The following is a 71,294-nucleotide window of genomic DNA, read 5'->3' on the forward strand; positions in this document are numbered from 1 at the left end:
TTACAAATTATGGCCCTAAAAATGACCCCTGAGTTTAACCTAAACATCTGTCAGCTGGCACTAAAAGGGATTATGGGCTTTGCTAAATGGGTATTTACTGCAGAACTATTGTATAGAGAGGCTTTTCTGTTATTTTGTGCATCCCTAGGTGTCAGTTTGTAGCTTTCCAAATGCTTTCTCTTTTGTCATGCATTGTCAATAGATGCACATACCAATGATTTTTTTATTTATTTATATCTATTGTTACACTGATGGGAATATGGTGTGGAGGACATCTATTTCTCTCGGAGATTCTGCGTGTGTGTTGTATGTGTGGCAGCCAGCTATGTGAATGGGGTTCAGTAATGAGAAATGCTTATCAACCCTCTACAGCCTGTCAGCCTGGTGCTATTAGCTGTTACCCCAACAATCCTACAGGTAGGCCAAGAGTGCTCGTATTGATTCCAAACATTCACATTTGTCCCCGCAGAAAGGGAGCAACCAGCAGACGGATTTAGTTGATTAGGATTATGGGAACAGTAATTTGTGGAGGAAATAAGTGGTTATTTTTTAAGGGGTCTATTAATGTAGTGAAATTAGTTTTCTTAATACCTGGGATGAAGTTGCTGTTTGAATGTAAATCAGTGTTTATGTGATCGGAACGTGGAAAAGAGGAAGAGGGCTTGGTTTAGTAAAGCTGAGAAAGACATTGCTGTGTTGAAGAGAAGGAGGACAAGATGGAGGGAGGAAAAAGCAACACATTTAGCAGCAGTTCTCCCCGTCCACACTCTTATTTACTGAGTCATTCTCAGGAGTGGTGTAATCCTTTCTGAGGCTGTTTCCATATTGGGCTGTAGCTGCAGAGAGACGCATTTTAGCATAATGCTAACAAGAACCTTGACAATTAGTTCGACAGGAGAGGTGACGTGGGGGCAGAGAGGCAGCGGGGCAGCTTGCAGAGTAAAGATTTAAATAAAAGAGGAAGACCTGGGACATTTAAACTGCTTTAATAACTTTTCTTTTTTAATAATTAGTTCTTAAAGTAACTGGATGAACGACCTTTTTCACTAATGAGACTTATGCGTATGCACCCTTGCAAAGATAATGCTCAACCTATTTATGATTGGCACATCTTAAGAAGTAAACTTGTATTGGTTCATATAATATTTAATTTTTGGTGACATTGTCAAAAATTTGTAGATTCAAATTTTATGTTTATTAACAAGGTTATGGTTAAAGGTGTTGGTAGCACTGGGCTGCATTTTAGATGTTCCTTATTATTTGTCCTTCCCACTTACATATGCGAGGGGGAAAGAGTGGAGGAAACACGTCTAGAGTGCAGCACAAAACCGCCTCAAAAAATGACATCACTGCTAAAAAATATGATGTGACAATATCACCAACAGTTTTTTCAGTGTTATGTACATTTTAGTTTAGCTTGTTTTAAAAAGTAGAACATAACAGTAATAGAAGAATTCTTCACAGTTCAGCAAAGCAGTATTTAAATTTGAATTCATGGCATCATCTTCATCCACAAAAAAGGGGTCTTTAACATTAAAGTATAGTGGGTACATTAAGATTTCAATTTAAAATAAAGGAAAAGCAGGATATGTGTAACATACACCTCAGCACCCACTTTAACATACAAGCATATATTTATGTACATACACACATACAAAAACAATCCCTTTTCCTTTTCAATTTTTTGATGTATCACCAACAATTTTACATTATAAACATCTTAGAGATATAATTAATTACAGGGCTGATATATTAGATACATGTTGTTATACTGTTGTCCCTAATAAAGGCACCATTAAGAGTGGTCTTGAAACACAACATCAGCTTCTTACGTACGTCTTCGTAACATCACTAGCCTCTCAAGCATGAAGGAATTGTTCACGCTTAGGCAAAATCAGCTTTATTGGTGAGGTATATGTACACATCCAAGGACACATTACATTTTTTTCATTGCTCTTAATGCACTTATGCAACAAAAAAAAATGGACAACAAAGCAGAACAATTAAGGGCAAATAATATACAGGACTATTCTGTACACAGTTATTGGACAAAATATGTGCACATTGTAGTAGCTTATTTGCTCTATTATTGGTAAATTAAAAGTGTGTATTAAACTGTCCTTATGATCTGTGCAACCTGTGTGTCTGCAGCCTGCTATGGTTCACAATCCTTGACCTGTTGTCACTGACATGTAGTTGTTTATGTTGTTTATTTTTGTTTTTTTTATCTGACTCGGTAGGCTGTAAAACTGCTAACACTCAAATGTAAGGTTGGTTTAACTAGTTTATATTAGCTTACTAGCTATAAGCAAAAGAATTAAAGTTTTACTAGCCTGTATATTGGGCCTTAATCAAAAACAAAGCAGCTACATATTCTGTCAAATAAGAGGTAAGACAACACTTTACATTAAAAAATATATTTTGCTTTGAAATTTACAATAACAACAAAATAAAGCAAAAATATGAGGCAGAGCGGGTTAGCTAACTAGACAGCTAAAACAAGATAGCTTTAATAAGTGACGGTTAGCTGAGGAGATAGCCACAGCTAGCTTCAGCAGAACTAAAATAACTTCTTCCTAAAGAGTAAAAAAAATGTAATTTGATGAACTGACATCTCGGTAATTCATTATTTTTTTCACATAACAAAGAATAGCCAATGTAGCACTAGCTAAAACTAGTGATAAAGAAAAAAAAATAGCTAAACTAGTTTAGCTAAACAACTACAAGCCTAGCTTACAGAAAAGCAGTAACTGCCATCTTTACTTTGTAATCCCGTTAATGTGATGTGGGTTAGTTAGTATTAAATAATTAGCCTTAAATTCGTAAAACAGTGCTTTACAACTTTTCAAATTATTACACAAATTGTAAGTTAGCTTCAAAATGTTGCAGCATTATTTCTCAACTTCACTGTGTCTGTGGTTACTGCTCCCTGCCTATGTAGGTCAGATACAGTTTGTTAACTGTTATTTAAATTAACTGTATGTCAAAGATATGCTCGTAGTGTGAAAGATTGGCTTTATTCTGTTTGCTGGTACATGAATGTTGGTCGAACGCTGCCTATTCTGTTGCTAATTATGTGTGTTTTTTGGGGGGCGATCTCATTGGATTGGACAACAGCTGCTGCAGAGGATTGAGAGTGTGACAGTGAAACATGTATATGTGATTTTCAGGCAGATGACAGACAGACAGAAGGGGTCCTCCGGAGGACATACAACTTTAACAGGATTGGAAATGGTACTGACCAGCTGTAAGAGGTAAGAGAGAAAGAGCTGGGGATGAGAGTCAAAGTGCGAGGAAGGAGGGGTTGAGATGCTAGGAGGAGTGTTACCCGGTTTGAGAAGGAATTAAGTGTCATTTAGCCACCAAGTTGTGGACTTAAAAGGACTTATTTGTGTTTTCTACAACAGCTTGGAGACATTGGTGAAGGCAGATCAAAAAATGGTGGGCAAAAGGAACAAGCTTTGGGATGAATGAAGCCGTTAAAGACATCATCAAACGCTGCAGGCACAGCAGGGGGCCTTGGGATACACCCGTCTGAGAGTTGGGTGGTGTGGGTGTGTGCTTGTGTGTGTTTAGTTGGGTACTGGCCTAATAAACCATCCATCTGCAGGGAGAGGAGAACAGTGGATGCGGGGAGCGGGTGGGGGGTTACAGCACTCTTTATGCTCCATATTTACACTCCTTTCAAATGCACAGACGGACAGATCCTGCCCAGAGGTTCTTTGATGCTCGTCGATACCGCTGCGTGATGATGTCATACGGCAGAGAGCGAGGGTGGGGAGGCATGATCAAAGGAGAGAGGGAGGGATGAAGACGCAGGAGAGGATATCCAAGACAACAACGGGACAAAGATGGCGACTGCTTCTGCAATGGGACGTCCACTGGCGTCCAGACCTTCGAATCATCAGTTTGAACCCTGGTCGTTCAGCAGGTGTATTCACTGCCCTTATTCCAAAAGGATGACCACCAGCATGACATACTGGAACCACCAAGCCAACATCAGCCACCACTACCGCCGGGCTAACACGGTAAGCTCTCCGTCTACCTTTGCCTTTCCTCCGCTGCCGTTAAACCATCAAACCCTCAACGCCCCGATGTCTGGTTACCGTCACTCCATCCCAACTATTTATCATGAGTTGCCATTCTTTTTAATAACACATTTTGTACCCATTTTCTTTCTTTTTCTCAGCCCTTTCATCATGGTCTTTTGGCTGTTAATATAGGCCTCTCTTTGCCATCAAAGGCAGCACATCAATTGCCTTGACTCCCAAGTGTATGTGAGGGTGAAAGAGAGAAAGGGAGAGAGGAGAAAAAAGAAGAACACCATGTATCAAAGATCAAGGCACGCTTTCATGCCTGATTTTGGCCCTGGTTGGGTTTTGCTTTCCATCATCTTTCCATCCTCCTTTTTTTCCCGTTGTTCTAGCTGCAGACGCTCCCCGAAACCCATCGACATTTTCTCCCAACCCTCGCTGATCCAAATTCCCCATCGCTGAAAAATGAAATCCGATGCTTTTGTCGGGGAAATGGAGGCAAAAAGACATTTTTTTCTGTTTTTTTTCTTTGAGAATATTCTGTAGCTTGCAGGCTACAGGGCCACAGCTCTGCCCCAATGATGACAATACGTGAAACAATATTTGAATAAGCAGCAGGAGGGCAGCCAGCTAATCCACTGTGGCTAATCCAGTATTGGTGCAGGCCATATTGGTAGCTGGAGTATTCAACACCATCACAATACACATCAGCAGGACGCCATGGCAGATATACTGACACTCTTACCACAGGCATGGCTGGGAAAGGCCAGCAGATGGATGGATAGGTGGGTAGACGGATGGGTGGATGGATGATAAAGAGATACGTGAATGGACGATTGCATGGCTGGACGGAAACCTTTGATATTGATGCTGCTGTTTCTTTATTTTACGTATTATCTTGTGTAGCTTTATTAGAGTATTTGAAGAACAACTGCAGAATTAAGACCAGAAAAAGATGTGGTGGATAAAAGCTTCAGCTCTCAATGTCCTTAATAGCTATCTCTAAATTAATAGTCTAAATTTATAGTAAATAAAATCTAAATATATCCCAATTTACTCTGCATCAAACAATAAAAGGGTTCACTGTACGAGACCAGGCCTGCTCCTTGTCCTTTGTTTTGGAGCTTTCTTCGTAGCCAAACAAAATACTTGTCTCCAATTAATTTTCTTAAAGAGCAGAGGTCTGTTTCTCTTTCAAGAGGTATATAATGAAGATTTCACTCTCTGTGAGCATCTAAATGGGGCTTTGTGCTGGGAGGCCCCCAAGAGATAAGCCTGTTTCTGACAGGCCTCCGTACAGACGCCCAAATCTGCTGTGGCAGCTGGAACAAAGGGACCCCTGAGCTGGACCAGCACACTGACAAAAAGCCCCATCTCGGCCGTCTAAGGGGGCTGCCTCAATTTAAGAATTAATAATCCACTTCTGCCTTCACTGGAAACTGTTGTTCTCATCACATACTTGACAATGCTTAAAGAGTTAATCATAGGCTTCTTTGTCTTTTTATTGAGCCTGTGCAAACAGTTCAGACTAAACAGAAAGGGTCACAGTGGATATAAACAGAGTGTTTCTTTATCACTGACATTGTAATTAATCAGTGCTCGGTCTATTGTAGCTACTGCTGCATAACCTGTGTATCATTTACTGCCGCACATAATTATGAGGCACAGCAGCCCTAAAATGTATCACAGGGATTAAGTTATAAATAAAAAAGGGTTATATGGATCAAATCTTCTGTCGTGGTTTATGTAATTGTGTAAAACAATATCTACCTTTTTTTACAGATAATTTTTGGGGGCTTTTTTGCCTTTATTGATAAGACAGCTGAGGAAAGACAGGAAATGTGGGGAGTAGAGAATGTAGGGGAAGACATACACCAAAATGATCGGCAGTCCGGGAGTTGAACCTGCAATCAGTGCGTTGAAGACCTTTGTACATGGGGCGTCTGCTCTGTACCCACTCAGCTAAACCAGCACCCCCAATATCTACATCTTTAAATAATAAATTCTATGAAATTTTAAACTAAACTGTTAACGTATATGATAAAACAGAATGGTTGATTTTTTTTGGTCGAATCAGTGAATTAAATACTTGAGTTTTGGCCTTGATCCATCACATTCAGTGATTTGCAATATTACCCAGATGAGGCTATTTTCACAAAGGACATTCTGTAGAAAAACACAGGGTGTAAATAATAAATACAGTGATGGCTGAATTCCATTTAGCTGCTTCAGTGCAGCGTCAGGGTCCTCGTTTGGTTCATGCTGCCTCAAGGTCGCACTGTCGAGGCTTACTGCAGCGCTTTTATAAAACGGGTCCATCAACAGTGTTGTTCCTGCTGTGGCAAGTGCAATCGTCAGCTGTGAGAAAGACCTATCAATACAACTACATTTTTATTATGAATTAATAAGTTGATAACTTTTAATGATTATATTGTAACGTGAAGATAATCACAATTTTCCAGAAGCCAATGTGACGTGCTGAAATTGCTTCTTTTTTCCAACCAACAGTCTAGAACCCAAAGACTCTTCATTTACTGTCATACATGAAAATGGAAAGCAGATAATCGTTATAATTAAGAGGCCGAATGCAGCGATTGTCGCATATTTTTGCTTCTGAAAACAACCAAAATTATTATGATTATTCTTTATTTTTTTGGTTGACAGAGCAAAAAAAAACATTTCCAAAATCTAAAACCAACAAATATAATATCACAGACTTTTAAATGCTCATTAAGGCTACATTCACGAAAAATGTACATATAAAGTTAAACTTTTTGTTTTATTTTGGATTGATTGGAATGATTGACATGATGGTATGATGTCACCTCAGCTGCAGACGTTGTATTTTTTGTGTGTGTGTGTTCATAAGTTTGTGTGGGTCTTGGTTGTTTGCCCATTCAGAGTGGAGATGATTTTGTTGTGTTTTATTGAAGGTAAAGGAAGGAAGATATACTTCATAAATCCCCATGGGGAAATTCAATGTTTTCACTCTGTTATTATTAGAAACATGCAACACACACATTGGCCGGAAATACACACATGCACAAACAGGACTCCATGGTCATGCATTATGGAGTAATATCAGAGTGAGGGGGCTGCACACAGCACATGCGCCCTGAGCAGACGTCAAAATCTGTGCCTTGCTCGAGGGCACATTGATAGTGCCAAGGAAATGACACGACACCTCTCCGGCTACCGGCCCCAGTTTCCATGCTTGGTCCTTACTGGGACTTAAACCAGCCACCCTCCGGTTCCAAAGCCAAGCCTATTGTTCCTGTTCAAACTGCTCAAGGACTGCGAATGGAAATTTGCTTATTTACAAGCCCAATCTTGTACAAATCATCTTTTTTTTCTTTATATAGTAGTAAAAAATATCGTGTTGTGCACAGTTTTTAATATAAATTTATGTCATAAACCTAACCAAACAGTGGAAATCTATACACCTGGTCAGCAAATAGTCTCAGAACATAAACCTCTGAAAAATCTCCTTTTTACGCCTTGCTGTTGTTTTGACAGATTAAATAAGAAATAATGTTAGAGCAGGGCTGCAGTAGTCGTCCAGTTTCCAGACTTTAAGCTAAGGCTAATTGTGTTATTTGTGGTATCAACTGTCTTTTTTAAGTCTTTGCAAGAAAGTAAAGAAGCACTTTTCCACATATTGCACCGGCTCTTATAGAAGTATAGATCCATAGATAGAGGAAGAGCGAGAGGGAGCGTCGGCCAGGTGTATCATTGCCCCCCCTGGGTGATGACCTTTTTCAGCTAAGAGCTCAGACCTCTACAGTACACACACACACACACACACACACACACACACACACACACTTACAGAGTCGAGGTTCATTATAGATTCATAAGTACCAACATGCCCCCAACCCCTCCTCACCAAGACATCATAAAGGTCAAGTTCATCTTCCTCAGTATTCTCTCTGTGTCTCCTTCTCCTCTCTCCTCTTTGTCTCTGGGGGCAAAACAGCAACCATAACAACAGCAGCCTGTTGATGCAGGAACCTGTGTATTAGTGTGTGTTTGTGTGTGTGTGTTGACTGCTGCGGATATAAGCCAAAGTGATATGAATACATTTACATAATGGAGCGTGTTTAACTTGGCTGTAAAGTCTGCCAATCAAACACACTGAACAAACATTTCATCAACATTTTCTCAAGCCACCACCGCAAACAACGACTGCCTGACTTTACCACTGCCCGCTGTGAGGCTCATCTAGATCTGTCAGTGTGAAAAATGTCACACTGGTTGTTTTAAAAAAGACATTTAAGTAGCTTTAGTGATCTTGATTAAAATGAGGCTGAAGATAGTTTTAACAAAATCAAATATTTCTCACTAAAATCATCAATATCTCTTTGTCAAACAGTTATTTTACAGTACTTTAAGGAGGATATTTACACATTAAAACAGTTTAAGACAAGTTTAAGTCAGAAAATATGCAAGCTAATTTGGCCTTCAAGACATCGAGGGCACACATTTAATACAAGTTATAATAAAGAAAGAAATCCCAGATTAAAACTATACTTGTTTCACTTAAACAATATAGCATTAATATTGTTCTTTCATTGTATAAACAGACTTCTCTGAGCCTGAAGCTTATATACACAAGAGCTAGAGTTTGTTTTCTTAATGCTTTCTGTTCGTCATTTCCCAGCTACAGATAACAATGGAAGAACTGTCCACAGAGATGAGGACAGGTGTGTGGACCTCACCTGAGCCACCTGACCCTGCCTCCTCCACCTGCAACAGCTAGCCTGACAGGCTCACAGGAGACATGGTAAACTTGTCTTTTAACTGCTGCTCATTATGGTTTGATTTAGAGGTATTCTTGATTCATTTTTAAAGGGGAAATTAACATTAAAATCACATCCTTGTCATACTGTAGAGCTCACCACCTCTTATTGCTACTCAGTATGGGGTAATAACATTATCCCGCTTATTACACGGCTATTTACTCAGATACTTATAACACAATATATTGATTTGGAAATGATTTTATTAATTTAAAAATGATTATATTTCCGTTTTCTGTTAAAAATAGTCCGTTACACTCACAGTGAGAGCTGCGTCCATAGCAACCATTAACTCAGTAGCCTTCTTAAAATGAGCTAAGCTAGCTGGAAACATTTCCTCTGATGATGAAGCGCCTTATTGAGGTGTTCTGTCTCGTCACTGTCAGAGTTTGTTGACATTTTCTTTTCGTCTTTAACACCGCCGTATCCCGTACTGTGTTCCGTTTAATGTTTACTTTATGTGCCATCTTCTGTTTCGTAGTGACTGTTGTAGCCTTCAGTTTTTGCAACCTTTTTTGCTTTCCCTCTGCTGTTTTCGTCTCTGTTCTTTTCCCCCTCTGTGAACAGACAAACGTCAAATTTACCGGACTTCTTTTGGCGTGTTGATATGATTACAGTTAGTCCCCCAGATTGTGTGATTATCGCTGAATCCTTAGCAACGGTCTGTTCTTCATAGCAACGGTCTGTTATCGAGAAATAGCAGACCTCATAATGCCGTTATCAACCAATCAAATATTTAACACAGCCGTGTAATAATACTACATAGCAGAGATAGTAATGAAGATGTCATCTTTACGTCTGAAGCTGCTGAAAATAGCTCCTCGGACAGTCATTATTTTAAGTCGGATGCTGTGATTTCCACTTTATTGGCAGGGTTTTATCAGCATGTGTATGCTAATTCAACAAATGTATTAGGATTTAATGTATGAGAGGTTGGGTTTTATCTTTGACTTGTACTTCTATAACTATTTTTTGCCTAGAAATCAGTGTTAAATTAGTTTATTATTCAAGAGCCACATTAATTTCTTTGTTGGCGGATTTTCAACTTTATCTCTATCTATCCAAGTTACGTATACAGTTTGAAAATGTCAGGAGTTTTTGCTGAGGGGTTCTGTGTCTCTGGTCACAGCTCGCCACAGCTGCACAATGTGTTGTTCTTAAAGCACCAGCATATTCATTTTGCATCACTGCTTTCCAGGAAGAACTATGGGCTAATTCAGCATTGATTTCTTGTCTCTGCCTTCAATTAAATTGCAAGATAGCTACAAAGAAGCGCTATGAATTGTGAAAATGGCATCCAAAAATTTGAGTGCAAAGAATTTTATGAACACGAGTCCATTAAAAGATGCTTTGGCTGACTCAGCTATTCAATCATATTTATTTAAGCGAATGGCACAGCCAAGAAAATTCAATGACTTGGCATAAATCCTGGTACATGTAGGCACAACTAGCACATCTCCACAAGCAAGAGAGCTCAAGTTTCTCTCTCAATATAGCACGCTCTATCACTCCAGTTTAATACTTTGACCATCAACACTGATTGGACATCCATATAAAACATGGTGAAAATTTCCCTTTTAGCTTTGAGGTTCCTTTTCAATTACATTCTTGACCTTTGAAAGAGCTAAATTTCTCCACAGGGTCTAGGACTCTCCTAATTATCCCCACAAAACTACTAAATGGACCTTGTGTTGAGATTGCCAAAAGCTATGACAAACGGGCAAATCTCCATCAGCTGATGAAAATCATATGATATGATCAAAGGCTCCAGAACAGCTAATAGATTGACTTTGAGTGAGCTTGCTTTCTCTATTTTTACAAATGTTATTTTTTTTTCTTCTTCTCATACAGTATAGGTCTTGTTTTATGTATGATTTATTATACATGGCACCGTTTTAGAATAGAGAAAATGAGCACATTAGATTTTTAGATATTTTATATGTAAAATATAAAGCATCATATGTGGAAAAATATCAGCTCCATAGTAGATACACACCTGGAATAGCTTGTGATGAGTTCTCATTAGGTAAATGGGATACAATGGATATGTAACCACATTGTTAACATTGAGAGGATATTAATGTCTGACAACTGCAGGCTAATCGCTCTCTCTCTTTCTCTCTTACTCTCTCTCTCTCTCTCTCTCTCTCTCTCTCTCTCTGTGTGTCATACACACACACACACACACACACACACACCCAGCGGTGGCAGCTCGGTGCTCCTGACTGACTGACAGCCCGGCGGAGGCGACTGACAAGCGGGATGCTCAGGTGGTGTCGGCGGCGGTGTGCTCTCCGTGTCCTGTCAGTCACTCTTCACTCAGCGGAGGTGGGATCCATTTACTGAACACCTGTTTCCTGAGGTAAGAAAAGCCGCCTGGTTGTTTTGTCACTGTTTCTCCCTGACATGTGGTTTTTGTCTCAGATTTGTCTCGCAGTCAGAGTAGCTGATTGCCCGGAGCAAAGTAAGCTGTAGGCTACCTGCTGTACATGTTGTCTGTGCTGCTGCTCCTGCGACCGGTTCTTTTATTTCTCCTGTTTTAATGCATGCCATTCACATTTATGGCAACGTCTGTTACAAAATATATAAATAGTTACTAATTAGAGTCTATTAAAAAGCTAGCGTTTATATCGCAATACACTTTATGTTGTGAATTCTGTAATTACGTGTTGGTGTCAGCAGGGGCGCTGCTGGGCGAAATTTCGCTACCCTGATATAGAGCTGCGACAACTAGAACCGTCATGATATTCAAACCCTGATTGAAAGCAACTTATTTGATGTAATGCCAGTGGTTAAATTAGTATATTTACATTTACAAAACTGCTGTACTTGAGTACAATTTTGAGTTACTTGTACTTAACTTGAATATTTTACTTTTATGCTACGTTATGCTTCCACCTCACTTTATTTTAGATGAAATGTAAATATATTTTTTGCTCCAACACATCATAGATAAATTATAATAAAATGAATAAATAAATAATAAATTTCACTTAGAAAAATAAATGTATGACCTGTTATTTACACATTATGTATTATTTTCATTTAATTATTAATTTAAATGTACATATATTCAGAAGTAAAAAATGGCTCCTGGACCAACAACAAAAAGTATTGCTTAATTATGGAGTAGTTTTACATTGTAGTATTTTTACATTTACCTCAGATAATGATCTGACTACATCCTCTTAACCTGCGTACTACTTAATTTTGGTTACTTTAGTTAAATTTTACTTTTACAAAATGAGCATTAGAGGATTGATAAATGTGTTTAACAAAAATCACTGTATGTAATCTGCTGACATTGTTAGAGATATTTCTTTGGTGTAAATAGTGCAACCTTTATTTTTAATATTATATATGCAAATAATATATGCAAGTACTGTATTTCAAAATACACCGGCAGTAAGCTGTAGTGGTGAAAGTAATATAGTAATTAAATTTACTTAACTACTGTACTTAAGTACAATTCTGAAGGCATTAATGCTTTACTTGTGTATTTCAATTTTATACATCACTACATTCATGAAGAAATATTATACTTTTTTCTTCAATACTCTAGTGTAAGAGGTATAGCTTTTTTGCAAACTAAGATTTTAAAAACTTAGAATAAAATTATACTATATCGTACAATTGTTTATTATACAACACTAAAACGTTAAAATTGGAATTCACCGGTAATCCTTATCTCATAGTGCAAGGTATAATAGATGAATAACACTGGAAACTTTACCTGACATGTGAGAACTTTTACTTTGGTACTTGTAGTATTTGCCTCTAACGTTAATGCTAATTCAACCGAAGTAAGGAATACTAATACCGGGAGCTGTACGACGCGCGGTGTGTCGCTTCTATTCGTCGCACTTCTATGAACGTACTACACACCGCACGGCGTCGGCGTGCACGCACGTATTCTCTCTCGCTCTGTATTATTGCTCTGAAAGAAGCCACCATGGGGAGTTAATGGGATAGTCGACGGGTTATTTTCGTTAATATTTAATATCAGAAAGCTATCCATATGCTGCGTTTTGGAGCACACAGTTCACGCCAGTATCCCCAATGCAGTGGATTACGGGGACCGGGCTTTCAGAGACGGTAGGACAGATACTTTTGTGGAAAACACGGGACGTTTACGTACCTAGCTAAGCTAGCCTGCTAACAAGCTAACCAAAACTAGCTAACACTCAAGCTAGCTGGCGCTGCAGCCAGTAGAGTGGAAAACGTGCCCTCGCTTTCTTGTTTTGATTGATCTTAGATGGGCTGATTTGTTGGTTTTAATCTGTAGGGAAGTTTAGGTTGCTTCTCTGTGAGTTTACTTGGCATGAATAAATTTACAAAGTACGCTTGTGTTGAAGTGTTTTTGCACGCAGGCCCGTCTTGTGTGGTTGTAGAGTTTGTTTCTGTACCCATCCCCCACCGTCTTTGCAGGCCAAGATGAATGAGATTCTCACTTCAAAGCACTGGCAATGGTGGTGGCATTGCTACAAGGCTAGCTAGCTGTCTTAGCTTGTTAACATTACTTGGTTATTTACAAAACTATGTCCAGTCACACGAAGCTTTGTTTTGACAACTGTTGGCGGTAGCTTTGACGCTAGCTGTTTAACTGATGACTAAAACTTAATGGTGAACTTCAGCTGGGAAATTTAAACACACAACATTGAACTCTTTTTTGTCTGACTGGCGTCTTAGTTGTTAGTTGAAAGTAAGAGACGCTTTATTAACAACATCTAATGCTAACTTCTGTATGTTAGCAATCAAGCCAAATTAGCATTCTAGCAATGTTTTTTAGGTATAGTGACAAACTTCGTCTAAATTTCAATCACACTTGTCTGTAACCTGCTTTTTCTATTTTGTGTATGTGGTCTTCTCATCTTAAATTTGTATTGCTTTTTAATGCGTCTGTGTATGAAAATAGCGGTCTGACACAGTTATGGGGGTGAGATGAGTCAGTCTTCCTTATGGTCTTAGTAATAATCTTCATGTCCTTTGTGTCAACTCCCACTGCTACAACTAACTGCCTTTTTTGTTTCAATCATAGGGTGAATTGTTTGCCAGCAAAATCATTGCTAGAGGGGAAGATCTGACCTCTGCCTTGAGCAACCAGAGACATGAGTGTTGTCAGAGAATTACATGGGATTGGGTACAGGGGCGGTGGTGGGGTTGTGGCCTCTCTGAGCGGCCCTACCCACTTTACCGAGGATGCTCCGCGACCCCCAGTTCCTGGTGAGGAGGGATCTGATGTGAACCCCCCTGTCCAGTCAGCCAACACCCGTCCAAACACCCTTTCCCAAACACTTGGCTATCCCCCGTCATCCTCGTCATCTAAAATGGGGGATCCATCAAGTTTCACACCCTCCTCGTCGTCAGCGACCCCACGTCGCCCCGATTTGGACTTGGGGTACGAACCAGAGGGCTCAGCCTCACCAACTCCACCTTACCTGAAGTGGGCCGAGTCACTTCACTCCCTCCTAGACGACCAGGAAGGCATCCAGCTGTTCAAAAACTTCCTGTGCCAGGAAGGGTGTGCAGACCTTCTTGACTTCTGGTTCGCTTGCTCGGGGTTCAGGAAGACGAGCCAGGAGAGGAGGACAAAGCTGGCCAAGGTCATCTACAGGAAGTACATTGTAGACGGAAGTGGGATTGTCTCCAGGCAGATCAAAGGAGCCACCAAGAGCTTCATCAGAGACTGTGTTGGAAGGCCGCATCCAGACCCTGCCATGTTTGAACAGGTAATTAAGTAATTGTGTTGTCCTTGTCTTTTCTTTTTTTTGGTACTGGTTTGGTTCAGTCACGCAAGGTTTGAAAGTTTAGGCTGTTGCTGTATCAGACAATGCTAAACTTCAATGATGTGAAGGCCGACAACATACAGAAAGTAAAACCGAATTGGGCCTGTTGGCACGATAAGTTATGGCATCTGAAAAGCAGCACTATTAGCTTTGTTGGCAGCGCTGTGCTGACAACATAAAAACTCATAAAGTTGACCTCTGAACAGGCTCGAGGATCTCGAGTATATTTGTCACAAAATACCAAATCCCACTTCATTTGTTGTGTAGAAAGTTTATCTTGTATGCATTATTTTAATTTTGGACGATTTGCACTTGAAATAAATGCTGTTGTTGCAGACTTATTGCTTATGATGGACCTGTCATCCACATTTAGTACTTCCTAACTGAAAAATAATCTTTAGGGGGCAGGAACGGTGGCCCAGGAGCTATAACTGGACATGGGTTGCTGCAGTTGAAATTCAGTTACAGTATCTGAGACTCATTGGTGCCTAACAGGCCCCTGTTGCCATAAAGGACTGTAGTAAAATTAAAGTAGTAGTTTTAAACATGGGAAAAGTTTTCTACTTTAGTTAGTTAACCACAACACTGCAGCAAATGATGCTGGTTGTAGATTCAAGTACGTTTTTCGCTTCCTTGCCCACCTGGCCCCTTGATCCTTTTTACTGTTTATGTCTCTTGATAAGACGCAGGTCAGCTGGATGTGTGTTCAGAACATGTGTATAGAAAAATGCTTTCACAGCCTGTTAATAAAACTTTCCAACTGTAGTTCCTTACTGTAGTTCCTTACACTTCACCGCTGAACAACAAAATTACACAGAATGAGGTTACATAATCACCATAATGAACCAATTGAGGCTGGTTTTAGTTTTCTCTGCAGCCAACCTTTTCGCTGCACTCTCTCTTGCTTTCTTTTCTTTTGCTGTTTTTTAGAGGATTTTTTGGAGCAGGTTTAATGTTCAAGCTTTTGTATATTCATTTTCATCCCTAATTAAAACATTGGTTTACCAAAGCCAAGTACAATCTGACCGTCATTCAAACCTGGTTAGGAGGACATTGACAAAAGCTTGTTGGCTAGGTAGTCCCTTACATAAATGTTTCTTTACTGCATGTGATTGTTTTGGCCTGGAATGGGTATTTTTAATTTGTTATAGAACCATGTAGAGATCATAGCAACTTGTGTTCACATTTATATTCAAAATCTAAGCAGTGTTGGTGGTTTTTTCAGCCTATGTCATGAATAAAGTTGAACCAAGTGTTAGGTCAGAACGCTTGTGTGTATGAGTAGGGGGAATTAACTAAGTGATTTAAAATTGTGTGAAAAGAAGACCCCCTTTTTGAGGCATCATTTAGTTTTATATCATTTCTCCAGATTCAAGATAATCACCGTGTTTTTTTGTTCCAGGCCCAGACAGAGATCCAGGCCATGATGGAGGAGAACACCTACCCTTTGTTTCTGAAGTCGGATCTGTACCTGGAGTACACGCGGACAGGAGGCGAGAGCCCCAAGCCGAACCCCAGCGATCAGAGCCCTTCATCTGGTCCAGCTAAGCCTGTGCCTGGGTACTTACCCACACTTGCTGAGGATGAGGAATGGAGGTGAGATGATAATAAATTAAACTAATGGGCAACTCTAAAACAAAAAAATTCTCATTAAGTGTGAAAAGATGATTGGCTCCGATGTTTGACTAACAGATCACATTTAATCTGATTTTAGGTGTGGAGGAAGTGGGGTTAGGGAGGAGGAAGAGGAGAAAGATGAGGAGGAGTGTGGAGACACACCAGCTGGTAGGCTGACTCATAGCCTGCTGATGCAGACAGCACCGCAGAGAGCCTCTACCAACAGGAGGAGGCCGGACAGCAGGGAGTACAGGTGTGTGTGTATGAAAAGACGATGTCGTCGAGTCTATTTTTCTCCTCCCTCCTTTACTCTTAGCATCATCATGTTTACACCAACTGACTTCACCCATTTTACTGTAATAGTGGAATTTGGGTGTAAATATAGATACCTTGAAAACACTGCCCCTTTGCATATCTTCTAATTGCTTTTTTATTTGTCTTTTTTCTTGACTTAAAATGTAAAGCAGATCAACATTTCATCACAGGAGTTAAAACGTTTTTTTATAAACTTGAGACATGTCCCATAGAAATTGATCCTCTGCTAAGTCCCGCCCCCCCCGGTTACTGTTGCTACGCCTGTCAAGCTTTCGCACCGGCATGTAAATATTATGGCGTTTTCAACTATAACAGTGAGAGATGTTCCAAGGGAAATTATTGCAAATTTCTGGAAAAATAGTCCCCAAATATCAGAGAGAAGTAGACAGAAAGGATGAAAACACATTTCAAAGCTACATCCAGAATATAATTTGTCAGCGGAGTGTTGAGAACGAAGATGACATTAAAAATCGAGACAAAGTTCACCGGCCCTAATGCAAGCATCAGGCACCCCATTCATGTTAAGGACAATCATATACAGGAACAACAATGTTCTTGCACAGCAGGGAAAGTCAATATATTGTTTTATTTTAAGCAAACGTTTAGTTATGATTCCACTCACTTTTTTAAAAGCATGTCAGGATGTTGCTTGCGTATCGTGAGCGTGATCCATATGCTGGATCTCCTAAAGGAGAGCCCAACAAAATCCTGAACAAGTTTGCCACAACAATGGCACAAACCAAGGGGTGGTAAAGTAAAGGCTGTGCTGATATCATCAGTGTTGGTAGCGAAGGCCAGACAGGATTGCAAGCGGTGGCCAGTTTACTATCTTTAACAATTTCTAATCCATGTCCGACATCTCTCCTTTTGAGTTTTTGGCTTCGGAAGAGCAAAAAATATGACACCCCCCTCTAAACTTTGATGATATCTCCTGTCGGACTTGCAGATTCCATACGCACACCGTTTAGGCATTTCTTCATGTTCTGAAAGCTTGACAGGCCTCCCGTGCCTAGTTACGGTTGCTAATGTAGGATTGGACCGTGGCCATTCAGGGGAGGGGCTTAGCGAAGGGACAATTGTGTTTTAATGCAATGAAACAAAACTAATATGATCCTTACTTATGTCTAGCTGTGTGCTCACCAAGTGTTTACTGAGGTTTACATGTATCGACATTTTAATGTTAACTCACCACATTATAATCATCCTCAGAACATGGCGGGAACCGGTGAACCCGTACTACGCAAACATGGGCTATGCCCGTGCTCCAGCGACCAGTGCCAATGACAGTGAGCAGCAGAGCATGTCGAGCGATGCGGACACACTGTCACTGACCGACAGCAGTGTGTAAGTACAAATAATAATCATCCAATCATCCACTCTTGAATTAAACCTTATAGTGAATAAGATGTTGAGATCCGTGTGTGATTGACGTCTGTGTGTTTGTGTGCAGAGATGGTATTCCTCCATACAGATATCGGAAGCAGCATCGTAAAGAGATGCATGAAAGTGCCAAAGCTAATGGACGTGTGCCCCTACCTCATATACCTGTAAGTTCTTCACAGCTGTGTTTGTGTAGCAGTAATGGTAACATGATCGTTAATCAAATACCAGCTTGTATGTGTAAAGAGATAGTGTTGCAGCTTTAATTATTACTGTAGCAGACAAATACATAGCCTCGAGGTACTTATCTTGTCCCAAAATGATGTGTTATATTGACAGAGAGATTCTGAGGCACACAACCGTCGCATGTTTTTCTCTTAATCGGAATTACAACAACTGTTTTATGCTTCTTCTGCTTCTTGTGATATTTAATTATTCTGTCTTTCCTGGCTACATTTCTCAATACTTTACATGTTAGGTCACTAAAGTGGCATCTCAATTTGCAGATGTGCACGGGAATTTGTGGTGTGTAATTTTTCGCTTGTTTCTATAAACAGCGCACGTACCGCATGCCAAAGGACATCCACGTACAGCCCGAGAGGTTTGCAGCTGAGCTCATCAGCAAGCTGGAGACGGTTCTCAAAGAGAGGGAGGCTCAGGAAAGACTCGAAGAGAGGCTGAAGAGAGTACGACTGGTGAGTAACCGTGTGTTGGTGGTGTTGTTTCCTCAGAATTACCTGATGAATAATGAATCAAATTTGACAGTTATTGTTTTACTTATGAGAGCTGTGTGGCGCGGTTGGCAAATTGGCTCACAGCGAGTTCAGCAGCAATGCAGGAGAAACACTGATGATATTCTGGGATTTTATGACTGGGCTATGGCCTGGAAAGCATTGAATTAAAATCACAGTATAAAGCCATCTAGTCTAACTGGAAATAGAGTTTTGCTCTAGATAAATCATGATCAAAGACGCAGAAAACACAAGCACATGACCAAGAAAAGGATGTTCAAAATATCACTCTCTTTTACAACGATTCAATATGTTGTGATACTGATCTGATTTTGTATGCAGCTCTTATTGGAAGTTATCTTTTTAAATGTGTGTTTCTTTTATTTCTGTCGGGCTGTCTAAGCAATTTTATATCAAGTACTAAGCGAAACAAAACTTTTCTGTACATGATATTTGAAAAATGGCGTCTTATCTTTTGCAGTTGTGCTTATAGATCTTCTGATATTTTCAGTCTTAACACACTCAAGCTATAATTTTGTCATATCTGGCTCACCATACAACTTATAGCATAATAATCTCTGTTAAAGATTCTGCTTAAAATTGCAGAAGCTGTAGGCGCAAGGTTTGGGTATCGGACGTGTTCCGGTTACCGTTTGTGGTGTGTTTGTACTAGGGGTGCATACGGGTACTCGCTAAATAAATTTTACCTCTGTCATTTAGGCCTATAATTGTTATTTAAAAAGCTTCCATGCTTGTTGCTTTCTGTTGCCCCACGGCAATATTGCAAATTCAGCGATGATGTCATAGGAACCGCAGGCAGCCGGCTGTAGCTGAAGAATCCTGTGAAGACTTAGCTAAAAGCTGCTGGTGAAACGTTGGCTGATACAGACAGAAAAAAGCTTCTCATGGCAATACTGGGAGTCGGTCAGCTGCTTGGTCCACACCAGGGGTGGTCAACCCTGCTCCTGGAGGGCTACCTTCCTGCACGTTTTAGGTTTCTCCGCACTCTAACACACCTGATTCGAATGTTTCGAGCAGATCATTCAAATCAGTTGTGTTACAGTGCGGAGAAACCTAAAACATTCAGGAAGGTAGCCTTCCAGGAGCAGTGTTGGCCACCCCTGGTCCACACGCTCCAGCTGGCCATCAATGATGGTTCCAAGGTTGTCCCTAACCTAGAGCGCATCAGGGGAGCAGCTAGTCCACCACAGCGCCCTATCGATGCAGGCTCTCCACCTGAAGCAGGATCCGATGACCCTCCCAAAGCACAGCGTTGTCCAGTGTTGTAAAACCCACTGGACATCTGATAACGAAATGTTTGCATACCTTGTTGAACAGAGGTGGGCAGTCGTTGCTGTCCTCTCTGACCGATAAATACTGGAGGGATATGTAGGAAATCACCCCAGTGCTTATTCCCTGCAGGTGGCAACAACTGCCATATGTGGCGAGCAGACGGTCTCCCTGTCCATTGCTGATTAAGCCGCACACAACCGAGTAAGCAATGGAAAGGGAGACTTTTGTAAACTGGAGCGCATGGGGGGGAAAAAAACAAAAACTACAAAGTGATTACTTGAGTAATCTTTTAAGCAATGGGACGAGTAATCTGTTAGAGAAAATGTTGAATTTCTGCATCCCTACTCTGAGTAGTATTGAGCGATCATGTAACAGCAGGCTTTGGTGGCTGCAGAAAAAACAGTCCATGTGGTGAGCACAAGGGTCATAATGCCACCCCGGCTCACGTCGTCTGTTATCTGACAGGATTTAGCTTTTAATTAATCTCTAGAGATAAATATCGGCATGCGAGTGCAGCTAACAATCCAGTCTTAGATGTCGTATCACAACTCCAACTCTGTTCTCGCTTCTCATGTTGCTCGTCGGACTGTAAAGAATGCAGCGCGCGGAAAAGGAAGTCTTTCATCACAAACTGCTGGCTACACCGGAAGCCCTGAAAAGTTGGTCGTCGCTCCCAGAGACTTTGTCGTCTTCAGATAGCCGAGGGGTTCCAAGATTGACAGCCTCATAATGAATTCTGTCACAATAAAATCACCATTGCCCTCAAGCCAAAGCACCTGTTTAACTTGAAATTAATTACATTTAAAAAAGGATTTGTTCATTTCCACCTTCTGACCTTGTCTTTGCGTGTTCATACTGTTTGATACGTGTTTATGTCACATTTAAAGAGGAAGTCTTTGTCTACTTATCCAAACAGGAAGAAGAGGGCGATGACGCTGACATCTCTGTGACAACCTCCATGTCCTCTCATAGCTTACCACCTCCCCTCCCCTCATCGTTTCCACCTCTCTACGGCGCCCGTTACTCAGAGACCACTGCTAACACGGCATCGGCCGCCACATACGGCGGCCTGGTTGCAATGGAGGATTCCCTCGACGACGACCCTGAATCTATTCTGGATGAGCACGTGCAGCGCGTGATGAAAACGCCGGGCTGCCAGTCGCCGGGGGCAACCAACAGCACCTTAGGAGGAGGGGGTCGGCATTCTCCTCCCAAATCATCACGTTCGCCCGACGGCGGGATCGGGCCTCCTCACTTCCCCCCACACCGAGGGGGAGGTCACACTCTGCCTGTCCCTGGGGTCAAAGGTAAGAGGCTGTGGGGGTGAGGGGGGGGGGGGGGGGGGGCATACAGTGTGCTTTAATCATGCGTTATTTTCTGTCTAAACAGAGCTTAAAACAGGGCTGTTCTCAGCTAATAACGGGCCATGATTGGCACGTATTGTACCATAACTCCTTGTCTTGTCAGATGATTCTGTGCTCTTGCAGCTGTCACAGTGAACAAGCGACTGTATTATAGTAATTGTAAACAAACCCCATGGAGAGATACGTTCCCAACAGTATATTCCACTATTATTTTCCAACCTCCCTGACCTGCCTTGAGCTTTGCTTGGACCGCAGGCAAATCAGATCGTTTTGATAAGCAGTCCGCACTTTTATTTGCAAGTGATCAGAAAGGAGTCCTGTGTTCACCTGCACAGGTTGCATTAGTAACCCTTACGCTAGTGATGTGACTTGCAACAAAAGAAGGAAGGGAAATGAGATCCATCATCTTGCTCTCCAACAAAATCACACTGTCACATTGCTCCTTCGTCACACTTGCACCAGACAAACTCGGCTATAGAGAAGGTTATACTCTGGCTTTGCAGGTTTTCATTGTGTGTGATGCAAAATACACTTTGAAATCTGATTGAGTGTGCAGACTGAGACGCAGAAACACGTTTAAGATCGCCTACAAATTTTGGCTGGAAGCCTAAACAAGGCCCTCAGTCCCAACCCAATTGCTCCCTACTGAACCTGTCAATCTTAATTAACTGACAGATATAAAGGTGGTTCAGCAATGTCATCAAACAGCTGGGCACTATAGGCTTTGTCAAACTTGACTCTTACATGAGAATAGATAAGTGGTGGGAATCACAGGGTAACTCACGATACGATATGATGTGCGATATGCCCATTATGATAATATCACGATACATCGATTCTGCGATAATTGATGTATTGTAAGACAATCGTATAATGATGCATCTTGATATCTGATTAACTGAAGAATACAAATGGATTAATGTATTTATTCACTGCACCTTGGTGTCAGTTTCACTGACTTTGACACAAACTCAGATGAAACGATGTACCCGTTTCAGTCAGGACTTTGGTTTTGAGAGTTGCAGGCGCATCCCTTAACTTCTTTTCACCTTCGTTTCAGGTATGCATCACCACAAGCCGCTGTATCACCACAGAGGAAGAGAAGGGCAGGAGGAGGCGGGCTCTAGGTCTCAGGCCAACCTCCTGTGGAACGGAGACCCAGCTAATCAGTACGCAGGGAGAACTCGCAACTACGCTGACGGGGCCGGAGCCAGCACGATTGACGGCATGGGTTACAGGTAGGCTTGCGTGGTTGAATGCGCTCACATTTTCTAAGTCTTCAGCAAACTGTATGTCTTCAGATGTTCTCACCTGGTTTCTGTTGCCTTTCATTCTGCAGTAGTAAAGGCAGCACGCTATCACGGCGAGGTTGTAAGAAGACATCGGAGACATCGGGCAAAGGTGAGGAGAGTGGGCGTGGCATGGAGGGCCAGGTACCAATGGAGGATCTGGAGAGAAATCAGAAGATCCTGCAGTGGATGATGGAAGGAGACCGACAAAGGAAGAGCTCTCACAGGTGAGCATTGACATCAATTTCAACATGTTATTTTATTTTATTAATTTATTATATTTTATTAAGCTTGTAATGTTTTACCAGTTTTAGAAGCTTGTATCAGGCAAAAGGCAGAGGCAGTAAACGTGCAGGATGTAGAGATGAACTCTCTAGATAATTAAACCCTGATGTGTCTAATATGAAATCATGTTATGTAAACGTCAACAAATCTTTGGATGATCTAAAGCAGAAATAAGCTGGTTAATTTTAGGTTAATACCCCAACTTTATCCAGCCGACATGTAATCAACATAGGCCTTTATTTGGTGTCTTGTTTGTGGCCATCTGATAAATATGAAGTGAAGTAGGTAAACTCCTCCTCCGCTCTGTATTGATCTCTAACAACCAAGAAACACCCGGCTCTTGGTAAATGCAAGTATTTCCACCAGCTAGATGCTTAGGTCGTCTGTTGTGTTGATAGTGAAACCGACACGTACAGTTGTGTGCCTTAAAGGCAAAATATTGAGCTTAGAGAAACCATATAAACACTCTTTAAAGCTTAGAGAAACAGGAGAGTCAGATGATGATTTTCTCTTGGCTTCAACCTAGGAAAGAGTCTGTATACATAACTGCTTTTACTTAAAGTAGTAATCTCGAAGGTTTTCATTTAAATAAATGTCTCTTAAGTCACTATCTATCGCTGAATGAGGTAACACAACGGTGATTGAGCCTATGGCCCACTGATGAAAGCCGCTGCATTTGCAGTATTACAGACTGGGTGTCTGTGGTAACTTGTGGAAAAAATCCCAAGCGGCGCCCAGTTAGTGACGCATGTTCCATCAGCCAGCAGTGGTTGGTCTGTCAGAGAGTGTAGGCGGAGCTAAGCGGCTGCTTTTCCGGTCTCTGCAAGTGTTGCGAGTAAACAGTAATCTACTGTGGCTGAACAAACAAACAAAGATGGATGACTACAGATACAACTTCAACAAGAAGTGAAAATCCAAAGAAAGAGAAACAAACTCGACGCTCAGATGAAGCAAACAGTCTAAAAAGGAAAGCGACCGTCAGCGAGGAAAATCAAGAGTTACAACTGGAGCCAACCGTGGACGTCACACATGCAACACTGTCTGGATATCTGGGAAGTGTGCTCCTGCAATTACCGTTTGTCGCCATAGGTGCCGCTAAAGAGAACGAAACTGAGATCTTCGAGATTGCAACTTTAACAATTGCATTTTTGAAATGAGAATGTAAATCTCACAAAAAGCATGCACACAAGAAATCATGTCCTGAAGCAGGGTTGAGTGGAACTGTATTAAATGAGCTGCATCAAATGCTTGTTTTGGATGCTTTGGTTCCTTCAGTTGGTCCTTTCTTTAAATTGGTCTTGATCAATCTCAACAGGGCGACTCAGTCTCGTCTTTTGATGCTCATCTTCTCTCCGTTCTCATTGTCTTTACAGCAGCAGCACCAGCAGCTCCAGGAGGACGGCGGCCAGCAGCGAGTCACCGCGCCCAACATCAGTGGAGCGACTTGGAGCTGTGCACCCCTGGGTCTCTGCCCAGCTGCGCAACAACCCCTCCTCAGTGTCCCCCGCCCTCCCTGGCTCGTCGTCCGGCCAGGTCCAGCCCTCGCACCCTTTCATCCAGGACCCAGCTATGCCCCCCAACCCGGCTCCCAACCCCCTCACCCAGCTGGAGGAGGCTAGGAGGAGGCTGGAGGAGGAGAGGAGGAGGAACGCACTACAGCAGGCCAAGCAGAGGTAAATGTATAACCCAAAACCACATCTTTGCAGGGCTTTAACTTGTGTTTTTGAGTGTTTTGACATTGCTCTCTCTTTCTAAGGCACAAGTCTGGTAAGCGCCAGGTGTGTGAGAACATGACCGTCGCTTACTACTTCTGTGGGGAGCCGATCCCATACCGAACATCTGTTAAAGGCCGGGTGGTGACTTTGGGCCAGTTCAAGGAGCTGCTTACCAAAAAGGGCCATTACAGGTGAGATAATCTGATCTATGCATGTTAAGATATATAGTTTTAATGTTTTTGTGGTCCAAAATAATCGAGCTTGTCTGTATTTTTGTGTGCAGGTTCTATTTTAAGAAAGTGAGCGACGAGTTTGACTGCGGTGTCGTGTTCGAGGAGGTCCGTGACGATGAGGCCATCTTGCCCATCTTTGAGGAGAAGATCATCGGGAAGGTGGAGAAGGTTGACTGAAATTTTTCGGGAACAGGAAGATGACACAGATTTGCAAGCAGATCATTCGAACACAAAAGGAGATCGGAAGAGAACTTTGGGATTGGATAGAAATTCAGCGGTGAGAAAACGAACGAGAGAAAGTAGAAAGATGGAAGGAGCAATGTGTGACAGAAGGGAGACTGAGCTCATGGTAGAAGCTCGAGTATTAAAGAGGTGGTTATTTTTATGGCATATCTGGATATCTGCGTCATGCCTGGATCAAACTCACATACAGCGAAGAAGCTCGGCCAGATGAAACGGGAGCGGAGGAGAGGAACGTAAATTATTTCACCTGTCTCATCTCCACTGTGGATATACGAGGAGCGCTGTCAAATCTGATGTCTGACCAGTCTTCCTCTGCGATGGATGGAAAAGGGTGAGGCGACTGCTGGAAGGAGAGAGGATTAAGTAGTCTTCCACTTCTGCTCTGGAGGAGCCTGTCCTCCGCAGACCATTACGATGCTGCTACATTACCACGGAAACTCTTCAACGGTGCTCGCGACAGTAAAGAAAGCGTTTTTTTGTTCCATTTCGGGAGTCTCGCTGCCTTTTGCTGTCTCTGTTCCTCATCAGCTGGCGACAGGAGGAGAGGACAGAGGATTTTGGGGGAGTGGAACTTTAGCCTGCTTCTCCTCTCGTCGACGTCATAGCCTCAAACAGGAACTGTTCTCACCCGTGATTCCTAGATGTCATGTAGTGATCTCTCACACCGACATGTTCAGACAACAGTTCTCCACACAACTTGTTTACCAAAGCTACATATTTTTGATAAGACAAGTGTCCTAGCTACTTGTTTCATTTTATTTGAATTGTGTATGTACAAGGCAGGTACTATTACTTATTAATGCAGCCTAATTTCGTTATATCTCGACTTTAATGTTGTATTATTGTGTATGTTTTGAAGCTAGTTCATTAGTCATTTCAGGGCAGCCATTATGTTTGTTTTCTCCTCTCTATAACACACCCCTTCACCTCAGTTCTGTACTGTTAACCTTTGAGTGCGCAGTTTTTTTTCTCTACGTGATGGATTTTAATTATAGGGTTGTTTTATATTCACCTTCACAAATTCTCATGAAAAATACGAGCGCACACTAAAGGTATGCCGTCTTTGACCACAGTATCTGTTGTTTTTACCAGGTAACACTGTCACCTCATTTTTCAGCTACACTGAGCGCCTGTGTACGTAACTCCAAGCTCAGTCTAGGTGCCTGCCCGCCCGCCCGCCTGCCTGGCCAGTGCCATTACTATCTAAAAAGCTTACTGCGCGTTGGTGAGTGTGAAAGCCTGTGTCATGTATGCCTGAACTCAGCCAAAGAGCATAGCGTGCGTCCCGTATGCCGACATTGGTGTGTTTGTGCAGTCCAAGTCCACAAGAATCTAATGTCTCTTCCCATCACGAGCAGAAGGGAAGCTTCTCCTTTTGCGGTTTAAAATCTGCTGCTTATTGCAAAAGAATAGTTTGACATTTTGGGATGTGTGCTTGTATGCTTTCTTGCAGAGTTAGGTGTGAAATTTGATGCCACTTTCATGTCTGTATGGGAAGTGTAAAGTTAAGGCAAGCAGTTGGATGTAGCTTAGCTTAGCAAAGCGTTGCATGAGGGAAAGAAACTGGAGGGAACAGCTAGCCTGGTTAAACAGACTAACTACTTATTGTTATTGAATATCTTCTGGATGAATCGATTTGTCTGTTAAATGTTACGATATTATTATTCCCCTTAACTCCAGGGTGATCGATTATTGAGCTATTATTTCCATCATCAAATAACCTACAGTTTTTTCACGGGTGTGAAAAATGCTAATCCGATTCCCAGAGCTCAAAGTGTTATCTTCAAATTGCTTCTCATTTCCAACCATTAATCTTAGGGATGCACGATATTGGATTTTTTGCCGATATCCAATATGCCGATATTTCCAACCCTTTCTGACTATTTTGATACCGATATATTAGGCACATGTGTTTTTTTCCACCTAATTGCAGAGAACATCAAGTCTCCCCTGAATTGATATCATGCCTACTCTTGTTGAAGTGGCCCACTGGCAGATTCTTGAATGAATGAGATTTGGCTCCTCCTCGCATGACCGATGCTGTCTGTTTCGGAAACTTTGAAAAGCTGCCATACCGTAGACATCTTGCACCCTTCTTCACGCTTGACGAAAGAGGGGTGGCGGACACACACTCAAGCATTTAGGCTGAATTAAAGCGTTGTTTTATCGGTGGAAATATCAGCAGAAAAATTACATATCTGCCGAAGCAGATGTGTCATTTTCAAGCCATAATCTGCAGATACCGATAACGTGCCAATAATATCGTGCATCCCAAATTAGCCTAAAAACTAAATAGTCATCATTAACTTTTATAAATGACAAAGGAAAGCAGCAGATCTTTACAATTTACAAGAAGCTTGAACCAGCAAATGTTTGACTGCTCATGGTTGGTTTAATAATTAATGCTGGTTTTGCCCGACCAGCAGTTCCAAGCAATAAAAGGACAAAAAGTTCTGCACAATTTAGAAACTGAAAGTTAAGTGTTTGGTATTTCTGCATGGAATTTTTGAAAATGTTTATAACAATAAATGTTCCCAGATCGTCTAATCAATTAAATCTCTAAAATATCAATGTATAAGGTGTTAACTACTGAGCCTTAAAGGTGCAGGTAGGCAGGTTTTGAGCCAGGCTAGTTTCTTTTTCCCCGTTTCCAGTCTTTCTGCTAAGCTAAGCTAAGCTAACCCAACTGCCTGCTGGCTTTAGCTTCATAATAACATACAGACAGGACAAATGGTATGAGTGTAGCTCTCAGCAAGAAGCCTAATAATCCTATTTTTGATATTGGAAACAATCCCTTCAGATTTTAAACATCAGTACAGTACTGCAGCGAGGCCTCGGGGCCAGAATATGAAAAAGCACCGTGCAGACAATGCACTGATCACACACCAGCTACGTAAGCTGAATGTAATCTGACTTTTTTAAACTTTTAACCTCAACAGAAATCCTTTCGCTGGTCACATCATCATGTCTGTCTTCAGTGTTGATCTCAAGCTGTTGGCCTGATTGTTTTGTGTTATCTATGCTGGTAGTAAATTGAATGTGTTCATCAAACAAAGAGATCCTACCGAACGTCTCGCAGGAATGTCTAACATGATTCGTCCTGGGCTGCTGCCCAGAAAGGGAAACATAGGATCGTAAAAACATATTTGTCCTTACTTCAACCCATTATGCCTTCAATATGAAATTTAAAATTTAGATATGTATTTGTTTATAAAAAATGTAATTTTAATAATCACCAAGCATGTTCTTTATAAGGAATGTTTTCCTGATGAGTTGAATTATCTATTTTGTTTTAATGTTTATGTGCAAACTGCGACGGCCCTCTGATATATTTTATCTGTTTTGTTAGAAAGAAAGCCCAGGGACAGTTTAATGACAACATTTGTTAAGAGTTGTTTCTTGTGATTATGATTCGATGGACAAAACAAACAACCGCGTCTGTTGTGTTGTCAGTTTGTGTGAAACACAGTGCCTTTACCATGTTATCTTTGGAAATATCTTTATTGAACCAATCCATGCTTTTTAATGGAACTTTTTATTTTCACTCAGTCAGTCCCGTTGTATTTTTTAAGCTGCAGTCATGCTTGCTCACTTCTGTTCTGATAGATCCTCTGCTGTAAATATGTACATTATCATTTCATATGTGTCTTCAGACCCGCACCACATGTCCACGGTGTTTCTGTTTTTCAAAGGTAAACGCCAAGATGTCACTGTGCTGGTTCCACTTGTACATTTCTTTTAAAAAGGTACTTCATAATAAAGATGTTGAATAAAAAAACACCTGTCTGTTATTGTTCTTACGTTCTCTGTGTAGTGGTGATAATAATAACTTACATTTTTGAAAGCTCCTTTCAAACCAAGGACGCTTCATACATAATGAGGCATACAAAATAAAAATACTAGAGCAGAAAATGATACTAGATGTGTCTGACTTTGATGTTACCACTGAGGCCACCAGCCTTGATGAACAGGTAAATAAATTATAAATATACTCTTGTACATGGCGAGTGTCAGGGGTTGAGTAGATTTACTCTATAATTTATTTAACTATGTGTTTGAGGATATTTTATGGAAGAATTTCTATTTTCTGCTACATTTTACTTTACCGAGGATCCAAGATAAATGTTGACTGATATTTTACAATTGACTCTTGTTCATTAAAATTAAAACATTTTCTGCAAATGAAACCATAAAAAATATAATCCTTGTAAAGTAGTTAAAAATGGCTACCAAATGACTAACTTAATTTATTAGTGTTAGCAATCAAAGGTTCCATGTTATACTTAAATGTTTGAATAATGATAATATAGTGAGAACTATATTTGCACTACTACTTCTATACATGTCCATATTTTGGTGTGCTACTTTTACCCAAGGAGCTCTGAATACTGTGTTCAGGATGCATGCTTATGGATGTGAATCTAAATATCATTAGACAAGTCCTAATTGTACTTTGAGAGGGCCCTCAAAAAAACTTTTCCTCCCCTCAGTGATACAGTTATTTAGTGAGTCATTTTTCTTTATCGTTTGTAAAATGATACATTATTAATTTATCCTAAAGTCGGGAGACAGGGATGCTGCTTGTTATTAGAAACCTTTTGATCTAGTTAATTTGAATATTTTGTTGGAATGAGAAACAATTAAAAAAGCTCTCTTTAAAAAAACTGTACTTTAGCGCCACCTTGTGGATATTCTGAAAAGACGTACAACGAGAGGTCAAAGTTGAAATATGACGCAAGCACGTACGCAGATACGCACTACTAGTAGTGTAGTTGGAGGAAGCATTTTAAAAACATGAACATGTTTTTCTTATAATTTCTGAATTAATTCACAAAGTAATCTGACCGGAAAGACCGTCAGTCTGCGAATAATCTCTCTTTGAATTTACAGAACCGGAAAGACCACACAAGCTGCGGAGATAATTGTGTTTTGCTAAGTTAGCATGTTAGCTAGCTGACAGCGTTAGCCCAGTTGGTGGCTCGCTATGGATCCACTAAGTATAGTCGCGGATGAAGTGGCTTTGGAGGGACTGGATGGGATAACTATTCCCGCTCTGTGGATCCGACTAGAAGATAGACAGCCCAAGTTTCCTCTCAAGCTCGACGACCCCACCAAGGAGCTTCTCTGGAAGTCACTCGTCAGCAACACCGACCTGAAGTTCTATCAACTCCCACAGGAGAGAGATGATGTTGAGCTGTTTGACAGGTGAGTTATCTTTGGTTATTTTAGGCTTTGGACACTTTGTCAAACAAAACAAGACATTTAAAGATTTCACTTTAAGCTCTATTTAATTTTGAGTGTAATAGAGAATGAATAGATTGATATGAACTCTGCACCAGCTTAATCCATAATGAATTGCCCAAATGTCCAATATAACATTTGTGTTAAAGAACAAACAACTACAAGAGAACAATGCTGCTAAAACATAAATGCATTAGTAATAATAATCCAATAATGTACTATAAAATTACACATACTTACTTAAGCAAAGAGTCCGAATACTTCCTCCTCCACCACTACTGCAGTTGTACATTGTGCTGCTCTTTAAATGACGTGAGACGTGACGAAAGTGTTTATTAGATATTTTTCTTTTCAGCCACTTCCAATTCAGGTTTAGGAGACACTTAAAATTGTAACTCTTTGTGTGATGTTCTGTTTGTTTCTTGTGCCTCTTTGTGTTAGAGTTTGGATGCCTTGACTTTGATTCTGTGTTTGTATTCACGTGTGTGTTCTCAGGTTTAAAGACATTGACCCAGAAACAGGCATTGAAACAATACAGCAGTTTGCTGACACACGCAAAGACGTCTACCCCGTCTCTATTGTCCTAGAAAACAAGGATGGGATACAGGGCTCGTGTGCCGTCTTCAAACAGAGGACAGACGTCTCTAAACTTGTCCGCTCCAAGTCCCTCGCCCCGTTACTCACTTTACAGGAGGCTTTGGAAAGGTTGGTAGACTTTTTCTAATTGAACAGAGTTTGTTTTCATTGCACACACTACCTACATGAACTGTTTCTCAGGTATGCATAAAATGGGCTGTGTGTATAATGCAATTATTTAAGCAGAATGCATCTACAGGGGATTTTTAGTTAACTGAAACACGTAGGAGGCACAGATGAAGCAAATAAAAAAGAAAACAAACATTCAAAAAAGAAGATAAGAATATACTTTATTAAAAAACATATGAGATATAAACACATAGTATAAGAGGGTATTATATCTATATATTTTTTTTATTTAAAAAGTGGAATAATAATACTTACAGTAAAATAAATGTGGTTGTACCCATTAAACACACTTCATAACTTGTTTAAAGCTTGCAAATAATATGTTTTATTGTCTCCTGTTAATATAAAACACTGTTGTAGCAGACCTTATTTCATTCTAAGTTAAGTACAACTGTGAACTTGTCTGAAGTTTCAAATTTTCTCCTCTCTTTCCGACCCATACCTCCTCAGATATGGCCGCAAGCTTGCTGTCGTGGCGTCTCAGACTCTGCGATTCAGGGCCCTGATAGGCATAGAGAGCGATCCCGATTTAAAACTCACAGATGACTCTTACTGCGTGTTGGAACGAGTGGGCCGAGCTCGATGGCAAGGAGAGCTGCAAAAGGATCTGCACGGATGCTCTTTCAAGTAGGGCACACTTACTCGCTCATTTTGCACCGTGTTGCTGCTGCTCTGTGTTCACGCTGCAGCTTTCCCTGAGTAACAGCCTGTGTTGTGTTTTCAACAGGATCGATGCTCGGAAGTTGCACTACCTGAGGAAGTCTCTTGACAAACACGGACTCATCACCATGCAGTCTTATGTCACCCGATCAAAGACAGGGCAACAGCAACACTCCATCCTCCTGCTGCTCAAACGTTTCCATGTAAACAGGTCTGTTCATTGTCTGTGTTCTGTCTTTCTTTTTCATTCTTAATACTGTTTTGCACACACAGAAAGGGGGGTGGGGAACAGCCCACTCTGCTCCTGTTGTTATCTCTCACATTTTTGTTCTCAAAAGTACATAAAATATGTTCTCAAAGTTTCCAGGACTGGGTATTATTACAGTTTAGCTATGCCAACAAGGTAGCTCTAGGGACGACAATGTCAGTCCACCACTTTGATCTGGACTGAAATACATCAACATATATGAGCACTCGGACATTTGCAATTTCACAATTGAGTGTTTGTCTGTTGTTTCACTTACAAAAACATCACAAAACATAAGCAGATACAAAATCTTTGTCCTCTCGTTATTAACATATGTATATAAACAAATCTGAAAAGAAATGTTTATATTATTGAAATAAGGTTTTAAAAAGGGATCTTTCTGTATAGGTACCAAAATGTAGACATTAGGGTTGAAAAACTTCTAACAATATGCTGCACCGGTAAAGACAGCTTTCTGATAAGAGCCTCTTTTACTCTGCCAGTTCGAGGTGGGATTATTACATCTCTGTTACACCTCTTCTTCTATGTAAAACGCACAGAGGGGAAATGGTGGGTGAAGTCGTTTCCCCTCTGAGTCGGCATTGGAGGTAGTAACAGAGGTGTAACGGCATCAGTGTAAACAGCGCAGCTGGCAGGATGGAACAGCGGCGCGTGTGTGTGTATATGTGAGGCATGCACTGTTGGTTTACACCTCGCGCACGTTTTGCTTTGGCAAGCTGGAACGCTATTTAAAAACACACACTGGGGCGGCTTGGTCCAATGTAAAATGGCAAAATCGGCATGACGGCGGAGCTTTGTTACAGTAATTGCAGAGAACATCAAGTCTCCCCATGTAGTGAAATTGATATCATGCCTACTTTTAATGTAGTGGCCCACTGGCAGATTCTTGAGATTTGGCCCCTCCTCGCATGACCGATGCTGAGCAAATAGCAACTTTGCTGTCCGTTTTAGAAAAACTGCCGTACTGCAGACATCTTACACCTTTCTTCACACTTGATGGAAGAGGGGTGTTTGCTCACAGTGTGCGAACACACTCGTGCAGAGTTAATGTAGTAGCATTAAATCAAGCTTCTTTAGGGAATCATCAAGCATTTAGGCAGAATTAAAGTGTTGTTTTATCGGAGGAAAATATCAACAGAAATCTGTCTGCTGATATGTCATTTTCAAGCCGATAATATAGTGCATTCCTAGTAAAAAGGGCTAAAGTCTGCATTATTATGGACATAAAGCATTGAGCATTACATAACATAAGTGGAAAATCTATTTGTATTTTCTAAAAAAAACAAAATGTAAAGCTTTCCTTCACACAGGCTTACTGAAATCTTTGTTTCACCTTATCATTTGAGAAAAAACTGTCAGTGTGAGAAATGTCTGCTCTTTCAGGAGGAGCAAGTACGACATACTGATGGAGTACGTGTCCAACATCCTCCAGCAGTCACCTGGTCAGTTTGCCACGCTGATGGCACTCAGAGAACAACTCGTGAGTATCTCTCTGCTAGACTGTCAGACGGTGTGTGTGTTTTACGCGCTCTGTTTGTGGTTCAATTATAATTACTCTGTTTGTCTTGCAGAATGTAAACGACGGTACTTTTAAGCGTATATTTCAGTACATGCGAGGTGCCAAGTTGGTTGAGTATTGCATGTATCCTCTGGAGGACTTGGACCCCAGCGCCGGGCCCTGCACCAATAAAACAGGTAAGTGTCACTGAAGCAGGATAGAGCAGAATGATGTGTGTATATGCTCATGGCTGATCTATTTAGTTTGCTCAGTTATAAGAAAAAATATATTTGGTTTGAATTTGTCTCACGCCTAAAGAATCCGCTGCATGGTCTCACTTTTCAGGGAAGAAGGTGCTCGTCCGCTGTCTGAAACTGTTAAAGCCGTATCTGAGAAAGGGCGTCGCTGATGATGACGATGATGAGGAGGAGGAGGAGGAAGACAACACCGGAGCAAGAAGAAGAGCGGTCCCTGCAGAGGGGAGAATCATGGAGAACGATATCCTGTCACAGGCCTATCAGATCGGTTAGTTTGATCACTTTTCTGACTTTTTTAGGGATGGTGTGTGTCAGGAAAGTAAAATGCATTGATTTGGCATGGCTTTATGTTGTTGTATGTAGATAAGAAAAATAGTTTCTAATTTCTAATAACAAGTGCACTTCACCCTTAAATCCTCTGTATCTGTTCAGATCCAACACTAAAGAGAAACTAGAGATCACAACAAAGACTTATAATTGTCCAAGTATTTCTTGATATCACTGTTAGTATCTATAAATAACTGTTTCCATCTCCATTTTGCTCTATAATTACTTCTCGCCTGTGTGTTTCTTTGTTGTTCTGCAGTTTTATCCTCTGGAACAAAGGGAATCGCACAGAGTGGTATCGGGTTTAAGATGAACATCGGGAAGCTGGAATCTCGAATGATCTGCAGAGGGCTGGACAGGGCTGGTGTGATCAAGGTGAGACCGAGGCTCTTAATACAACTTGTCTGGTTTAGGGCCTTCTTTTCCCACCAAAAAATACCCTCCTTATTGCTAAAATATCCCAACTCAAAACGGTGCTTTTACTGCTAATAAGGAAATGTTAGCGTGCCAAAATGCTTAATTAAGATGGTGAATCAATTATACCTATGTATTGGGATAGACGGTAGCTCAGTCTGTAGGGACTTGGCTTGGGAACTGGAGGGTGGCTTCTTTCAAGTCCCGGTACGTACCAAGTATGGAATTGGGGCTGGTAGCTGGAGAGGTGCCAGTTCCTTTCCTGAGCACTGTGGAGGTGTCCTTGAGCGAGGCACCAAATACCCCGACTGCTCGGGGGGGCATGTCCATGTGCAGCCCCCTCACTCTGACATCTCTCCATTAATGCATGTCCATAGGGTCCTGTTTGTGCATGTGTGTATTTTGGGCCTATGTGTGTATGTTTTTAAGAACAGAGTGAAAAGATTAAATTTCCCCTCTGGGATTAATAAGGTATGCCTTCTTCTTCTTCTTCGTCCTGTTCTTCTTTTTCTTCTTCTTCTTCTTCTTCTTCCAGTTCTTCTTCTTCTCCTTCTTCTTCTGTGTGCTGTTCTTCTTCTTTTTCTTCTTCTTCTGTCAGCATCTTAGCATTGACATTGTGAGCATGTTAGCATGCTGACATGAACACTTAGCTCAAAGCGCTGCTGCCTCACAGAGCTGCTGGCGATGCTGTGGGCTCTTAATCTTGTTTATAATGTACCACAGATATTGTACTCAATGTGATGCTGTAATTTGCGACATTGGGTTTTATTATTTTGTGTGGTTTATGTCGGTATGGTAGATAAAATACAGGAAGCAGCCTTGATTATTTTGTGGTCTAACAGAACACCTTAGCAGCCTTTTATTGCACCATAGAACTGAGTCACACATGCAAACAGTCAAAGAAGAAGTTTATATTTATAGTTGTAAATATATTAAAAGTTATAATTTATAGTCATTTATCTACAAAACTGAACATTTTAAGTAATGTACTGTATATTTCAGGGCTGTGTTACATTTTAATGTTGTTCCCATTTTTCTGATCACTAATTTTGTCTGTGTTTCTTTCACCCTTCAGGGATTCATGGTGGACGAGGGTCGGCAGAGGACTACAAAATTTATCAGCCACAAGTGAGTGTCTATAAAATAGTGTAGATTAACGTCATCATATAAAATACAATTTTTAACCACTGCCTCTTTCTCCTGACAGGTCTGCGGATGTGAGTGATCAACTGCAGCTGTTTGCTAAAGAGCAGGAACGGAACAAGCTCCTCCTTTCCTCTGCACCTCGGACGACAGATGCACCTGCAGCCCCTAAAACACCATCCACCTCAAAGTCCAGAGCAAAAGACAGTACCAAAACTCCTTCAGGAAAGAAGAGTCTGAAAGCAGGTGGAGGAGGAAAGGTAGCTGCAGAGGAAGGTGGGCAGAACTCTGGTGATGGAGATACAGAGGAAGTTTTGGATGGAGATGGAGGTAAAGCGAGAGGAAAGTCAGGAGCCAAAGGAAAGAAAGCAGGAAGGAAAAGTGGTGTGAAAGCTGATCAGACGCAACCTGAGATCCCCAGCGTTGAAACTTCAGCTGAATGTGAGTTATCTTTAAACCTTTGCACATTTTAACATCAGATTAATAAAACAGGAATAATTGTGACCTGTGATAAACAAAGTTTTGGTTAAATAGGCAATGATCTCTCATTACGTTGTCCGACTTCTCTAATTCAATGTGATTACACAGGCGAAGCCCCAACCTGCAGCGAATTGAACACCAGTGTGACGCCTGACTCAGAGACCAATCCCAGAGCAGGTAATTAGTAGGGATACGTTTAAAAATTGTTGGCTTCATGGAGGCAGCAGAAAGAATCTTTAAATGCAATATGACTTTCAGGTAATATGGTGTTATTTTTAGGCAATATGCAATATATATCTAGATATTTTTAAATCTCATTTAAAGCACTTCTTCAGAGCTTGATGTAACCCTTTGATTCACAAATATACAGGGATGATTACAGGGTTTGTTTTGTATTAGAATATTGTTGTTAATATTCATTAGTGGGCTACGCGGTGGTGCAGTGGTAAGCGGTGTCACCGCACAGCTAGTTTCGAATCTCACTTACGACGTAGTGGACCTTTCTGTGAAGAGTTTGCATGTTCTCTTCGTGCATGTGTGGGTTTACTCCGGGTACTCCGGCTTCCTCCCGCAGTCCAAAGACATGCTCGTTAGGCTCATAGTGACTCTAAAATTGACTGAAGATGCTACGGTGTCTTGCCAGTGTTGCTGCATCTTGCTTGAAACAAAGAACAAATTCGCTGTTGTATGTTGTTCTTCTGTATTTACATGACAGCGTCATGGCATCGTACTGGAAAGGGGGGAGATTAGCTTGTTGACACGGCTTCTATTAAAAAACCAAACTTTCTTAGGACAGTGAGCCTTTTCTGTGATTGTTCGCTGCAGCTTATTTAAAAAGTTGCCATCTAAGTTGCAGTGTTTTGAGGCTTTTTTTCTCTGTGTAACACATTACACTTGATAAAGCCATCGATTGATTACATGTATGCTGTTCTACTTATGCTGGCTGCTGCACCAGTATAAAACATTTGGCAAGAGAAAAGGGATGACAAAAAATGAGATGACTATTTGAAAGTGGACTTCCAAGTTTCAGCTAAGAAACATGGATAAATAATCAGACACAGACTCACAGACAGAAGAAGATTTATTATTATGGTTCACTGTCTCCATAATGAGACTGTAGTTCGAGGCCGGATCAGGTAGCTCATGAAAGAGAGACGATCACACCGGTCAACTTCACAGCAAAAACACAAATTTTAACGAGCTTGGTGACGTCAATGATTTTATGCACCAAGGAAATAGGATGATTGGTCAACTTTGCGGAAAAAGTTGCAGCAATTGGTTGAATTTGCATGAATTTGCATGAATTTGCAGGAACCGGCATTGCAACTTCCTGGAGGGTCTGATCCATATCCTGACTCCGACTTGCATCTCTTTGAAAAGTCAGATATCAAAGTGTCACCAAGCCTTATTTATTAATAAGAAAAATGTTGCCAGCTGTCTCTAAACTGTTTTACACTTTAGCAGTGTTTAATATTGCGATTGTCCCTTAGAATAAAAGACTATAAAGCGTGTTATTGCATGTGTTCCTTTGTTCTTCTGATTATGTTTAAGTCAGATTGTCTTTTCTATCAGAACAAGCTCAAGCAGAGGGGGAGGAGGAAGGATCCAGCTCACATCCTGCCAGTCCTTTGCCTCCAAGTGAGACGTTGAATGCAGCCGATAAACCAGCAGAAAACCACATTGTGGTTGTTAAAGATGTTTATCAGCAGAAGGTCGGTCTTATGGGTTGTTTCAGTGTTTGTTTCAGCTGTTTGAGATGAGATGAGAGTAACAGTTCAATCCACCTCCCTCAGGCTCCCCGGCGTAACAAGAGGCCCAGAAAGTCCGTGGAGAGGTCTCACGAGACGTACCGCCTGCTCAGGAGGAAGAACCTGATCGTCGAAGCTGTCCGCAACTTCAAAATCATCGAGGGCACTTTCCCGTAAGTTTGTCTTTAAATGTTACGACGCAAAGGGAAAGGGAAGGAACAAAAATGTCAACATGCTGTCTTTGTCCAGGCTACAGAAGATGATCAACGACGAAGAGAAGCAGGACGGCTTCAGCTCGAAGTGTTGCAAGAAGACTATCATGCGTCTCATCCACAGACTGTCCAGAGAAGGCCTGCTTAAGATTTACAAGACCACTGTCATACAGGACGGGATCACCAAGAACGTAAATGAACACTTATTACAGCTATCTTCATCCCTGTAGTCATATGGAAGCTGTTTGCTCTATGGAGGACTACTGCTGGACTAAGAATAAGTCAGTGTGACTACCAAGGGAGAAGGTTATCCTCAGCTTGCACTATCAGTGCATATATTCTTATATTACTCCAGGCAAACATTTTCAAGATGTTTTGCAGTGTTATCAAGTCGTGCATAATTTCATGTTGTAAGAGCTGCATCAATCAATCAGTAAGTATTTGATCAGGTTGTGATACTGTGATGGTTGGAAGATGCTCGGCAACACAACTGTCACCGTTTTTTATGGTTAAAGGAGCAATTTGTTCCTGTAAAAAGCCGCTGTCAGTCAAAGCTGGTGTTCTCTGTAATCAATAGAAGCAATGATATTTGAAATTGGCGCCATAGATGTGGAGAAAGTTGTACAAACACCTCGTGGTTTCGCCCATTCTACATTCCTACAACACCCAGCATGCATTGTGCCCCTCACTCTGAAAGGAGCGGCCCAGCAAGAGACGCTGGAGTGAAATACTGTTTTCGCTGCAGGCGATGGCTCAGAGCGGAACCGAAATACGCCGAGAATATACCGGTGGATTGTCTAAAAAATCTTCAGGTCTGCAGTCTACATTTCAAACATGACGATTATGAACGAGACATGACATCGGAGGTGTGCGTCCTAGCTTAAGCAAGCTCCCTGGCCTCCGCCAGATGACGCAAGGTTTTCCAGGGCCCATTGGAGAAGCGGATAGCGTCCTCGAAAGGCACAGAGCGTTTTTTTTGTACCATAACGGCATTAGCTCCCCATAATAGCATGATAGGACTGAGGTTGACAATCAGCGAACTGGTCCTTTAGTGCTTCTCATTCACCCACTTGTTCACTCTAACAAACTATCCAAAATGCAGCACAAACATTAGTAACTAAACGTGCACATTTACAACAGATTTGCAAACTACAAAAGACATTTCTACCTTTGCTAACTTTTAGCCCTCTCTCTGTCTGATGTCCTTCTACCTGCAGGTTGAGATGTTTGTTCATCCGACCGTTCAGCCCAACGATGACATCGTGACCCGAGTCATCGAACAGGTCCGCTTCAGAATCTCCAGCTCGTACACAGCTGTTCGGTAAGCACAAACGCAATACTTCAGAAAGAAATATAGTATGTATAAGAGGGATATGTTTGCCAGGTGGAGCCCGACAGGTACGGTGTTTTTGAATCTGATAGTAATTTAAGACGGGCAGAATATGTGGGGCGTTTTTGAGCTGGAATGAAAATAGACCTTTTTCAACTGCAGTTACAAGATTAATTATAGAGCTGCTTCCTTAAACAAATAACTTTATTAAAGAATATAAAACATTGTTATACATTGTCAACTCTTTCTAGTGCAGAGCACCAACGGCTCAGCTGTGATGCTCTGCTTAATTTGCTGCAGATGGTGCTGAGAGTATTGAAAACTTTGTAGACAAAAACATGCACCTCAATATAAACGGATAATATGGGCAAACCAAAATGGCGATATTATTTACTTAATTTAGTCAGTTTCTCCGTATGGAAACACAGGCATGTCTTGTATCTCGTTTGTGATCAAGCTTCTGTTCAGCAGTCTTTGGTCTTCCTCCTCTGTCCCACAGTTTGCAGCAGGCTGAAGAGAGAGCCAAGCAACAAGAAAAAGACAAAAGGAGAGCATGGGACGGGGACTTCAAGCCCACTACAGGTTCTGTTTCACTGCTCGTTAGTTAGTTTCTTCGGTCAGCACAGGATCTGGAAGTCTTTTCTGAATCGTCCTATGTGTAACGAGCAGTCGGAGCATTACAGCTCGGATGGGCATGAAGTCTCAGAACATACAAAGAGTTATCTCACTGAATATTTGCTTCATTCAAGAACAGTCAAACTTAAAAGTCTCGGGGCACTGGTTAAATCGTGCATCTCGTGTAAATCCCCTTTGCTGCATGTCATCCCCACTTTTCCTTCCAACATTTCCAACTCTATCTACTGTCCTATCAAATAAAGGCAGAGGCCAAAAACATATGTTTTAAAAACAAAAATCCTTTTGCTGCTTCTTCTTAGCATCGCTCCAGCTAGCACATCTAAACACTTTTAGCTCCTACAACAACTTCCCCCACTTTGCGTCTCTATTTGTCTGCATTGTATTGACGTATTTCTCCTCTAAATCTTTGTTCTCTTTTCTTTGTCTTGTTTGTCATCTCCCTGTTTCTGTTTTTGCAGTTAGGGGATTAGGGAAGAGCTTTGGCTTCCAGCCTAAGATGCACCGTCTGCGTGTTATTCACAGCTTCCTCTGGTACCTGATATACGGGCACCCGCTCAGACAAGACGCGCCTGACTCCACCTCGACCAGTCAAACACCAGCAAACACAAAAGTTCAGTCTGCGGATGCACCAACCACAGATTCTACTGTAACTAAGTTGGATGTGACATCGTCGGGTGATGAAGATGGGGAGCAGGGCAAAGCAGCACCTGGTGCCTCTCAGTCTAAAATGACAGGTGGGAGAGCGTCATGTGTTTATGATCGCGTATGTGTCCCTCTATTACTTAAACCTTGTTTTCCCAACTTACAACATTCTTCTATCTGTTATGTGTCTGATAGTGTACGCTGAAGAGGAGTCGTGGAGGAAATTCATTCCTCCCGTCCGTGTGCACAAGGAGTTTGGCAGCGGCTGGGCGATGGTCGGCGACCTGCTCCTCTGCCTGCCTCTCTCCGTCTTCATTCAGGTCATACAGATCAATTATAAGGTGAGCGCACGTTTCTTCTGTTTTGAAGAGGGTATTCGCTATCACACTTAATCTGGGCTCAGACTACATTAGAGTTCGTCTGATGTGTCCCATCCAAACAAGTCAAGGAGGACGCTGTGTTGAATGATTTGCCATTATTTTCAAATCGTGTTGTGTGTGCGTTTTTTAGATCAGAGAGAAGATAATCTGGATGGTTATTCCGTCTGTGCGTGATGCAGCACATTTCCAAATCAGTTAGGAGTTTGAAAATCCTGTAGTCAGATCCTAGCTTTTCCATCTAATCCTAAGGTGTAAGCACACTGTGTCAGATTTATGTCAGTGGGTGGGATATGTTCGGCTGCAAGCAAACATTTTGTCCTCAAAGCAGGAAAAAGGGGCAAACATAGGATGTGAGCCACTTTGACAAGGCTCTAATAGTGATGGCTAGATGACAGAGCATCTCCAAAACTGCAGCTCTTGTGGGGTGTTCCCGTTCTGCCGAGGTCAGTACCGACCAAAAGTGGTCCAAGGAAGGAAAACCGGTGAAGCGGCGGCAGGGTCACGGGCGCCCAAGGCTCATTGATGCACGTGGGGAGCGAAGGCTGGTCTGTGTGGTCCGATCCAACAGAAGAGCTACTGAAGCTCAAACTGCTGAAAAAGTTGATGCTGGTTCTGGCAGAAAGGTGTCGCAGTGCATCGCAGTTTGTTGCATATGGGGCTGCATAGCAGCAGACTGACCCCTGTCCACCACCTAAAGTGCCTACAATGGACACGTGAGCATCAGAACTGGACCACAGAGCAATGGAAGAAGGTGACGTTTTCTTTTACATCATGTGGATGGCCGGTACATGTGCGTCGCTTACCTGGGGAAGACAGGGCACCAGGATGCACTATGGGAAGAAGGCGAGCCGGTGGAGGCAGTTGATGGGCAATGTTCTGCTGGGAAACTTTGAGTCCTGCCATTCATGTGGATGTTACTTTGACATGTACAACCTACCTAAGCATTGTTGCAGACCAAGTACTTCATGTAAATGGTATTCCCTCGTGGCCTCTTTCCTCTGCCACACTGCAAACATGGTTCAGGAATGGTTTGACGAACACGACAACGAGTTCAAGGGGTTGACTTGGCCTCTAAATTCCCCAGATCTCAATCCAGTGGAGCATCTGTGGGACGTGCTGGACAAACAAGTCCAATCCATGGAAGCCCCACCTCGCATTACAGGACTTAAAGGATCTTGGTGCCAGATACCTCCGCACACCTTCAGAGGTCTAGTGGAGTCCATGCCTCGACGGGTCAGGGCTGTTTTGGCGGCAAAAGGGGGGCCTACACAATATTAGGCAGGTGGTCATAATGTTATGGCTGATTGGTGTAGGTGGACATAAGAAACTAGAAAATTAATGGAAATTCCAGTACACCTCATAAGTTCTTCATGTGGACATTTTTTGCACAACTTACAGCAAAAGAGGAAAGATGGGCGGTTAAAATAAAGACGTGTTGTCGTTTGTCCTCAGGTGGAGGGACTGGAGGACTATCTCAACGACCCGGTGAAGCAACATTATCTGGTTCGAATGCTGCCTGCCAAGATGAAACAACAGCTGCTCTACAGACGGTGACTTTCCTCTCTTGCTCTCTTTGTAGTTGATGCATCTTAACTGTAATTCTAAACAGTGTTTGTTTGGTTCTTTTAATCAGGAAATACATCTTTTCATTCCACGAGAACCTGCAGAGGCTGGTCTACATGGGTCTGCTGCAGTTTGGTCCTATAGAGAAGTTCAAGGAGAAAGATCAGGTACGCAGGAAGCACACTGAGTAAAGTCTGCTACAAAAAAAAGATCATCCCCTCATAAAACACAAACATTACTTTGGTTATTGTTAATAATAAGACAAGACAAATGTTACATGATAGAAAGATACTGACTTACTTTTTTACTGACTTGGTGCATGACAGGTTTTTAGTCCGGGAAGTGAACATGTTTCCGTTTGAAGTAAGTTTGTAGTCCGAGTGTTGCTGACCAATCACGTATCAGTTTAGTTTATTACTTTATTAGTTTCACACAAGAATTAAAAAAGCTACAGTCAAGCTTTGGCGTCAATCAGCAGGCTTCGGCGTATGCAGGAAAAACAGTCCGTGTGGAGAGCAACAGGAGGAACGTAATCCACCATAGTGACATCCCGGCTCCCATCAGCGGCTATCTGATGATGAATTTGTTTCTTACTAATCTCTATAAACAGACATCTGCAGCAAGTTCAGCTAACAATCTGTTCTAGATCAAAAATTCAACTTGAGATAAATTCCCTTGACAATGTGTCACAAAAGCTGTTCAGCGTTTAGAAATTCCCGACTTCCTCGAATGCATCAGAAACGATCGATCCGACCTCCGTTCAACAAACAAACATTTTAAAAGTAGTCTTCTTCTCCTCTTGAGGACAGACCTGACAAAGCTTCATTTTTACTTTTTACAAATCTGCATCATGATGTTGAAATTTCAGAAAAGGTAAGACCCGTTAATTAAAGTCAATCAAAAGAAAAACATACCGCTGAAGTGAGCCAGAGTGCAGCCCTTATGTATCTTACTATTCACAGTGAAACTGAGACTCGACGCAAACAGGTGAACGGGCGCTCCTCTGGGGGATTTAGTGAACCAAGAAATGAGGGCATTTAGTTTGCTGACACATGTGGAGGGGAGATATTCGCTTCACTTTTAATCTGAACACACACAGTTGCTAACTGGACTGTAAACAATGCAACGCACAGAAAAGGAAGCCTATGCTGGAAGTTGCTCCCAGAGGCTATATCGTCATCAGACTATAGCTGATGGGTTCTGAGATCGGTTTGATTCTGACATGTGCTTGGCAGCCATCTTTATTTACTTTTCTGCTTTATCCAGGTGTTTTTATACTTGAAGCGCAATACCAGCATTGTCGACACCACCAGCGCTGAGCCTCACTACTGGCTGGTCACAGAGTCGCCTGACAAACCGTTCGAGAGGCGTCAGTACACGTTCAACACAGCTGAAGACGTCGAGAGCTACTGGTTCGACCTGATGTGTGTCTGCCTCAACACACCTCTGGGTACATTCACACACACACACACACATAAAGCAGAATCACTCACGGTGCTCGCAACTACATGGAAAATTACATGTTGACATTTTTTTTCTAAAGTGTACCTGTCTTTTTTTTCCACAAGGGGTCATTCGTAATAAGAGAAACGTAACAGACGATGAAACGGCTCCGTCCTTTGTGCATGATCGCAGTGTCTTTGTAGGACTGGCGTACCTGCTGAAGTAAGTTGAGCATGATTTGTCTGCAGTCTACACAAAAAAACAGATATGTTAAATGTGTTTATCTGTACACGCACACAGGGGCAGTCGTGAAGTGTGTGACGACGGGTCAATACCAGGAGACGCTAAAGGAGCAGGAGGTCTGGACTCTGAGTTCTTTGGTCATCTTAAACGCAACTGGTTGTGGACCAATCACCTCCTCGCTGTCAAAACAGTATGTACAAAAACACAAACGCAGAACAGAGAAAGTGTGTGAAAAGTGGGGCCTCATGTTTCTGTTTTGGCGTTTTGGCTACATTAATCTGTTGTTTGTTGTTTTTCAGACACCAAGCGGTATGGAAGCGCAGGAAAACAAAATCAGGCTGAAGAGCCTGCTGAGCAGAGATGCTCTCAGGATCGCACTCGGAGCCGGTGAGTTGTTGCTCCCAACGTTATAAATTCTTTCTTTAAACACTGTCACCACCAACCCTTCATTACACAGCTGTGGTAAACACTTGATTCTGATTAGTTAATAAATGCATTCTGAGGTCTGCTATTTCTTGGGAACAGACGGTTGCTATGAAGAACAGACCGTTGCTAGGGATGCGGCTCTAATAACACAATCAGGAGGAAGCAGTCAAGTAAATTTGACGTTGGTCTGTTTACGGAGGGAAAAAAGAAAAGACACAAAACAGCAATAAGCAATAAAGGTTAAAAGATGCAAAAACTGAAGTAAACATTAAACAGAACACAGTATGGGGTACGGCCCTTCAGGGTGAAGCAAGACCCCCTCGCTTCGTGCCAGGGTCCTGCTCACAGGCTTCCATACAACCTGCTCACTACACATTATCCCTTACTTTAACCCTTTGTTTACAAACAATTACAATCCCCTGTAGTGAAAGTATATATAGAATTGTTCCGATACCAAAGCCAGGATCTGAATGCCTCCAGTACAGCCAAAACTACAGTAAAGGGTAACGGCATATACGCGAGTTAGTCAGGACGACAGGAGGCGCTGCGAGCCGACCTGCAGCGACCACTAGCTCAGCTTGTTCTTTGGCTTCTCAGTCTGAAAACTATCATGCGCAATTCTCTTTGCTTTAGTGAGCGTATTTCACTTTAAATGTTCTATTTTTGTTTCATATTTAAGGAATTTTATTTATATTGACTCAAATCTGATTCCATACGCCGTTTCTTCATCAGTAACGTACTTTTCCGTGTGTAACAGGAGGAACTACTACACCTCGTTACGTGACCACCAAGCGCTCACTGATGCTGGAGAACGTGGAGGTAAACATTGTAACAATTTTATTTTTGTTTTTTTTTAGAGATAGTTGCTATTTCTTTTTAAGGCTTAAACTAAAGCTGCCTTGTTCACAAGTCTTCCTCCTTTCATGAAGGTCGATTTTTATTGAGGTGTTTATTCAACTATATGATCGTTTTGGACACGACAGGTTCTTTTGTTCTGTCTACCCTCATTTTATATAACGACTGTAGGCAAAGTTATAGAAACACCTTTCTGTATAACACAATACAAATCAACAACACAAACTACATGCTCCATAACTCTCGCACAGTTGAATCAACATCCTGTCAAACATTTTAAAAAAACCAGAACATAATAATATGAATTAATCAAGGAAGGATTTATTACTAGTTTTAGTTTGGTCTGTCTACTTTCCTACTTTGACTTTATGTATTAAATCTTAATTTCTAAAGTTCCTTCAATATATTGTTTAAAATTGTGATTGCAAGCAAGCAACATCTTAAGCTCAGGTTTGCTTCATGCTTTAAGTCGGATATTACACTATTACAGATAATAAAAAGAATACAATTTAAGAAGCCTTTACACTTAAAATAAAACATCTGATTCAATATGGCTCCTAGTTCAACATGATAAACAGATGTTTGGCATGACATCATTTCGTAGCTTACACTTTACATAATCTTCATAAACTACTTTTCAGTTTGCTTAATACTGATGCAACCGGACGCATCTGCCAGAGCAAATAATACATGAATGTTGCTTCCCAGAGTACAGGCTACAAACAATGTTACCTGTTGTTGTGTCATTGTATCCAGTTGGGCGTAGAGCCTGCATCCAGAAACCTGCAGGTAATCGGAGGAAAGAATCAGAAGAGGAAGAGAAGCAAAAAGGAGGTTGTCAAGACTACACGCAAGAAGAAGAAAGGTACAGCACGAGCGTAAAGATTCATGCATGTCGCACATGGACTGAAAACAAGATCAGTGAAAGATTATCTGTTTTCTGTGTGTGTTTTTTATATCTCTTATAGAGCCGAAGAAACGCACCCCCGCCCATGACGAGGCGGACCACCGAGCTTTGAAAATGATGACCAGACAGAGAGTCTTCTGGTCTATACAGGAAGACTCTCTGATGATGCTCTGCAGCGTCGCCGCACACCTGCTAAACAGCAAGGTACACACACACACACACAAATACATGAGGTGTGCCTAAAACAGTTGTTCCCAAACCTTAAATTAATTATTTCCTTCGTGCACCCTATTTACCTTTTCATAGGCCTTTGTCTACCTGGCATGGTCAGTCAAAAAATAGTAAAAGTGATGTTTTTAATCTCACTCCTCAGCCTTTTTGTTCTGTACTACAAGTTAATTTCACACTAGTTTTTACTAGTCCAGATAAAAACATACTCTGCTTTGATTGTGTGTTGCAGTTAAAAAGGCCATTCATACCTCACTGTGTGGTGAGAGACCTGCTCCACACAGAGTTTGAGATCTCTGCAGATAAAACGTCTGTCGCTGTCGGACGCCGCTCGCGTTACATCCTCAAAAACCCTCAGACGCTTCTGAACTACAGGTGGGTACACATAATAAAAACCGTGCACACATATTTAAACCAGTGACTGTCTAAAGATGGACGCCGCGTCTTCATCTGCTCTCATTGTACGAAATTGAAGCCAAAACAGCCCCTGTGATAGCCGTCGGCGTTGTTTTAGTTACGTCTCCTCTCGCCGTTCCTCCTCTTCTCTGTCACTCGAAACAGATTGGCTTTAGGAGCCGGATTAGTCATCAGAGCTGTCAATCATCATTTTTACAGCATCAAATAACTAATTAAAGTAAACTTGTCAGAAAAATGAACACTTGGACGTAAATCAGCATGATAAGAACTAACTATAATGACAGAAACCATGTTTGAGAAACATTTATGTGACATGTATTTTGATTTTATAGTTTGACTCATGTCCCATCTGTTAACACGGAGGAGGTGGGCTTTATGACCTATACTGCAGTCGGTCAGCAGGGGGCGATAGAGAGGTTTTGGCTTCACTGTTAGGGAGCTGTCATGTCGTCCATCTTTTTATAAAGTCTATGATCTGTACACAAACCTGCAGTTTTATTCATCATGTGTGTGCTGCAGGATCTGTCTGGCTGAGGTGTACGAGGACAAACCTTTGATGAAAATGTTGGAGGGGAAGAAACCTGCAGATCCAGACAGTCCAGAGGTGATTTTTTTTTTCTTTCTTGATGCTTTTATTTATTTATTTTTTGAAAGTTTAAATCTCCGACTTCACACTTGAACATTTCTGCTTGTTTTAGGATTGTTCGACGGCGTTCTCTGAGTACGTCAAGCTGCTGAGAGAGAAGTTCAGTGCCTCTCTGAGCGCTCGTGACGTGGTGATGCCCGACACAAAACATCAGCTTTTCTTGCGGTAAGAAGGAGGTTCGACGTATACGGACGTTAGCTTTTTGCTGCAGCCGTCACTGCTTGTCTGAGGGTTTTTAATGTAAAGCTGTGTATGTGTTACAGGTTCAGGGTTTCAGCGATAGAGAGCAGAAAGCAGCTTTCACCTAAAGACACTCTCACCTGGTGAGGATGCAGTTAGAAATTTTCATTTTTCCCTCTCATTTAAATGTATGTTTTTATGGTGCAGGTTAATAGTTTGTTTGCCTGTGTCCACTGCAGCACCGATGACATTCATGCTTTAGTGTTACACAACTTGATCCAGAGCACTCTGGCCATGACCAACATCCAGATGAAGTCCTCCAGATCCTTCCAGGTACGGCAATGTTTCCTTTTCCTCCTCTTTTCAGAGGTTGTGTTAATTCTTTTCCCGTTGTTGTGTTTCCAACATATTTTATGAACACTTTGAAGTATATCATTAGAAAAGCTGTGTCAAAATTGCAGAATTTATAAAGAATTGTGCAAATAATTTTTTATGCTCACTTGAGGAGAATTTTGCCGTGGAGTAGATTCACTAAATGTGACATAGAAACGCCTTCGGCAGATGAGTTCTGGCATAGTAAAAAACATTTAAGGAATAATCTTGAAGATTTTCATTTAAATAAATGGGGCGACGCCTGCGAGCTAGTTCAGGCAGACAACTCGAGCTGCACTGATTTAATAATTGATATACGTCACTTCCACATCACCTGACGAACACTTCCTCCCAATTGGTGGTCTATTTAAGCTGCAAGATTTCCTGTCTCTCCCTCTGCTCTGTCATTGCCATCGCTGCCCTGCAGCAGTACTGCGCTCCTACTTTCAGCCCCACCACCACCCCAGCATCCACCTGTAGGCTCCGAATAGGGGGTTTAAGATATTATCTCATCACTCCTCAATTAATAAAATAAATCAGCGAGGAGTGATGAGGTCAGAGCCTAGACGCCAAACATGCTATGTTCTGCTGCAATAAACATTTCAAACTATAACAATGTGAGTTGTCTGACTGAAATGTCTATTCAGTCACTAACTATCGCCGAATGTGGTAAATGGTGATTGATGCTCAGATGAAGGCAAACAGTCTAAAAAGGAAAGCGACCGTCAGCGAGGAAAATTAACAGTTACAACCGGAGCCATCTGTGGACATCTGTTTATGTAGGAAGTATACTCCTGCAATTGCAGTTTATCGCCATTAGGTGCCGCCAAAGAGAACCGTACTGAAATCTTCGAGATTACATCTTACTGTATGTGCTGTTGTTGCTGAACCATTCTGAACTACACTCAACCTAAGAGGTGACGGTAACGCACCTTAAAGCGGTTTGCATCTATAGCATGAAAATGGACAATACGAGCTAACATAGAAGAACAATTGAAAGTTTTTTCTCTCATAGACGGGTTAGATGGCTGACGTGACTTGTATTGTTTGTCGTTTGCACATCCTACTTCTCCTACTCTATTGTCTGGTGGGTTACAGCCACGCATGAGGCAAAGCCTACAAAGTCTCCCTAACAAAACAAAGCTTTCAAAGTAAGTTTTCCTTTTTAACCAGATGATGGAAACACGTCTGATTTGCATTTCTTACTAATGCAGTTCAGAAGTTCTCTTAAAAATCGCTCGACAATTGAATGGAAACAAGACGACATAGTGCTTCACAATAAAAAGGTCACATACTATAGATACATTATGATACGGATATATTATGAGTAATTTGACACAAAACTCACAGAAACTTATTATTGTACATGTGCTGTCTCTCTTAGACCTTCCACATGTACAGTAAGTATAACCAGGAGCTGCTGTGCCAAGTGTTCATCCAGTGCAGAAAGAGGGGGCTGGTCAACCGCCGTCGTGTCAATCAGCCGTTTGGGCCAAAGAAGAACCGAGCGCTGCCCATCCTGCCCATGTCCTACCAGCTGTCCCAGTCCTACTACAGGTACACAGCCACCTGAGGGAGGGTACTGGGCAGTGGGGATTAGTATTTATTTTGATGTTTTTAGTGTTTTAAAGGCTCAAATTTAGCCAAACAAATGTCGGTTCAACTACATGTTTCGAAAGGGAGTTAAAGGTTGATCCTATAAATGGTGCCTGGCCAAATACATAAGTAGATGTAAGAAAGCAGATCACGGTTACTTGTTGTTTAAAGCAAAGTTTCTCCTTCCCGACAGGTGTTTCTCGTGGCGTTTTCCCCACTCGCTGTGCACTGATTCCTTCCGCTTCTTGAGGAGTCTGATTAACAACGGGAAAGGCGGCAACAAACCGGTCACCACGTTCTACCATGAAACCGAGAACAGGTCAGTGCACGGGGAGGAAGTGACGGAGCGAAAAGAAGTGTCTGAAAGGAAAAAGAAAACGAGTGAAGGGGAGACAACGAGCAAAACAGTCGGTGAACAAGAGGTACAACCAGAGAGGGCGAACAGTGACTCCACAACAGAAGGAGAGAACGACCAAATAAAAACAGAAGAAGAGAAGGTGAACAATGAGAAAACGGAGACGACAAGCAAAGCTGATGAACAGAATAAACAACAAGATTCAATCACAGCTTCTTCTGGTGAAGATTCTTCAAGCAGAGAGCAGACAGACGATCTTCTGCCCGAAACTGCTACCTCAAACGCCTCCCCTGGTGCCGCTGAGGAGCTTCCAGATGTGTCCGACATGCTGCGCTTCTCTCTGGACTCTCCAGGTGGAGCCTGTGTGGTGTCCCTCAGCCTGATGTCTCTGGGACTGCTGAGCGTGTACCTATCCATACCTAAACAGATGGTGGTGGTAGACAGCACCCTGGTGGACAATGATGTTGTTAAGAGGTGAGTCGAAAAGGTGATAAAGATGAAATGTAAAATTATGTCACACTGAATCCGATTTTGTGATTTTAATGAACTTGATGTCACAAGTGGTCGACGCTTTTTAGCAGGTGTTTTCAAGCTGCGGCCTTCTTGTGCAGCTCGCAGAGCAACAGACTCCTCATACTCAGCTGTCTGACTCTGTTGCTGGAATTTGTTGTGCAGCTGCTTTTAGTTGCCTCAGACTTGAGACAGAATTTACAGCATACAGTGAAGGTCGGACGCTGCAAACAAAACTACTTCCAGATGACTGAGGAGTTTTTGTGCATAAACTTTTATAAACAGTAATGCATGTCAGGGGCTGCACGGTGCAGCGGTAAGCTCTGTCGCCTCACAGCTAGCAGGTCTGGACGAAGTGGGCCTTTCTGTGTGGAGTTTGCATGTTCTCCCTGTGCATGCGTGGGTTCTCTCCGGGTACTCCGGCTTTCAAAGACATGCTCGTTAGGTTAAGTGGTGACTCTTAAGTGTGAATGTGAGTGTGAATAGTTGAGTCTCCATGTGACAGCCCTATGATTGACTGGCGATCCTTCCAGGGGGTTCCCCGCCTCTCGCCCAATGCCAGCTGGAGGGAGGCCAGGGAGCTTGCTAAACTTCCCTTCCTCAGTCAAGGACACCCGCCTCCAACTTCATGTCTCATTCAAAATCTGAAGCTGCATTTCTAAGTTTACTTATAATCCATTTTCTGCAGTCTGTATTCAGTTTACATTTCCCAGAATCATTGTACAATATGTTCTGTACATGTATATCATATTTAATGGGAGTAAGGCTGGAACTGAGAGCACTGAGCGTGTTTGACAAGGTGTTACGGTTGTAAAACATCAACACTGAGAAAGAAAGTGACCCACAGCCAGGAGGAGAATCCTGGCCATGGGTATCCCTAAGAAAGGAACTCAAAAAGAACTAATAGAAGCCAGCAGCACAAGTCAGGAGAGTTGTTTATACTTCAAATGATTGTTGATATGTGTGACTTTTCAGTATGGCAGCTCTTGCAGAAGAGGACGATGACGATGAGGATGGTGAGGACTGTGAGGGGAGAAAAAAACTGGAAGTGAAGGCGCATCAAGCGTCTCACACCAACTACCTGATGATGAGAGGATACTGCAGTCCTGGCATAGGTGCAGTTTGTTCCTTGCTATTCTTAAATAGATGAATGGCTTTTTGCATATGTGATGTGGAAATCTGTGTCCCTACTACCTGGTGGATGGTGGAAAGTAAGTTTTCGTTTTCAGCAACATATTCCGAATCACCTCGCTCTGGATTGAACAAAGAGAAAGTCTTCAGTCCTACTTCGGCTAGATGACATTTAAAGTCTCTAAAAACCTTTGTAGTCTCAATGAGCCACTTGTTGTAAACTGTTTGTAAAATTGTTGTTTTGTTCTGTTTTGTTTCTAGTCAAACTTCGTAACCTCAACACCAGTGATAACATCGTTCTGGAGTCGTGTAATATGAGGTTGCAGCTACGTAACGCACCTTCTCACCACCTGTTCAGTGAGGACAGTAAGTATCAACGTGTGGCTCGTATAAACACGGTGTCATCTGCAAAAATAATTCTGATCCCTTTTTTTCCTCAGTTTCAGAATCTCCACCTTTGGACTTGATGAAATGTGGTCCGTCTCTGGTGCCCTCCAACCTCACCAACCTTACCTGCTCCTCCTCTTCCTCCTCTCCGTCCGACGTGACGGAGTGTGAGAGCCGATTGATTGAGCAAAGAGGTTACACTCCGCAGGACATAGAAGCATGTGCTCAGATCAGAAAGGGTTTAGATGAGGCTGGTGAGAATGGCTTAGACATACACGACCTCGACCAGACTTGCATACACCTGGAGGAGCCTCAGTGTGGACGCACCAGGAGCCTGCAGCAGTATATGAAGGTAAACACATGTTCAGCGGTGCTGCCCTACAAATCCTGACCCTAGTAAACGTTCTATTAAAGGGCCAGTTTGACGATTTCAACCTCAGTCCTATCATGCTATTATGGGGAGCTAATGCCATTATGGTAGGAAAAAAATGCAATTTCACTCTGTGCCTTTGGAGGACGCTATCCGCTTCTCCAATGGGCCCTGGAAAACCTCCACCAGACTACGTAAAACGTGTCATCTGGCGAAGGCCAGGGAGCTTGCTTAACTACACTTCCTCAGTCTAGGACGCCCGCCTCCGATGTCATGTCTCGTTCAAAATCGTCAGGTTTGAAATGTAGACTGCAGACCTGAAGATTTCTTAGACGATCCACCGGTATATTCTCGTCGTATTTCAGATTCTGTACCGCTCTGAGCCGTTGCCTGCAGCGAAACGGTAGCATGTCACTCCAGCGTCTCTCGCTGGGCCGTTCCTTTCAGGGGGAGGGGCGCAATGCATGCTGGGTGTTGTAGGGATGTAGAAATCAGTTTAAAAATTGAAAAACATACATTATAACGCTGCAGAAATGTAATTTTTTATGTCACCACCATGTTAAATGTAACATAACTAAAAAATATAGTTCAAAACTGAACGGTAGTCACTGAAATTCCTTCCACAGTGAGACAACAAGCTTAAAAGCTAAAACAAGAGAGCTTTGTGAAAGCTAAAAGACAGCCTTAAGAGCTTAATTTGCAATTAGAAGAGAGCTTGAAAAAAAAAGCAAAGTATCAAATTTGATGAACCGACATCTTGCTTATTCAGGTCGTAACTTCTTTGCTAGCTAAACTTTCGTGGTGTTACAAAAACTAGTCTAGCTTAGCAGCAGTAGCAGTTAATAACATCTAAGCTCTAGACTAGAATAAAGAGTTTTTTTGAAACCAGTATTGGAAATACTTTCGATACAGCCATAAATGTGGGATTGAGTTTTCTTCTTGACCATCATAACTCAAAAACTGTAAATACTACTCTCTTCCTTTATAGGCCAGTAAAAAAAACTATGGTAATGTTTTTTTTCTTCTCTCTGACTCAATCTTTTACTTATTTCTTTTGGTCCCCAAACCGTCTTGGATCTGGAGGTAGCACTAGCTTGCTATCTGAGGTATTAAGATTGTTAGCCAGACATGCTTAGAGCAGAGATCCATTCCTTACGCCTGTGCTTGTCTTTTTGTTTTGGAAAGGCTTTAAAGAAGACCCCACCTCACTCTTTAAATCCAGAGTATTACTCTTAAAACGTGGAGAATTCAAGCTTGACAGATATATACTACTTCATTACAATCAGTTCTCTATGCTGAATGTTGACAAGTGACCAGTTTCTTCCTTATACCTGTTTCTACCTGATCTTATTATTTCCCTTTTTTCCTCCAGGAGTTACAAGACGAAGGTCAGGTGGTAAAAGTCGGGAGTCTGGGCGCCCGTTGGGTGCTCACGCAGCACGCTGAACCGTGGCTGCTGACAGTAAACTCCAAACGCTCACCCGCATCAGACAGATTCTCCTTCATGCAGAAACAGCACAACTTTCCCTTCATGCGCAAGAGATGCCGACGAGGCACGCGAAGGGAGAAAGAGGAACCACCTGCGAAAAAACCAGCTGTGGAAAGACAAGAAGGCGAAGACAGGGTGGATGTAGAGGGAGCACCGAGTGAGGTTACTAAAGAGAAAGTGAATGAGGAGGAACAGCCGGAAAAGCAGGAAGAGAGGGAGGATGAGGGGACCGGAGAGACGGTGTTGATCGTGGAAGAAGAGGGAGAAAAGCAGGTACAGCCTGAAAGAGAGGAGGATGCAGGACAGGAGAAGGAGGAGACTGAGGAGAGACGTGGAAAAAGGCTTAGAACGAGAAAGAACAGTGTAACCAATGACAGAGGTGAAGAGGCTAAACAAACAGGAGCAGCTGATGCTCATGATGAGTAAGTACAGACTCTGGTTGATAATCTGATTGGTGTTCATTGTGCATTTCCTCATTCTTTCTCACCTTTCTGTTTCCATCACTCCCCTTTGATCGTCACAGCGATGAGAATGTGAGCTTCATCAGCCGGCCGTGGCGAATGGTCGACGGGAACCTGAACCGGCCGGTGTGTAAGGGCATGCTGGAGGGCATTCTTTACAACATCATGTATCGGCCCGGACTCACGCAGAAGTCACTGGTGGAGCATTACAAAGACGTGTTGCAGCCGATGGCGGTGCTGGACCTGTTGCAGGTAAATGAAAATGATACTCTCGCCAATGAAAAGTTCTCGTGAATGTCTCCCAGAATGCAACTGTGTGTTTTTTCTTAAAAAACAGGAGGCTAGGAAGGGACTTGTAGTGGATAGTTAGTGGCTTTTACAGCAATCAGTGCCTTTCAATGTGAGACATTTTTAACACATTAACAACCAATAACTGCTAGATAGCTTATAGATCCTGCACATCATGAGGGAAGGAAATACAAATTCAAGAAAGGCTTTTCATTGTACGCAAAATTAGTACACTGCTCCAAAAAATTAAGGGAACACTTAAATCAAACATCAGATCTTGATGAACGTATAATTCAGGTTGAAAATCTTTACTGATGTACATTGTATAATTTGTTGAGAACAAAATGATGTAACGGTCAGTGGAAACCAAAATCATCAGCCCATTGAGGGTTGGATTCAAAATCACATAAAAAAATTGAAACCACAGGCTGATCCAACTTACGTGAATGTCATCATGTCAACTCATGATGTGACTCAACCTGTGCTACCTGATTGGGCTGCAGGTACCGCCCTATGCTACCAGTAGTGACAAGGACACTAGCAGGACACAAAACTAAAGACGAATTAATCAGAAAGTATCAGGAGAGAGCAACTGTCTGTGGCCACCACATGCAAAACCATTCCCTTTTTGGGGGTTGTCTTGCTTTTGCCTCTCCATCGCTCCTGTTGTCTCTTTAATTTGCACCACAGCAGGTGAAATTGATTCACAATCACTTGGACACATGGACAGATTGATATCCCTGAAGTTTAACTGACTTGGTGTTACAATGTGACGAGCAGTGTATAAACTCTGAGTGTAATAAGAGTCATATTTTAATGTATTCAAGGTAATGACAAACAAAAATAGCGCTTTTTGCGCTGGCAACCCCCACGACCTCAATTTAAGAGCGCTTCTCGCCGCAGCAACTGTTGCTAGGTTATGAAAGTTGTCTGCCGGCACTTCTGCTTCCCTCGGTAGCGACCGAAGTCTGCTTTAAATCGCTCTGTATGCTTAATATTTGCTTTTATTCGGGGAAATTTCGCAAAGAAAACATAAAAACAGTGGAAAGGAATCGTGTCCTGGTATTAACAGCAGCTCTACCTCGGAAATTGTACCCTCAATGAAACGAAACGATCCACTTCTCCTCCGCCATTGTTGTTGTTGTTGTTGAGATCTGAAGCCCCGCCCCTTTTTGATTTTGATTGGTCGGTGAGGGAGAAACATTGACGAGTGTGGCGTTGTTCCAAAAGTTCAACTATTTTTCAACTGAAAGTGCAGCAACAAAAATCAGCTGACGCCGAGAGCGGCTGAGAGCGCTGGAAACGCTGAACTACACTGGTTCTGTATAGAAAATAGGCGCCATTAATGGACACAGGCCTAACTGCCTTTTTCTCATTGTGTGACCTAATACAGGGATATGAGTCAAATCGTTGGATCTATTTTGATTCAATGGGAACTTAAAGGTCACATGCTTGCTCTTAATCTGATCAAAAGAGGGGTAACGATTGTGTAGAGAGTAATGAAGCTAGTGCGTAAGGTTGTGTCAAAGCAATTTTGAACTTGTCTCCAGTAATTCAGGCAGACAGACACTTTATTGATCCCAAGGCACGTTCAGGACACTTGTTATGATAATAACCAGGAAGTTATTTACATAATCTAAGTTTTTTTTATGACTGATACATTTCCCTCCTGCTCTCCTGCACAGGCACTTATAACTATGGGCTGTGTGAAGAAGAAAACTCTGGTTAAAGCTCCTAAACCGTCGCTGTTCGCCCGCCCTGTGAGCCAGGAAAGAAGTGAGACACAAGTGAAGATTGAGGACCCAGAAACTGTGTTTTATGAGCCCACCATCAGCTGCTGCCTGCGGCTCGCTCAGGTGTTACCCAATGAACGACACTGGAACTATTGCACACCATAAAGTCATCATGAAACTCCTGGTATCACATTCACCATATTCACATGACAGTCACAGTGGAGAGGTTAAATGCTGTTTGAATGTTTTACTGCTGTGTTTAAAGTTGACTAATGTTACGGGGAATCTGACAATCAATATAAATTCACCGCTTCTCCATTGATAAGCAATTTAAGACTGAAGGGACATCAGGCTACATTTCAAGGTAAAACAACATATTTGATAGCACATTAGCTACCGTTAGACAACAGCAAATGTTAGCATTCAACCTCTGCTAACGTTGCTGCTCGCTAGTGTTACACAATACAATAGGAAAGGCGTAAATTCATAGCTAACGGTAATTTTTAGGTAGCTAACAGTCTAACAGTAATTGGCTGTTGTGACTTAGCTGTCAGTACCTAATACCTTATCAGGTATATGTATGTTAATGTAAAAAAAAATCTTAGCTAACGTTACAATTAGCTTGCTGAAATTTCCCTAAGCTAGGAATTTACATATTTCCTATGCTATCCTGTAACACTATCAAACAGTAATGTTAGCTAGGAAGTGTTTGAATGCTAACTTTAGCTGTCGTCTAACAATAAGACTTATCAAGTGTGGTTTTAGCTTACAGTTTGGCCCAAATCCCCAGGTATTTTCTCTATCCATTATCTTTTCAGTTGCTGATATATCGGGATGCGGTGAAATTGAAAGAACTTGTCAGATTGTCTTTGTACATAAGAACTACAACCCAAAAGAAAAACACAGTACCACATTATAACAGCAGTTTAGCCCCCCACCCTGAGCTTGATGTCTGAAGAAAATGCCCGCCATATTAATTTGGTGAATAAGGTTGCTTTGTAAGGCTTTTTAAGTTTAAGCCTCATGCTGAATAATGTCATCTACAAAGAGTTTCATATCATCAGGTTCTTGGACAGACATGCTTTAACTTCTGGTTTTACAGAAATGTTTTAATTGTATCGTTTATGTCCCTTTTCTATGCTAATTAAACTCAAATTATTAATAAAAAAAACATGTCATTACATCCTTGACTTGTACTTGCCATGGTAGAAATGTTTTGGGGCTTGTTATAGTGACAGCGACTGCCTGAAGGTATTGCCACACTTGTTAGGGTATCTCAAAGTCATTAAGAAGCATAAGCAAATAGTGGCAGCATCGTGTTTAACACAACATATTGCGGCTACAAATCCTGCAGGGCTCCCACTAGCTCATACACCAGCCACAAGAATGGTGTTTGTTTTAACGGCTGAGGCGTGTCAAAATGAGTGAGGAGCAAGTGAGGTCATGCTGCAAAATGTGGCCCCCGGGTCTTGATTTATACAACACAACTGATAGGACTGATAAAAACAACAGATGTAAAACAGCAGATAAAAAACAACCAAACAATCCAAAAACATTTGAGATAAAATATAGTTTAATAATGTTAAATGGCGAGAGAAGAATGCTAAAACCAAGTTACCTCTTCTTTCAGACCTCTTTAATATCCCCCAACCCTGCTACAGTTACACTGATGGACATTAACTACAACTTCAGTGATTGGCAGATGCGTACAACCACTTGACCCTTCCCTCTCCTCGTCCTCTATACTCTTGTAAAATAGTCGACATGATTCTTACTGGAAATTATTCACTGAATCAAACATGTCAATATAATACTAACTCCCCTTTTGCCACATATTACCTTTTTTTCAATTCCTTTAAAGTTTTCAGTACAAATATTACATGAGTCTGGACAAACGGGGATGTAAACAGCAACTTTACTTGGTGCAGAGGCATACAACAACTGGCCAGTACATGTTCTATTCCAAACACTCGCACCTCATTTCATTAAAACATCTTAGAGATTTCTTCTTCTGTAATATATCTGCATACAAAAGTGGGAAAGGGAAAGGACAAAAGAATAAAGTTGAAACAGAAAAACTAAAGCCATTTGCATGAGCAAGCAAAACATTTACTTAACTTGTACTTCCTGTGCTTTGGAGGGCATTCAGGAAACTGAATGATAGAGATCCCCGGGAAGTTGCTCCGAGATCAGAATTTCCTTTTTCCACTTTATCCAGGAATACAGAATCTCCTCCACTTCATGAAGCAGGAGAAGCAAACCATAGTAAAACATACACTACCAGTCAAAAGTTTGGATACATTTTCTCACACAAGTGAATGGGAAAGTGTGTCCAAACTTTTGACTGGTATTGTATATGAGCAGATCATGATGTCTGTATCAAGTCTTTTCTTTCTGCTGCCATGGTCCTTGTGCTGCTCAAATCATTTCAAAGAGTTTCACTGGATAATCCACAGATTTCACTTTGACATTTAGACTTGCCACAATAGAAAAAGCTCAGATGTAGGCTAGCTACTGAAATTAATCATAGCTCACTTTTACTAATTGTCCCATGTGCCATTATGTTCATTGAATAAATTAAACTGGTGCTTTCCTTGCGATGGAAAGTAAAATCTCATCAAAAGAATCTTAATTTCAAATACACTTTACACAGAGACTTTTTGTTTTCTGATATTAAGCTTCAGTTGATGGTATAGATTTGTATTTTTCAGGGTTTGTGCTTGTTGATTTCTTGATTATGTGTACATTTTTGGGCAGGGTAAGCCCTTCCTTTGATTGCCCTCAAGTTGATCATTTGCTATAAATGCCCATCAGGTCATGACTTACAGTGGGGCAAAAAAGTATTTAGTCAGCCACCAATTGTGCAAGTTCTCCCACTTAAAAAGATGAGAGAGGCCTGTAATTTTCATCATAGGTATACCTCAACTATGAGAGACAAAATGAGAAAAAAAAAAATCCAGAAAATCACATTGTCTGATTTTTAAATAATTTATTTGCAAATTATGGTGGAAAATAAGTATTTGGTCAATAACAAAAGTTCATCTCAATACTTTGTTATATACCCTTTGTTGGCAATGACAGAGGTCAAACGTTTTCTGTAAGTCTTCACAAGGTTTTCACACACTGTTGCTGGTATTTTGGCCCATTCCTCCATGCAGATCTCCTCTAGAGCAGTGATGTTTTGGGCCTGTCGCTGGGCAACACGGACTTTCAACTCCCTCCACAGATTTTCTATGGGGTTGAGATCTGGAGACTGGCTAGGCCACTCCAGGACTGTATGAAATGCTTCTTACGAAGCCACTCCTTCGTTGCCCGGGCGGTGTGTTTGGGATCATTGTCATGCTGAAAAACCCAGCCACGTTTCATCTTCAATGCCCTTGCTGATGGAAGGAGGTTTTCACTCAAAATCTCACGATACATGGCCCCATTCATTCTTTCCTTTACACGGATCAGTCGTCCTGGTCCCCTTGCAGAAAAACAGCCCCAAAGCATGATGTTTCCACCCCCATGCTTCACAGTAGGTATGGTGTTCTTTGGATGCAACTCGGCATTCTTTCTCCTCCAAACATGACGAGTTGAGTTTTTACCAAAAAAGTTCTATTTTGGTTTCATCTGACCATATGACATTCTCCCAATCCTCTTCTGGATCATCCAAATGCTCTCTAGCAAACTTCAGACGGGCCTGGACATGTACTGGCTTAAGCAGGGGGACACGTCTGGCACTGCAGGATTTGAGTCCCTGGCGGCGTAGTGTGTTACTGATGGTAGCCTTTGTTACTTTGGTCCCAGCTCTCTGCAGGTCATTCACTAGGTCCCCCCGTGTGGTTCTGGGATTTTTGTTCACCGTTCTTGTGATCATTTTGACCCCACGGGGTGAGATCTTGCATGGAGCCCCAGATCGAGGGAGATTATCAGTGGTCTTGTATGTCTTCCATTTTCTAATAATTGCTCCCACAGTTGATTTCTTCACACCAAGCTGCTTACCTATTGCAGATTCAGTCTTCCCAGCCTGGTACAGGTCTACAATTTTGTTTCTGGTGTCCTTTGACAGCTCTTTGGTCTTGGCCATAGTGGAGTTTGGAGTGTGACTGTTTGAGGTTGTGGACAGGTGTCTTTTATACTGATAACGAGTTCAAACAGGTGCCATTGATACAGGTAACGAGTGGAGGACAGAGGAGCCTCTTAAAGAAGAAGTTACAGGTCTGTGAGAGCCAGAAATCTTGCCTGTTTGTAGGTGACCAAATACTTATTTTACCGAGGAATTGACCAATTAATTCATTAAAAATCCTACAATGTGATTTCCTGGATTCTTTCCCCCCATTCTGTCTCTCATAGTTGAAGTGTACCTATGATGAAAATTACAGGCATCTCTCATCTTTTTAAGAGGGAGAACTTGCACAATTGGTGGCTGACTAAATACTTTTTTGCCCCACTGTATATAACGGATGTAGTATTATGCAGTAAAGTGTAAAAAATAAAACTTAAAAGCTCTAATTAAAATAAAGAAATCCCAACTACTAGTAATTTATATTACTTTTTTTAATTTGGCGTCATAAGATTGTACTCAAAGCAGTCAGTAGAGTAAATATATTAGAGGTACAAGCAACAGCAAAGTGAAGTAAATGTTTTGGGAGCAGCTTAGGGAGGGGGGTTGTATACACCAGGACCATCTCTGGAGACATTCCTGACCGGTACCTAACAAAAGCCATACTTTCACTTTCAAAGTTAGAGTCTTTGAAGAGGCAGGGAAAGGAACATAGAGAGGATGTGTGGCTGCTCTGTCAGCATTGTTTGACCGCCATATAAGGGTAAAAGAAAGGAGTGGACTCAGACACTCTCAACTTTTGGTTCGACAATAAATATACATTCGCTTTAAAGAAAAGACTGAATAATGTTCTTTCGTATAATTCTTCTGGTTGTTACTTGGATGATATTTCTGCATGATGTTCATGTGTCCAGCTGTGGTAAGTGAAGTTTCCCATCTATCGCTAAGAAGTTTTGTTGTTTTTGTTTGTTCCAAAAACTATTTTCTTTAGTGCAGTGCAGCTCTTGTAACTAATCTGAATATATTTCATGCAAACTTTTTTTTTCCTTTTTCACATTTGACTTTTCTTTTGTGATTCCTTTGGACATCTATCCTTACGCATTATATTGTTATATTATTATTGTTGAATAATTGTTCGGAAACAAGTAAGTATCTTGGGAAAATAATGACTTTAACAACATAACTTCATAATCTGGAATAATAATTGATATTTGTGTGGATATTGTTTAGTTATGTTGCAAAATTAAAAATTGTGTTTGTATTGTAAAACTTTTTTTTTTTTCTGGCTGCAAAAGCAGGTCAATCGCTACTTTCAGTCAACATCACACTATAATTTGAATTTACTGGGCAACATAACATTTCATCAATAACAGTAGATTTTCTATTGTCTATAAGAAAACATGAACAAGCAAAGCTATGAGCAGCAGTAGCTCTTTTGTGTATCAACAATTCTTAGTGTTAATACATCCAGCGGTTTCAAATACTGTCTCATTTAATGTGTCTGTTTACAGATCCTAACTGTGCAGATAAACCTGTGTTCACTCCATCCGAACTGGTAGTGAAGTATGGTGACCCAGCGTCTGCCAGCTGCTCTGTGTGTCAGCACGAATGCCTCAACAACTTGTTTAATTTGGAAATGGCTGTGGGACAGAAGGAAACAAATGGAACCAACATTTCATGGACCGTTGACAGATTGACTGAATGGGAACTATCTCTGCAGTGCTTTTATAACGATGCTGCTGGTTACCAGTGTTGTACAGTCCTGCCTTTAACTCTCTACAGTAAGTAAACTTGCTGAAGAAAAAAGTACTTTAATCTCAAAGCATTTTGGGTGTTTAGAATTATTCAGTTTTTACGGTGTGTAATACCTACATCTCCGTTTGTCTCCACAGAGCCTCCAGATAATGTCTTCATCAGCTTAATTAACCACACAGGGCCGATGCATGAGGACCATGCATACACTCTGCAGTGTACTGTACAGGATGTTGCTCCTGCTGAAAAGCTCATTGTGATCTTCTACAGAGGACGGACAGTACTGGGTGAAGTGCAATCAAAGAATAAGAAAGTAAAGAAACCAGTGACTGAGATCTTCACTTTTAACATCAACCCCAGAGCAGAAGATGATGGAGCACAGTACTGGTGTCAAGCTAAGCTGCAACTGGGACCTGAAGGACCACAGCCCCCTCCTGTGTGGATGTCACCAAATACCACTGCAACTGTGCACCGTAAGACTGAAAAAAATCACAGTAAAAAAAAATACTGTATTGAGCCAAAACCCCAAAGTACCAAAAACCTTACTTTCACACAAATATAGCAAAATAAACACACAAAATGACACATACAATAAGACAGCTTTTAAAAATTTTAATCTTTGGATCAAATGTCTCTTCTTTTCCTATACGAGAAAGTTCCCAATTTTGGAAAAATACAATTGCTGGCTGTCTTGCTTTAAGTTAAATGAGAGGATTGACACCACGTCCATGTCTGTACTGTAAATGTAAAGCAAGATAATATAGAACTTTATCAAACCCAAAGGAAATTATAGTGCCAGATAGCTCCAAAAGTACAGTATAAAATTAGAGAAACACAAAAAACAACTGAAATATAAGTGAAAATATAAAGTGTATGAACTCATGCAAAAGAGACCGTGCCTAATAGAAAAACAATATTACAAAAGTTATTTACAGAAGTAGGCAGGAAGTAGTGGTGGCAGTTAAAATGACAGTAGCATTGACACTCATTACGTAGTAAGGACTTCTATTGCACAAGATTATGAATTTAAAGATGCATGATATAGAATGTAATTGTACAGAAAAGAAAAGATTGCTCCTGCTAATGGTACTAATACATAGGCAGAAGTATTGCACATGATTATGCACCTTTGCACTACAATACTTTGTAATATATATTACCGTGTCTAACCTGTCCAAGTATAGCATGTCAATTTGTGTGTCTGTGCAGTAAAGAAAAAACTGAGTCAAATTCCTTGTATGTGCCCACATACTTGGCCAATGACACAGATTCTGATTCTATAAATATCAACATGGATACAAATATAAATGTGGCCAGAAAGTATTATTGCTCATAATGAACATAATATAACCTGATACTGAAAGTGTTTTTGCACATGATATCCGAAGTAGCACATAGCTAATTAGCTAAGTAAGACTGTAAACGGCAAGAGTGGTTCTCTCCAAAGGTAACACAGTCTGCTAACCAGTACTTTTAAATATGTTAAATTATAATAGAGGTACCAACAAATTTGGATAAACACTCCCCGCTCTTTCCCTCCCTGAAAGATTTAAAGATTTTAAGTTTAACCAAAATGGCTGTGGCTAATGTCGTTGTCATAGCATAAGCAAGAAAATGTCAATTCACACTGAGATGTAGGTTAGCTAATGTTAACAGTACAAAAAAGCTATCATAACCTTTCTAACAGCCACAGCAATAGGTACAAAAAATCCTTAGTAGTTATGTTTAGTAGTTATCGACTAATCACAGCTACAACCACAATCACAGCCTCAGCAGCTAGTAATAAGCCTCCGCTAGTTAGCATAACATTAGCTGCCAGCGATTTTTGGGACAGTAGTCTATGAAGTAATTGCCTTCAGTGACTATGAGACTTAAATCTTTCAACCACCTTCTCATCTCAACATTATGACTAGAGTTAATACAAATTACAGGGGCAAACAGATATTAGCTAAGGTTATTGTGATATTAATACTAACCTTGAACCACATCACAAGCTAACTGCTCGGCCCTGCCAAAGAAAATTGTGTGCCTCTGTAAATGTAGCCCACTGATTAACACGTTAACCTTTTGAATTAACAAGGGTAGCTGTTACCCGTTTTCAGTGTACATATGCTAAGCTATCTTGCTGCAGGCCTTTAAAGACATAAGAGTGGAATCATTCTTCTTATCTAACTCTCTGAAGGACGCGAAAAAGCTTTTTTCCAAAAGAGCCAAAACTAGTCTTTTGATGACCGACATGTATTTCTTTTTGCAATATTAACAGATGCTTTATTTTCTGTCTCTTTCATTTTCCTTCTTTAATAAACTGACAGATAAGCCTCAACTAAAGGGTTCCTCACATCCTCATCCAATCACAATAACAGAAGGAAATACTCTACAGCTGAACTGCACCGCTGTAGGAAACCCCCACCCCATATACACCTGGAAATACCAGTTTGCTAACGATTCCCTCCTCGGCAACAGCGTTCTCACTATCAACCCTGTAACTTCTGCAGATCAAGGGCAGTACACCTGTTCTGTAAGCAACAAGGTAGCGACTATCACTGTGCAGTTTAATGTGGTTGTCCAAGGTGAGTTGAATCTTCTACTGTTTTCTGTCTCTTAACCTTAACCTAAAGTTTTGATTTCATTCATTTTAAAAACACACCGACAGCAGGAGTTGCCACATTGATATGCTTAATAATGCATATATTATCTTAAAGGTCCAATGTACAGTAGAGAAAACAATTTTAGTGACACTGATGGGTGGGAAGGGAACTGCAGTCAACTTCCTGTTGCTCACTCTCGCACTGTTAGCATCCTGAGGATCTGCCAAAACAGTGACGTGACACACAAGAGACTGAACATTTCATCACACTTTGCTTCGTAAAGTTACATCAGGCAAATCAACACCATTAGTCATTATATCCAAATAAGTTTCATGGATCACAAAACTGTTGAAGTAAAGTAAATTCAGCCAACAAACCAATACGTTCATAAATGTTAGCAAGCAAGCACGCTAACGTTTGCAAGCTACACACTGCAAAAATTGCATTGGATGCTTCATAATGTTATCAAAGACATTAATTTGCTCTATGAAATCAAATTTACCATCCAGATCAGCCCCTGGAACCTGGATAATTATCTGACCCCTATCAACTCAAGCCAGTATTCTGCGGTAAAAGCTAGCAGATGAGTCGCCAGTGTTATTGAGCAAGCTAACTTCAGTAACAAACCAGAAAAATGTCCCTATATGAATTGCCCTACAGATGGCCATCCCCCAATACCTCTTTCCCACCAAAATGTGTGTGTTGACACAGGTTTGTCAGACCCGGGAAGACCCGCTAATAAATGCCGATTGTCTCTTTTCCAATTGCCAGTGAAGTATCCTCCTGTCGGACTCTTTTCTGCTGCGTCACCGTCTGACGTCACAAACACGCCGGAAACCTGCCACCTTATTTCTTCTTCCCCTCGAATCAGAAGAAGCTCTCTCACCTCGCTGTCTCGCCAGTGTTGCTGCATCTTGCACGAAAACGAAAGAACAAATTTACTCTTGTATGTTGTTCTTCTGTATTTACACGACAGCGACCAGAACTTTAATGTAAGGCATAGCGCCGGAAAGGGGGGCGGAGATTAGCGTGTCGGCCCGGGTTTTGTGTTCCATCATTGCCGATCGGACCCAAGGCGATAATTACCCGGGTCTACTGCAGAGTCATTTGACCCGGGTCTGAATGCCAATGTAGCCTTTCCCACTAAGCAAAAAAGCCGGGTGTTAGCGGATTTTTTGACCAGTGGGAAAGCGGTTCAAGAGTTCAGTTGTGCTTTCCAAGCATTGATGGGTTTCTGTAAAGCTCTAGACCACCTCTATATGAAGTGTCACGATTAACTTGTTGTCATTTGAGCAGACTTCTGATATTTAAATATAAAAAACCCAATCCTTTCCTGGATTTGAGAATGTGAGGTGTATTTAAACTAAGTGATGTAGGGCTCTCGGCAGCATGTACTATTTGTTAATGTATGCAGTTGCAGTATACTTAAATCGGATAATCCTTCCGTCATTTTCAGGGCTCTGTAATATGCCATCAATGACATGAATGTAAATATGATAATGTAAGGTGCTACTACTAGTACTGAAGGAGATACAATACATCTGACCAGACAAAATGACAAACAAAAGAGGAAACGTAGTTGATGTCACTCCTTTTTTCAAGATGTCTGTCTATTTCTTCGTAGGTCTTGAGTTGCCACCGCCAACAACACCCAACCCGAAAACACCAATCAAAGTAACTACAACAGCCACAAGTTATACTAAAGTACGGAACAAATGTACCAGCAGCAAACCGATTCACAGGTTCATATTGTGTTTTATGCTTTCATTCTCTGCTCTTGTTTGAGTTAATTCCCAGAGAATATGAAAGGTTTGTTTATAAACAAGAAAATCGTGTGAGATTTTCGCAACTAAATAATTGAACAATGAAAGGCATTTTATCCATATCCTGTATATCCTACATCCAACGTCAATACATTTAAGTCTCTAGGCTTGAGAAGGCAGGCTGTTTCGAAAGGACACTTACTTTTTCAGTATAGTGCTGATATTAACCACAGTTACATTTTTTATCTTTTGTTTATATGCATTTTCTGGAAACATACCTCATATCGTAAGAACTCTCCACAAAAATACAATAACACACTTCACAAATATCCACAGATATCCTGCAAACTTACTGTAGGAACCAGTTGAACACCAGTTGTAAGACACAACACTGACACACTTTGTCCTAACAGGAGATTTATCTTTTGCATGTTTAGTCTTACACTCATTACAAACATACACAAGACTGTTGTAAAATCTTTATGTTTTTGTACTCAAATTTAAAACGCAGAAATACTGTAAAACAAAAATGTGTTTTTCTGTTTACCAAAAGACAGCATACACCCAACAGACTCAAAGTTGGATGTGTTTTATAACAATGAAAAATAAAAATGTTCTGCACTGTTCTGTTGTTGTCACTCATCTTGCTGTAGAGACGCTCATCCTGACAGGTAGAAATATCAATTAAAAATCGATAGATAAATAGGTCTTCCGTACATATTGACAAGGAGGGTAGCTCATTTTGACAGGTAGAAAATAGATGAAAATTGAGTAATACCACTTGTTAAAGTTATCCTTTAATGTTAGTTTAGATTTTTCAGACAAATGGCCACTACAGTCACCATATATGTACACTACAAACAGTCATACCTTTCACTTTGTCTGGAGTAAAAACCACAGTTGAATTCAGATTAACCCTGAGGTAATTTTTTGATCATAAAATATAAAATAATAATAAATAAAATACCTTGTTTTGTGTGTGTTTGTTAGATTTGGTGAGAGTCCATACAGCTACATTTTGGATCTCTGGGTGGATCAGTGGCTTTGTTCCACTTCTTGGTGCTTCCTGTGATTGTTCAATTTAACTTGTTTGTCACTGAAGTTCAGTTAGATTCTGCTTGCAACTATTTTTTTGGAATGATTTTATTTCTGTTTAACGAGATAATCAACCAGTCATCCTCAGGTTGAAAAAAAAAAAGGTTTAGTGTAATGTTTATCAGAGATCAGGAGTGTCATGCCAGCATATTATCTCTTTATCTCGAGAAATCTTTCTTCTGTTTTCTCAAGATAATGAGATAAATCACAAGAAAACAAGCATGATTATTGGGAAACTTAAATAAATTAAGTCATGATTATGAGATGAAACTGTACACACAGACTTCTTTTTAGTTATGAAGCTCATGGACTCGACTCCAGAACTCTCTCTTTTCTGGCTTCGTCCAGGTTCTTCAAGAGCCTTCCTTATTCTAACAACATTAAAGACAGATGGATTTTTAGTAAATATGATATATATTTCCTAACATTCACATAAACAAGTTTATTATACTGTAGCAATACCACAGTTCAGTATTTAAAGTTTGTTTGTATCAACTGGCATAGGTAAACTTTTCAGTGAGAAGACACATTGTTGACATTATGTCCACAGTGAAAATGAAAATCAAGAACAGAGATTTTTGTTTAATAAAATGTTTTATTGAAAAATAATTAATGATGTACATAAAATGTAAAAAACAAAACAGTGATCAAATCTGTTTGTGTGGATTTTGAAAAGCCAAGTTTGCAAAAAAAAGTCTAAATAAAAAACTTAAAAGCTGCAATTATATAGAAAAAAGAAATTCCTACTACTGCTACAACACTACTAAATCAAAACGGTCTATTTTAGATTATTTTCACTTTTTGTTTGGCTTCATAAAATAAGAGTCAGAGCAGTCAGCAGAGTAAATATATTGGAGATACTCTAGAGACATTCCTGACCGGTATCTAAACAAAGCCATACTTTCACTTTGTACAATTAGAATCTTGGAGTGACAAAAGGGGAAAACAAGCTGCACTGCCAGCATTGTTTGACCACAACATGGGCGTGAAAGAAAAGAGTGGACTCAGTCACGTGCAATTTTTTTGTTTGACAATATAAATCTGTCTTTAAAGAAAAGACGGAAAAATGTAATTTCCTATAATTCTTCTGGTTGTAAGATTGATGATTTTCCTACATGATTCTAATGTGACCAGCTGTGGTAAGTGAAAAGTTTCCCATCTAATCAAAAAGCTTTGTTGCTTTATGTTTGTTCCAAAAATATACATTTTCTTTGTGCAGTGCAACTCTAATCTGAATTAACTAATCTGATTATTTGTCTCGCAAACGAGCATAACATTAATGCAAGACATTTCCTCGTGGTTTTTTTTACGATTTCTGACCAATATTTTATTTGTTTTTTTAGAAAATCATGTGACATCTATCCTTATGTATTATATTGTTATATTATTAGTGTGTATTAATTGTTCAGAAACAAGCACATATCTTATTTTTATAACTTGTGCAAACTTTGGGGCACCATGGATGTTTAATGAAACAAAAAATAAACTTTTAAAAGAATGTGATCGTGCCATAATGTGAAGCTAAAACATTCAGCTATTTAAAGCAAAAGTGAATCTTCATAAGATTGCGTTTTAAGAGTAATGTATATGAATTATTAAGAATTGTTGGAAAAATTCTTGGAGCCTGTGTGACCATCTTGATTTTCCTGAAAACTAAACTATATTGTCAGAGTGAAAAGTGTAACCTGCTGGGGCTGTGGGAGAGGTTTGTTTTCCACCTATACAATGCATGGTTGATATACCATGCAAAACTTTAGACACTTTTGAACTTTAATTGTCAGTGGTCCGAGAGGACTCAGGCCTCATCTGGCCTGGGTCTTTTTAGACACGACAGAATCTCCTAGAAAAACTGTTGCTATCGTAGCATTTTCTAAAGTCAATCAGAAGTTGAGGTAAAGAAGAAGAAACGGAAAGCAGTTCAAGTGTGAATATTTTACATCATTTCTGACAGAACAGGTAATGCTCCAGAGCAGGTTATGTCTGAGATAAGAGTTCAACCTGTACTAAACACAGCCTACTGATCAATCAGGTCTCTTGATTCAGTATAGCTCTGTGAGCTCTTAGTGAAAGGGAGGAGGGAGAGAGGGCGGTAAAACACTTCCGCTTTACCATATGATTTTAAGAAATAGGTCATGAAAGATATTCATGAAGCTTTACTGATATACAACAGAGACTGATAAAACATTGAAGCCTGAAGTACTTTTGTAGCTACTTATAAAATATGAAAGTAAGTATTTGTACCGTTTTAAATTGTGGTTTTATATTTATTTTTATTTGCTCCATGGATCCGCTTGATACGGCTGGGCGGAGAGAATAAGTCTAAATTTGTCATCAAAGCAACAAAAATACATCTCTGAAATGTATTAATCTAATGTAATACATGAGTGTTATAATAGATATATATCATGCTCTAATGATGGAGCAGTGATATTATTATATTTACACAGTCTGCGTTTTTCTGCTTTTTGTCCTTCCTGCATTTGGCAGCTGCAGCTGGGTGGATTTTAATCTGGATTATGTGTAATTTAATCATATCTTTCTAAAATCATAGTTTGCTCTGAGTTTGTAAAATATGCCGATCAGCTGACGGCAGACTTGCCTGTGTTTAGATTGGTCATTTGCTCCAAAAACGCCCCTTTTATGTGAACGTACTCATAGATACCCTGGGTAGACTTATCGAGTTGATAACCAGTGATCTCCTTTGTCGGGTTAAGTGAAGCCAGATAAGGGAAAGATACCCTGGGTATGTTGAACTCGCTTCATAGTAAAGGCGCCAGGTGTAGGCCTATTGCTTGTCATCTCTGTACAGGCTTCTGCAGGGGGCAGTAAGGCCAACTAACGGAACCACCCCGGAGTAGGAGGAGCTGGGGTGTCCCATAGGTAAGCCATTCAGTCGTTCAGCTCCTTCTGAATCTGCCCGCTGAGAATCGTCTGTGTGTTGATTGAGGAGGAAAGGGACAAAACAAGACAACAACCATTAATGCAAAAACAAACATATTTAGCAAATAGGATGTCCTGAAAAGAAATGTTGGAATTTTCTCTAAGTACCCTTTTACACTTTGTTTCTGAGTGTTAGATAAGAAGAATGATCCCACGTTAATCTCTTTACATTAAAGGATAGCCTAGCCTAGCACAAAGACTGACAACTGTGTCTCAGCTGTAGCTAAACCTGGCTATTGGGGTTGGTGCAGGTTAGGCGCTAAAAACAGAACTTGGCTGGATTTAAAGCAGCGGAGATGTATCAGGCAGAAGAATCGTAACCACTGAAGACCTAATGGTACATTTCTTTTATGCTAACTATGTGTACAGCTCTCATTATCAAGCTAATATCTGTTTCCCACTGTAGGTTAATGATGTACATTAATC

General features: G+C 41.0%; 3 protein-coding genes across 5 annotated transcripts; all 3 read left to right on the forward strand.

The window, feature by feature from the left end:
* The first annotated feature begins 11,140 nt into the window (after window positions 1-11,140).
* Window positions 11,141-28,840, forward strand: LOC138594787 (axin-1-like). Of its 3 annotated transcripts, none has more exons than XM_069666014.1 (13): window positions 11,141-11,195; window positions 13,872-14,562; window positions 16,022-16,215; window positions 16,334-16,489; window positions 17,761-17,895; window positions 18,002-18,098; window positions 18,489-18,626; window positions 20,872-21,262; window positions 22,380-22,557; window positions 22,659-22,835; window positions 24,267-24,566; window positions 24,650-24,799; window positions 24,892-28,840. In XM_069666014.1, exons 2-13 carry the CDS (start codon window positions 13,942-13,944, stop codon window positions 25,016-25,018), a joined length of 2,664 nt encoding a protein of 887 aa, XP_069522115.1. In that variant the 5' UTR covers window positions 11,141-11,195; window positions 13,872-13,941; the 3' UTR covers window positions 25,019-28,840. The 3 variants fall into 3 exon arrangements, with proteins under 3 accessions (XP_069522115.1, XP_069522114.1, XP_069522116.1); XM_069666013.1 differs by lacking the exon at window positions 11,141-11,195 and adding an exon at window positions 12,783-12,928; XM_069666015.1 differs by lacking the exon at window positions 11,141-11,195 and adding an exon at window positions 12,783-12,928 and having other exon boundaries at window positions 22,662-22,835.
* Window positions 28,841-30,048: 1,208 nt separating this feature from the next.
* LOC138594786 (general transcription factor 3C polypeptide 1) lies at window positions 30,049-57,586 on the forward strand. The gene is made up of 40 exons (XM_069666011.1): window positions 30,049-30,289; window positions 30,821-31,030; window positions 31,541-31,717; window positions 31,818-31,961; window positions 33,402-33,498; window positions 33,590-33,713; window positions 33,862-34,041; window positions 34,360-34,475; window positions 35,590-35,642; window positions 35,722-36,098; window positions 36,246-36,314; window positions 37,710-37,849; window positions 37,931-38,058; window positions 38,135-38,288; window positions 39,315-39,418; window positions 39,927-40,009; window positions 40,522-40,797; window positions 40,901-41,046; window positions 42,538-42,635; window positions 42,719-42,815; window positions 43,915-44,098; window positions 44,217-44,313; window positions 44,392-44,524; window positions 44,634-44,721; window positions 45,518-45,579; window positions 46,372-46,480; window positions 46,584-46,726; window positions 46,983-47,125; window positions 47,687-47,771; window positions 47,866-47,978; window positions 48,077-48,136; window positions 48,233-48,326; window positions 49,750-49,922; window positions 50,155-50,790; window positions 51,802-51,941; window positions 52,219-52,323; window positions 52,398-52,696; window positions 54,087-54,625; window positions 54,727-54,916; window positions 56,638-57,586. The coding sequence occupies exons 1-40, from the start codon at window positions 30,069-30,071 to the stop codon at window positions 56,848-56,850; spliced, it is 6,600 nt and encodes a 2,199-aa protein (XP_069522112.1). The 5' UTR covers window positions 30,049-30,068; the 3' UTR covers window positions 56,851-57,586.
* A 3,846-nt stretch (window positions 57,587-61,432) lies between these two features.
* LOC138594782 (intercellular adhesion molecule 1-like) lies at window positions 61,433-67,748 on the forward strand. The gene is made up of 5 exons (XM_069666007.1): window positions 61,433-61,649; window positions 62,242-62,511; window positions 62,623-62,955; window positions 64,795-65,052; window positions 66,695-67,748. The coding sequence occupies exons 1-5, from the start codon at window positions 61,577-61,579 to the stop codon at window positions 66,853-66,855; spliced, it is 1,095 nt and encodes a 364-aa protein (XP_069522108.1). The 5' UTR covers window positions 61,433-61,576; the 3' UTR covers window positions 66,856-67,748.
* Window positions 67,749-71,294: the final 3,546 nt, after the last annotated feature.

Source organism: Semicossyphus pulcher, unplaced genomic scaffold, assembly GCF_022749685.1.
Source record: "Semicossyphus pulcher isolate SPU_LCO1_2020_fin unplaced genomic scaffold, fSemPul1.0.p SCAF_17, whole genome shotgun sequence".
NCBI lineage: Eukaryota > Metazoa > Chordata > Actinopteri > Labriformes > Labridae > Semicossyphus > Semicossyphus pulcher.

What these genes read in the sequence shown, in the direction of transcription:
- LOC138594787 (XM_069666014.1), top strand. Translation starts at nt 13,942, where the DNA reads ATGAGTGTTGTCAGAGAATTACATGGGATTGGGTACAGGGGCGGTGGT. An exon ending in CCGGACAGCAGGGAGTACAG is followed by an intron (nt 16,490 to 17,760) that starts GTGTGTGTGTAT and finishes AATCATCCTCAG; the next exon opens with AACATGGCGGGAACCGGTGA. An exon ending in GCCTGTCCCTGGGGTCAAAG is followed by an intron (nt 21,263 to 22,379) that starts GTAAGAGGCTGT and finishes CCTTCGTTTCAG; the next exon opens with GTATGCATCACCACAAGCCG.
- LOC138594786 (XM_069666011.1), top strand. Translation starts at nt 30,069, where the DNA reads ATGGATCCACTAAGTATAGTCGCGGATGAAGTGGCTTTGGAGGGACTG. An exon ending in AGGACGGGATCACCAAGAAC is followed by an intron (nt 38,289 to 39,314) that starts GTAAATGAACAC and finishes TTCTACCTGCAG; the next exon opens with GTTGAGATGTTTGTTCATCC. An exon ending in CACACCTGCTAAACAGCAAG is followed by an intron (nt 46,727 to 46,982) that starts GTACACACACAC and finishes TGTGTGTTGCAG; the next exon opens with TTAAAAAGGCCATTCATACC.
- LOC138594782 (XM_069666007.1), top strand. Translation starts at nt 61,577, where the DNA reads ATGTTCTTTCGTATAATTCTTCTGGTTGTTACTTGGATGATATTTCTG. An exon ending in TGTTCATGTGTCCAGCTGTG is followed by an intron (nt 61,650 to 62,241) that starts GTAAGTGAAGTT and finishes GTCTGTTTACAG; the next exon opens with ATCCTAACTGTGCAGATAAA. An exon ending in CCTGCCTTTAACTCTCTACA is followed by an intron (nt 62,512 to 62,622) that starts GTAAGTAAACTT and finishes TTGTCTCCACAG; the next exon opens with AGCCTCCAGATAATGTCTTC.